General features: G+C 37.3%; 3 protein-coding genes across 5 annotated transcripts in view; 2 read left to right on the top strand and 1 right to left on the bottom strand.

Annotated features, from left to right (window-relative positions):
• Positions 1–1,880, top strand: part of LOC311295217 (uncharacterized protein) — a 17,304-nt gene extending 15,424 nt beyond the window's left edge. The window contains exon 6 of the mRNA XM_084416478.1: positions 1–1,880. This exon is cut by the window's left edge and continues 4,835 nt beyond it. The gene's annotated coding sequence lies outside the window, so the exon portion shown is untranslated.
• A 16,039-nt stretch (positions 1,881–17,919) lies between these two features.
• Positions 17,920–44,090, top strand: LOC311295212 (uncharacterized protein). Of its 3 annotated transcripts, none has more exons than XM_084416470.1 (7): positions 17,920–18,038; positions 19,543–19,648; positions 36,247–36,558; positions 38,193–38,531; positions 39,776–39,883; positions 42,396–42,421; positions 42,714–44,090. In XM_084416470.1, exons 1-7 carry the CDS (start codon positions 17,991–17,993, stop codon positions 42,987–42,989), a joined length of 1,215 nt encoding a protein of 404 aa, XP_084272596.1. In that variant the 5' UTR covers positions 17,920–17,990; the 3' UTR covers positions 42,990–44,090. The 3 variants fall into 3 exon arrangements, with proteins under 3 accessions (XP_084272596.1, XP_084272598.1, XP_084272597.1); XM_084416472.1 differs by having other exon boundaries at positions 17,927–18,056; XM_084416471.1 differs by lacking the exons at positions 17,920–18,038; positions 19,543–19,648 and adding an exon at positions 34,499–34,836.
• A 22,587-nt stretch (positions 44,091–66,677) lies between these two features.
• Positions 66,678–71,867, bottom strand: LOC311295226 (uncharacterized protein). Its single transcript, XM_084416490.1, has 4 exons — positions 71,726–71,867; positions 71,158–71,251; positions 70,935–71,022; positions 66,678–69,018 (listed from the first exon to the last, which is right to left on the bottom strand). The coding sequence occupies exons 1-4, from the start codon at positions 71,757–71,759 to the stop codon at positions 68,728–68,730; spliced, it is 507 nt and encodes a 168-aa protein (XP_084272616.1). The 5' UTR covers positions 71,760–71,867; the 3' UTR covers positions 66,678–68,727.
• Between the last annotated feature and the right edge of the window lie 222 nt (positions 71,868–72,089).

Here is a 72,089-nt window from a genome sequence, read left to right as displayed (position 1 = left end):
TTGGTAATACACTAAGACGTCATGGTTTGAAATCATGCATGGCAACGGAAGGTTCCCCTGCTTAAACCAGCACATGTCAAGGCCCGTCTTAAGTTTGCCAATGACCATTTGGATGATCCAGAGGAGTCATGGGAGAAAGTCATGTGGTCAGATGAGACCAAAATAGAACTTTTTGGTCATAATTCCACTAAACGTGTTTGGAGGAAGAAGAATGATGAGTACCATCCCAAGAACACCATCCCTACTGTGAAGCATGGGGGTGGTAGCATCATGCTTTGGGGGTGTTTTTCTGCACATGGGACAGGGCGACTGCACTGTATTAAGGAGAGGATGACCGGGGCCATGTATTGCGAGATTTTGGGGAACAACCTCCTTCCCTCAGTTAGAGCATTGAAGATGGGTCGAGGCTGGGTCTTCCAACATGACAATGACCTGAAGCACACAGCCAGGATAACCAAGGAGTGGCTCTGTAAGAAGCATATCAAGGTTCTGGCGTGGCCTAGCCAGTCTCCAGACCTAAACCCAATAGAGAATCTTTGGAGGGAGCTCAAACTCCGTGTTTCTCAGCGACAGCCCAGAAACCTGACTGATCTAGAGAAGATCTGTGTGGAGGAGTGGGCCAAAATCCCTCCTGCAGTGTGTGCAAACCTGGTGAAAAACTACAGGAAACGTTTGACCTCTGTAATTGCAAACAAAGGCTACTGTACCAAATATTAACATTGATTTTCTCAGGTGTTCAAATACTTATTTGCAACTGTATCATACAAATAAATAGTTAAAAAATCATATATTGTGATTTCTGGATTTTTTTTTTTAGATTATGTCTCTCACAGTGGACATGCACCTATGATGACAATTTCAGACCCCTCCATGATTTCTAAGTGGGTGAACTTGCAAAATAGCAGGGTGTTCAAATACTTATTTTCCTCACTGTATAATTGAAATGTGTGAAAATTAATTACATTGAAACTAATATTTCAAAAATTTAATTTTAAACAAAACATTTGTGATATTTTAAGTGCTGCCGATCAGATTATCACTTTCACGTGTTTTGTTTTTTGGGTGTCCCCTCATGTGATTAAGTTGTTATCTGAATATTGTTTTTGCTTTAGCTTATAATAATAAACCATTTTTAAATGACAATGTTCTATCTTCACTTAGTGTTAATAGCTTTTAATGCTATGTACCTGTGCTATGTGCCTGCTACCTGTTTTCTTTAGTATGTTGATCTCTTCTCTGAGGTTGGTTCTACTATTTTATATTTGAGTTTGATACTGTTTTGCTACTCCTGTTTTACTATGTTTTATTTGAGTTTGATACTTTTTTGTCCCTCCTGTTTTAAGGTTTCGCTTAGCTTTGCTGCTCTTATTTGTGTTTTATGTGTTATGCAGGTTTTATCTTTTAATCTGGTTGTTCTGTAAAGCACTTGGGTCAGCCAAATGGCTGTTGTAAATGTGCTATACAAATAAAGTGAACTTGAACATGAACTGTGCACTTATATTTCATTTAGTTGGCCTGCAAGCTATACATTTTGCATCCCTGCCCTGACCCCTGTGAATGTTATGCATTTTCTCCATGTTTTCTTCATTCAAGATGGGCTATATTTCAGATGTTTTCTTTTCTATTCGCTGTGTTTGTATGACAATCTCCCTGGGTGATGGAATTTTTTTGCCTTCGTTTGAGTGGTCAGTCTAGTCCAGTGGTTCTCAACCTCTCCTGCAGGGACCCCCTGACAGGCCATGTTTCTGTTTTAACCCTGAAATGGCACACCTGATTCAATTAATGAGTATTTATTAGAGTAGGAAGAGTAGGAATTAGTCAATTAATCAATTAGTCAACTACTCATTAAGCCTTTAATTAATTGAATCAGGTGTGCCATTTCAGGGTTAAAACAGAAACATGGCCTGTCAGGGGGTCCCTGCAGGAGAGGTTGAGAACCACTGGTCTAGTCTCTCCCACCTTGTTCTTGGACAGGACGCCTCTAAATCCTGTTATATCCTAATTTCATACGCGTCTAATCCTTTTGAGGCTATACAAAAAGATGAATATTTTTGTCCATTTCATTTTCTAAAGGAACTTGTAACTTATTTGTATGTCTGTGTGATGAATGCCATTAAAAACATCTGATTGACTCAACAGCTGAAATCTGAATTTGTCATGATTCTTTTTTTTAAGTTTGTATTCGGAAATAACTGAAAGTTACACTGATTTATTAGAGCGATCATTGTGAATCTGTACATTCTAGAATGTGATTTAAACTCTGATTGGATTAATACTTTAAATTTTTTACATTTTTAGTCCTTAAACCTGCAAATTTCTGGTCTTGACACTAGAGGACATTCCAGTGGTAGCAGAAGTAAAACTGCTAACATATGAGCAGAAATGGAAAAAACCTTCAGCCACTTGCTAGTCACACAGACATAAAACTGACACCTTTAAACACCAAACTCACACACATTCAGCATACAGACATTCTCATGCAGAACCCGTTTGTCTAGGTCAAACCACATTTCACAGAATGAAGCATGGTTCACTCTGACTTGTTCTGATGAATGTTTTACATTTATGGTTTGCAGATCTCTAGTTTTCAGACCCCAAAAAATAAGATGTTTTAATATATTCTCATTATTTTCAAGTTTCAGAAGGTGCATAAAGACATCATAAAAATAATCAATTTGAAACAAGCGGTTTAAAGTTGTTTGAAGACACGACCACTTTTATATGACGAACATATTTTATTTTACCTTCATGCAAATACAAACATTGATCAATGCACATACATGGAGCTCATCAAATATGGAAAACATAAGCTCAATCTGCATGCTTAATGCTCAAGAACCAAAGGTTTGTTCTGGAATTTTAAAGATTTTTTTTTTTTTTTTATAAATAGACTTTAATGAATGGACAAAAGTATAATATTGAAAATATCTTCATTTTTGATCCGAAGATGAATGATAGTCTTATAGGTTTGGAATGACATGTGTGTGAGTAAAGAATTTTAGGCTCAACTATCCCAAGAATCAAACATAAAAATACTTCAATGCGTCTTTACGCCTAAATTATTTTGATAATTTATTAAACAATGTATTGCATAGCAAATTCATTTGAGGTTTTTAGAAGATTAATCAAACTCAAAATAAAAGTCTTATGTTTTTTATAACACATTCATGTAATTTATTTATTATTATTTATTTATTTTTTGTCAGAATTGTGGTGAATCTTACCAATCCAAGATCTCAACCGTAGACTTTGAATCTGAGGTTGTTTCAAGAGTTTTTAAATGAAGGGATGAAACAGCTGGATTTAGGACTTAGAAAAAGACTGAAGTTTGATCATCTCATGGCGACAGGTGCATAAACCACATGATCCTCCTCTTCAACTTTCTGTGAAAAATATCACAAGCTATAATATTTTACATGTTAAAAATGTGGCATCTTGAAGATTGATTGAGATTCAATGTGAAATATTATCAGTGATGTTTATGTGTTATTTGATCAAATATTTATCTTCTACTTACTGCTAAGCTAACATTAAACAGATTGAGATTGAATTATCAGTTTTATCAAGTGGTGACACAAAATAGCAAAATTATTCAACTATTGAGGAATATTACACTGTTAATTACCTTGGAGTAGTAAAATGTGCCCTTAAGGGGTCATCAGATGCCCATTTTCCACAAGTTGGTATGATTCTTTAGGCCGGGTCTTCATGTAAAGTTTGTAACATACTTTGGTTAAAATTCCTCAATGGTTGTGTAAAACAACACCCTCAAACCCTTTTCACCTCCTCAAAAACAGCTTTGTTCACAGCGACCCGTTTCGGTGCATGTCTCTTTAAATGATAATGAGCAAACTGCTCACCTCACCCCTCTCTTCCATGGGCAGAAATAGGCTAATACGGGACAATCCGTCATCGGTTGTGGGCGGAGCATGAGCATTATGACATCATAGTGCTCAGAATATCCAAACAGTCTGATTATTGAGTATTTAGACTTTCTTAGGTTATGCAAACACCATATAAAAGTGAATTTTGTATCTGATGATCCTTTAAGGTATGTGTGCTCTTATGGCACTGGTTATGAACCATTTAGGGGTAACTAAGGTACAGATCCATTTGAGGGTACTGTCCCAGTGACAAGATGTTGTACCTCAAAAAGGTCATTTAGTTGCATTTTTTTTTCTGAGAGTGTACCATGAACTGCATAGGCCTAACACTATGCAAAATATTAATATAATGTATTAATATAAAGCTGACAAATCTGAAATTGTGTTAATGCATTATTAACAACAGCTGTGTGATCCTCTGACTACTAAATATTTAATAGCCTATATTAAAGTAATCCCAAATTGGACACAACAAATATGATCTGATACATGATTTTGCTGAAAAAAACATTTAATCTTTGACAGAAAAAAAGATGGACAGTGTAAATACTGGTGTTATAAAGCAGGTTTGATGGTCATTGAATGATTTAAAAAAGCACATTTTCTCATGGAATGTCGTGCAAACGAGCAGAATTGTGACCTTCATTTCCTGAAGGCATTAGTTTCCTGTTAGATGGTTTAATTTAGTGAGTTTCTGCTAAAATATACACTGTTCACTGCTCAAAACAAACACAATGTTCACATTATACACTTAGTCAACTGGAAGGTAACAGTAATTTTGTGTTAGGACTACATGCATCAGCACAGATTTTACACCCCGCGAAGCACTTTTTAGTAACGTTGCTTTATATCTTACTGGTTTGTGTCGATTTCCTTTGTAGAACGTTGTCTCTGCATACGTTATTTCTTCATCACGAGTCTGAACTGTTTAAAGAATAATAAAACAACAAAACTCAATCTCAAATCTATCTGTTTTTTCACAGCATATTCTATAAATAAGGCTCAAATGTAAGCATTTTGCAATGCAATTATTAAATTACATGCAATTAATTAAAATGTATTAATGCCATACTAGATTATTTTTTTACATTTCCTGCAGATGCAGAAGATCCCAACGACTATAGAAACAATCAACAGAGATCCAGCAGAGATCAACACTATTAGAGGCGAGTCTTGTTGTGAAGGAGAGTGTGGGTCTGGTTCTGTAATGATAAAGATAGAAGTGAATGCATCAGTGTGATCTACAACAGAAGACAGAGATCAGATCAGTAAACACACACATCTATCATCAGTGCTGTGGTACCTGCACATGTGTGACAGAGTGTGTTGATGTCCAGATGTGTGGTCTGGTTGCTGATGGGATTGTTCAGCACACAGCTGTAGGTGTTTTTATCCTGATATTCCACCTCCAGAGGTAGAGAGAGACTGATGCTGAGATCACACACACTGATGCTGGACAATACACTGATTCCTGCGTACCAGGAGAGAGTCGCATCACACACATTCAACACTGATGAACACACCAATGAACATGATGAGGATGATGATGGTGATGAACAGTTTCTACTGATGACAGGAACAGGCAGACGAGCTGGAAAACATGAGAGAGTAAACAAAAATATGGATAAATCTAATTAACATATTGGTTCAGTGTGTTGAGTGTTTAGTGGGATGATAGTGTGTTTTTGTATATGTGAATGATTGGACAAATGATCTCTACTCACCATAGACAGAAACAATTAATCTTATTGATGTCAGTTTTGCTCCATTTATCACTAGTTGATAAACTCCAGCATGTTCAGTTGTGGTGTTTGTGATGGTCAGAGATCCAGTTTGATCGTCCAGCTTCAGTCTGTCTCTGAATCTCCCATCAGTACCATCAAATATACAGATTAGTTCCTTTCTTAGGATTTTAGCTATCAAAGAGTTGTTGGCTCCAAATTTCAAATCTATGTCGTCGTTTTTATGTATTTTGCTAACATTATTGTGTAGAAGGACAGAATCTCCCTCCATCACTGACACTGACTGTGTTTCATTTGTTTCGGCCCAAAACACACCTGGAGAACATGAACAGGAACAGATTAAAGCTCCTAGTGGTTTACAAAGCCTGAAATCAGATTTAATTGTTTAAATTAGGGCTGGGAAAAGATTAATCGCGATTAATCACATCCAAAATAAAAGTTTGTGTTTACATAATATATGTGTGTGTACTGTGTATAATTCAATTTTGTACACACACATGCATGTATATATTTAAGAAAAATTAGTTATTTATATATATATAAAAAAATATATATTTATATATAATATAAATTATATATAAATATATACAGTATATGTATGCAAATATTTCTTAAATATATACATGCATGGGTGTGTATACAAAATAATTATACACAGTACACACACATATATTATGTAAACACAAACTTTTATTTTGGATGCGATTAATCGTGATTAATCTTTTCCCAGCCCTAGTTTAAATATGAACTGAAGAACATCCAGAACAGCAGCAAAGACACAAAAGTGAAAGGTGAGATTTATGAAAAAAAAAACAGATATAAACCAATAATTTAATCTTTAATGTATTTTAAACATAAAAAGATGCCTGGGATTTGAAAGTGGTTAAACATCAATAAAGCTGATTGTCGGAGATTTTAACATTCATGTCGTAGATAATACAAATAACGTGTTAGGGTTGCGTTTACAGCCTTACTAAACTCATATGTGGTAAAACAAAACGTCACTGGACCCACTCATCGTTTTAATCATTAGATTTAATTATGATGCAAGGAACCAATCCTACCGATATAGATATTCAACCGCAAAGTGATGGTGTCACTGTTCACTACCTTGTAATGTGCGTACTGCGTACTGCTAAAAAATGTGCCATATTGTGCAGTGTTATCAACAAGAACAATTATCCCAAACACTACAGACAGATTCACTATAAACTACCTGATCTGTCTCAGCTTCTCAGTGTCCCCAAACACACAAATGAACAAGAGGAAATGACAAGCATTTGCACCATTTTCACTAGTACATTAGAAACTGTTGCACCCATCCGATTGAAAAAGGTCAGAGAGAAAAGTAGTGCACCATGGTACAACAGTATTACTCACGCTATCAAGAGGAAAAACTCGTAATCTAGAGCGCAAGTGGAAACAAACTCATCTAGAGGTCTTTCGAGTGGAAAGACAGCACTTCCCGTTATAAAAAGGCTTTAAAAGCAGCCAGAGCCGAGACTATAGATCATAAAATACTCTTAGAACTATTACAAATTTACACTAGTATTCAGGTACAGGCATTCAGGTCGCATCTATCAGACCGTTACCATTTTGTTTATTTAAATGGAGAATAATCCAAGTATTCATCAGTGAATTATGGAGTGCCACAAGGATCTGTGTTAGGCCCTCTGCTATTTTCAAAATACATGATGCCTCTTGGTAATAAAGAAAACATTGAATAGTTAACACTCTTAAACAGATAATTCTCAGTTATATATTTAATTACGTCCAGATTAAATCTCTGACAGAGTGTGTTAAAGATATGAAAAATTGGATGACCTTTTATTTTTCTATATTAAATTCAGATAAGACTAAGGTATTACTTATCTGACCAAAAACATGTACACAGAACCTACTAGAATACAATTTGCATTTGGAAGGATGTACAGTAACTCCATCCTCTACAGTTAACGTCCTGGGTGTTATATTAGACAGCAACTTGTCTTTTGAAAATCATCATATGTTACAAACACAGCCGTCTTCGACCTCAGAAAAATGTCTAAACTCCGGAACATGCTATCTGTTTCAGATGAAGAGTTAGTTCATGCATTCATGACCTCTAGACTACATTACTGTAATGCTTTACTAGCTGGTTGTCCTACATCCTCGATAAAAAATATACAATTAGTCCAAAATGCAGTAGAGTTCTTACTAGATCAAGAAAATATGATAATATAACACCAATTTGATAATCTCTACACTGGTTACCTATTAAGTTCTGTATCAATTACAAAGTTTTGCTACTGACCTATAAGGCCCTAAACGGTTTAGCTCCTGTGTATTTAACTGATCTTCTATCGCCTTACAATCCATCACGCTCTTTAAGATCACAAAACTCTGGGCTTCTGATATTTCCTAGAATATCTTTAAGTCCACTAAAGGAGGGAGAGCGTTTTCACATTTGGCTCCTTAACTCTGGAATAGCCTTCCTGATAATGTTTGGGGCTCAGACTCACTCTCCCAGTTTAAATCTATAGATTAAAGACGCATTTCTTTAGCAAAGCATTCATAACGCATCTCATAACGCAGTTATATCAGATCAAATGCTCAGAGTATCCTACGCTAATTATTTGCTTTTCTGTCTCTACCTCGGGATGTCTAACATGCACCACTGCCAAATTTTCTATATTGTGTATAATGTATCATTTTGATTAAGCATTTAAGCTGCTTTGAAACTGTACGTATGGCAAAAAGTGCAATATAAATAATTGTGAATTGAACCGAGTTCAGTGAAGGTTTTGGATTTTTGAGCAAGAGAAATTTTCGGTAACAATAGAAGGCATTTAAAATTCCAATGAAAACAGAGGCCGGTATTCAAAGTAAGTAAATCAAATGATTTTGATTAATCTAGTACATATGACAGCAGAAAATAATGTAATATGGGCTGCAGAATACTTTGTTGCTCTGAAATAGAAAAAAATACACCATAAATTTTTTTTTTTTATAACTTACCCATCAGACTCCAGCAGCACAAACAGAACAAAACAAACTTGTGAAGCATTTTTTTTTTATGGTTCAGTTTGCTGAAAATTCGCACCCTGTTGTCTAGTGTGTGAGTCCTCCCCCGACAGAGTTTGACGCTCTTAGTTCACATGCTCTGAACGTGTTATGAATAAATATATATATATACACTCACCTAAAGGATTATTAGGAACACCATATACTAATACTGTGTTTGACCCCCTTTCGCCTTCAGAACTGCCTTAATTCTACGTGGCATTGATTCAACAAGGTGCTGAAAGCATTCTTTAGAAATGTTGGCCCATATTGATAGGATAGCATCTTGCAGTTGATGGAGATTTGTGGGATGCATTGCACATCCAGGGCACGAAGCTCCCGTTCCACCACATCCCAAAGATGCTCTATTGGGTTGAGATCTGGTGACTGTGGGGGCCATTTTAGTACAGTGAACTCATTGTCATGTTCAAGAAACCAATTTGAAATTATTCGAGCTTTGTGACATGGTGCATTATCCTGCTGGAAGTAGCCATCAGAGGATGGGTACATGGTGGTCATAAAGGGATGGACATGGTCAGAAACAATGCTCAGGTATGCCGTGGGATTTAAACGATGCCCAATTGGCACTAAGGGGCCTAAAGTGTGCCAAGAAAACATCCCCCACACCATTACACCACCACCACCAGCCTGCACAGTGGTAACAAGGCATGATGGATCCATGTTCTCATTCTGTTTACGCCAAATTCTGACTCTACCATCTGAATGTCTCAACAGAAATCGAGACTCATCAGACCAGGCAACATTTTTCCAGTCTTCAACTGTCCAATTTTGGTGAGCTCGTGCAAATTGTAGCCTCTTTTTCCTATTTGTAGTGGAGATGAGTGGTACCCGGTGGGGTCTTCTGCTGTTGTAGCCCATCCGCCTCAAGGTTGTGCGTGTTGTGGCTTCACAAATGCTTTGCTGCATACCTCGGTTGTAACAAGTGGTTATTTCAGTCAAAGTTGCTCTTCTATCAGCTTGAATCAGTCGGCCCATTCTCCTCTGACCTCTTGCATCAACAAGGCATTTTCGCCCACAGGACTGCCGCATACTGGATGTTTTTCCCTTTTCACACCATTCTTTGTAAACCCTAGAAATGGTTGTGCGTGAAAATCCCAGTAACTGAGCAGATTGTGAAATACTCAGACCGGCCCGTCTGGCACCAACAAACATGCCATGCTCAAAATTGCTTAAATCACCTTTCTTTCCCATTCTGACATTCAGTTTGGAGTTCAGGAGATTGTCTTGACCAGGACCACATCCCTAAATGCATTGAAGCAACTGCCATGTGATTGGTTGATTAGATAATTGCATTAATGAGAAATTGAACAGGTGTTCCTAATAATCCTTTAGGTGAGTGTATATATATGTATGGGTAGTAACCCATAATAAAAAAAAAAAAGTATTACATAATTACATGTAATTCTCACAATGGCAGTCAATTATTCATATTATTCATTTTTTTTTTTTTTATCTTTTCAATTTTCTATTCTATAAAAACATATACTGCTTATATACGTTCAGAGGGTCTTCCAGGTTTGTGGAATTGCTCACACAGACCAGCCAATAGTCATGTGACTATCACTGAAAACTGAGACCCAAAGGATTTGATCACTGGATTCACAGAAATAATTTCACTTTTAACAAGTCTTCTCAACATTACAACACGGCATATCTAATCACCTGACAAACACATTAACTATTATTTGAATTATCTTTGGAAGGCTTTTTTCTTTCAAACACAATTCATGTAATTTCATAATGACATGCAATGCAGGGATTCCCAACTTGTGTCAGCTGAACCTCTTTGACCTAATATACTTGAAGTGTAAGTTAATAAGTTAGGTCAATAATACAATTATGTCAGTAATATTAATAATAATTAATTGTGGGGGGTGGTGTGGCGCAATGGATAAGACACATGCCTTTGGTGTGAGAGACCCGGGTTCGAATCCACTGTGAGACACCAATGTGTCCCTGAGCAAGACACTTAACCCCTAGTTGCTCCAGAGGCGTGCGACCTCTGACATATATAGCAATTGTAAGTCGCTTTGGATAAAAGCGTCAGCTAAATGAATAAATGTAAATGTAAATGTAATAATAATAATAATAATAATAATAACAATAAATAATAAAATAACATTCACAGTTCTCTGATGTCAGTTAATGGTCACATGACAAGCAGGTAAACAAATAAAATATATTTTAGTCTTTTATTTTGATTGCTTCTGTTTTAAAATTGTTTATTGTAATTTTACATGTTTTATTATTGAATAACTTAACAGCTTTTAATTGTACTCACAAACTAATAAAGAATGGAATATATTTTCTTTCTCTTTGTATTTTAAAAAAAATCAATATGGTACAAGATTATCTTGGACAAATGGACAAGATTATGAGTTAGGCCAAAAGTAATTAAAAGTAATCAAGTTAGACTAAATTACCTTATGTGTAGTGTAATTGATTTTGTTACTAACTACAATTGTTGTCATGTAATTAATTGTAAATAAGTAACTACCTAGCACGTTATATATATAAACATTTAACATTCACTTTTTTGAAAGCTATAGTTGTCTGACTGTATTAAATATGTCAAAATAGAAACATATTGTGTTCAATAAAAATCTAACTTAATAACTTTAGTGATTTTAAAATGGTTGTATAAAGGCCTATTCAGTTTATTCCATTGTTGTGAATGGAAAAAAAAAACAAAGTGCAAAGTTAAAAGTTTCTGCATCACACATTACACACTGTAGTTCAGCTTGTGAGTCAGACTGAAACCTGCTGTGGTCAGGTCTCTTCGTGGTTTGGTCTGTTTGGTGGACAAACATCTTGCAAACGCACGTAGCAAAAAGTTTGTGTGTGAAGGGCCTCATTTCCATGGCACGTGAAGCTAAAAAATAGAGTGTTTTCGCTGAGTTTCTGGAGAGCTGTGATATTTTTGAACCACTAAATTAAATTTTAGACATCACATAACTTATAAGCATAATCAAAAGTTGTGATATGAAGAGCAAAAGTAAGCGCAGAAGGAAAAAAATACCTGGCAGAGAATAAATGTGACCAATCTTTACTTAGCTGAACATTACCTTGTCTGTAGAGTAAAGTAAATTGAGCGTTATGAGTGGAATGAACCTTAGAAACCTTCACCATCTGAATGACTTCACAATACACAAGAACAACAGCAACTGTTCAGGGGTGCGTTCTCCGATAACGTTGTCTCTTAGCGCGCTACGAAGACTCTTAAGGTATAACTTAACTGAAGGTATACCATTTCTAGGTGTGTTCCCCGAACCATACCTTAGGAAGCTGCTTAAGATATACCTTCTTACGTGCGACGTTACCCGGCGCTGTCCGTGGCGATGGTGCTGAATTAGTTGAAATCGAGAATCAATTATTCTCTAGTGCAGGGGCTGTTTCACTGCGTTAAGCTAGAAAGTGGTGTTCTTTATAAAATAATCACTTCAGAAATAGTTTAAATTGCATTTATTAGGACTCATGGGATATTTAAAAAAATAATCCAAACTATACTAGCCTATACTTGCCTACATATTTTAAAATTATAGGCTATTATATATTGCTGCCATAATAACCATTTTAATTTTTATATGTGCTTTCTTCTCTTTCCCATTTTTGTTCGCTGAGGTGGAGCTGCGATGAAATATTGTTCTTGTAAATACTTTCCAGCATTTCAGTAAATAAAAGTGTACGTCACGTACGGTGCTCGGCAGTGATCAAAAAGGATTTAAACAGTGGATTTTGAATCTCTTTTTGTAAACTCGGAGATGTGGATTCAGATGGCAATTAAATTACCACACGACCTGTTTGTCAAAAAACAGTAGGTACTAATTTGGACAGGGATTTTTACACAGGTTGGGTGAGAAAAAACACTGATATTATGGATTCGGACGGCACTAAAATAACCGACTTACTCCTGTAAATGTTTAAAATACCGTACGAGCCCATGAGAAACAATATTAGCGTCCGAATAGGACTTTAATAGTAGGCTAGCCTATGCTTTCACTGGCCTTTAAAAGCGCTCTTTAATTAAAATAAATTTATAAAATTGTATTATATAATAATATAATTAAAATTCTAACAACAATCATTGTAATGACAATTTTATTCTTTGCATGAAAACAATTGAATTAGCCTACCTGAACACTGTCTGGGTGTATTAAAACTTCTGAATTATATTCATATAGACCTGCAACAGTGATAAGGTAAAGCTAAGAGTGGTCCAGACCAACCTTACGAACGTATGACTTACAGAAGGTATACTTAACTAAGAAAGTTTCGGAAACCACGTATTAACGAAAAGGTACTTCCTAAGGTACAACTTAAGAACGACGTAGCGTTAAGGTAGTTTCGGAGAACGCACCCCAGAGCAGTTAGAGGAAATGACATCAAACATCCACTTTATGTAAACCACATGACCTTTAAACGGTTAAATGATCAAACATGCACAGTTTGTGACTCACTGATTCAGGGGTTGAAATTAGACAGAAGCGTAGCAGATTTCAGGCTTTATTCGGCTCTGTTCAAGTCTCATCGACTGCACTTGATCTGTGTGAGTATCAGCATCCTCATGTCCAGCAGATAGCATCAAACATTTACACATAACAAACAAGCAGATTCAGCCATTATTTTAAATACAAATATGTTTAATTAATGTTTTGATGTGAGAAATATATTGCATTCCTGTGTTCCCTACCCTGGTGTAAATGAATCCTGCCCTTTTCTGATTAGTAATTCAGCACATTTTGGTGATCATTTATTTAAAGGTGTTAGTATGATAAACAAATGTCATTTTCACTTTTGTTTTAATTAAATGTTTTAAATATTTAAGTGTAGTATAGGTGTTTATAGAATGACATTTATTTCCATATTTGACATTGTCTGAGACAAACGTAAAAATAAAACCCATTTAAGCACACAAACCTGGATCCCTTGCCTTTTTCCATTAAACAAATTGTTCATACCGCTGCATAGAGCGCCATCTTGGGTCCAAACAAGACTTCACTTTTGGAAGAATAACAACTCTACTTTTGACCAATAGAGGGCCCTATAATAAGATCTCTACAGCAGATAATGACCCAATAATAAACCCTTGTAAATCAAAGACACTCTGACATTTTATATTTGAGTGTCTTATTCTCTATGATTCCTGAGATGTCTGAGTCATATTGATTCACACTGCATTGCTAACCCGGTTGAGTAGGGTGTTCCTGTCGTTTCAGGACAGCGTTTCTAGGACATTATTGTTTTGTGTGTGTGTGTGTATTAGCAATTTATACTATTTTATATAACTTACTATCGAACTCTGTATATTATGTATTATTACTTTTCATAAATTATTTAGTTGTTTAATTGTAAAAATGTAATTGCTATATTGTCCTAACCAACCCCTAACCTTAAACATACCTGTTGGTAATCCACTTGAAATATGTAACCTATATTATGGTTTTAAATTTCGTTTTCTTGGAAAGAGAAACGTTTTTTTTTTATATCGCCTGACCACTAGGTGGCACTGCGCCAAAACTGTGCAGGTGGCCTCAGGTCATGGTTTTCATAATAACACAAACCAAGGCTGCATCTGATCTGAAATGGCAGACTTCCCTATACAGTAGGTTTACAAACCCGTGGGAACGGATTGCGAAAGCGTGGGAACGGTTTATGAATTGTGGGTACAGATTGCAAAAACTGAAGGCACGGTTTACAAATCTGAGAGCGCGGATTAGAAACTCGTGGGTACGGTTTGGCACGATTTGTTAAACCGAGGGAACAGTTTGAGAATTTGTGAGTACGGTTTATAAACTGAGCGGACGGATTGCAAAACCGACGCCATGGATTGTTTTTTTTTTCTCCCACAGGTGACTTCCCGGGCTCCGTAATACGACAGGTAACAACGGAATACAAAAACAACAAAAAACAAAACAAAAATAAAACAATGGGGGAAATAATATAAATGAAACATTAACAAATTATGAGAATTACATGACACTGAAAAAAGGAAAAGAGTTACAAACAGATAATGTTTTTAAGGCTTTTTGATTGTCAGACAACTTAATTGAAAAGGTCTTTTTCAAGTTCTTTCACAAATATAAGAAAGGGAGGTTTAGCATTTAGATATTTAGATTTATGAATATGGAATTTTGCTAGTAACAAATCAGCATCAATTTAAATTGGTCAAAATCAACAAAGCCAATACAACACACATTCATTATAGATTTCAGACCTAATAAATCCTAAAACATCTTGCCAAAACATTTTCGTAAATGAACAATACCAAAAAAGATAAACTACAGTTTTGTCAGAGATGTCACAGAAAGAGCAACTGGAGGAAATATTCCTTTTTGAACTTTTTCATGTATTGATTTGCAGGGTAGCATTTATGAATTATTTTTTAATTTTATTGGTTAAAAAAAAGAGATGTGGAAGCATCCACACTTTTTTCCAACATATATTACTAACTGCATTATTCCAGTAAGCGGTCACAGGCGGTAAAGTAACAATGTCTTGCTGAAGATTAAAAGGTTGCTGTCCGTGGTACTGAAATGCAGATGAAGAGAGGACGGGATGCTAATACCAGATTTAGCCGGGGTGGGGCGTATGGAGGGGGCAGATCCACAAAAACTTGTTCTAGTGAGCGGCGGGTTTGTTTCTACTGTATAGATGCAGATCATCTGATCGCTGATTGCGAAGCCTGGAAAAAGAAAAATATGTCAAGCAAGCCTAAAACTATAGGTTTTGTGAATTCTGTTTCGCCCATTTCTCCCTCGTCTGGTTATAAACCATATTACGTGGATGTGTAGCATCCAGTAGTGAGGAGGACGATGCTACACACATCTGGATATTATGAGACACAGTAGCAGCTCAATCACTCATTGTAAGCAATGTGCTAAAGCTGGCCCACTTCACGGCGTGGGTGCCGATTGTATAAAAGTTCCTCTACACAGACTTTTTCTGAAGTCAGACTTGGTATCCGGGTACATGAACGTGGCTGTAAGAACTGATTTTCCTGCTAAAACAAAACTCACCCTGCAATAATGCCATAAAATGCACCCTGGACAGCATGATAACAAAGAGCACAGAACCTTGTCCTGCCCAAACTTATCTCATTTGTCCCCTTGTTTGACTTCAACTCATCCCCCCACTCCCTCCTCAAGGCACTGAAAGTTCATTGAGAATGTCCATTTAACACATATGGTGTATCTTGTGAATATGTTGTTTTTCCTTTTCATGTTTGGTGTCATTTTAAAGGGCACCGTGCGATTGGTAAAATGGTCTTAATTTCATTGCAGTCATTGGTTTAATGAGAAAGATTGAGAACTCAGGAGAATCCTGTATCTCCTCTCTGGCTGATATCTCTTTACGATATCCCAAGAAACCAGGTGCTACCCCCCTCGGGTACATGGATTGGCCCAAACAACTCTAAACAACATTTGCTTAACCCCCCTTCTGTTCTGATCTGGTATTTAAGGTGAGGGGACAGAGCAATCTTTGGGAATCTTTTACCAGGAGAATCCCCCGCACAGTAATACATGTCAGTATTTTCCTGTTGGAAAACCCTAACACATTACTGTGTGTCTTTGTCAGGAAAACATTACTTACTTTTAGAGTCATCTTTGAGTAAATGATGTCATATATTTTTTGAATTGGCTTTTAATAATTTACTTCTGTAATTGGCATGAGATATTTTTACCTGACAAATAAATGTTACATCTTGATTTATTCTGCATTCTTTTGAAATCATTATTTCCAGTAGATTAATGTGTAGTCTGGTGTTTCCGCAAATTTTGTCCAGAATAGATCAAACTGGAGGCACTTTGAATGGACCATGGGGCACATCTTTAGATAGACCTCCTGATTTCTGACTATTCCCTGACTTAGCATGTTGTACGCTGCAAATATTATAAAAAATTACGCCTATGGGTCTGCAGTGAGCGGCTGCATTGGGTAAAATATTTGCACTGCACCCTCTGACTATTTCAGGACTGGCTAGTTTGTGATCGTGAGCGCGCAGTCGCGACGTGACGTCTCAAAGCGACACTAGGTCCGTGATGAACGAATAATTGAAAGTATGGGATAATCAGAATAATCAAAGATCTAAATTAATTAATAATCAATATTTATGATTATTTTCTAATCAGAAATACGATCTAAATTTGATTATCATTTGAAATTGGAGTCAGATTACGCATAGAGCTAAAGTAATACTAAAACTAAGTTCCAATAAATTAAGTGAACATCACTGGAGCGCTGAAAAGACATACACGCTTTAAACCTTCGCCAGGCCGTTGGATTCCGTCATTGGGCTAATGGATGGTCCTTACATGGCTGTGTGCACACAACTCCCGGTGGATTGAGTTTAGTTCATCTGACTCTAGTCCAAATAGTCTCTGAGTAACTGAGAGAAATGCAAAAAGTGTTGCAACTGTCCCCGGTCTCCCCTACAATATATTTTGAGAGAGGTAATTTTCTGCTTTAACAGAGAGCGACGATGTTTTTGTGTTGCAAATTTGCTGACATGTCCACCGGAGAATAGTATTGACAAGAAAACACACTAGCTAAAAACAAGCAGTAGGCTAAATAGGATCAGTATTTAAAAATGACACACACACACACGCATGTGATAATTTTTTATTATTTTTTATTGTAGTATACATATTTAGTATGCATTTTCTGTATCCTATGGTATTTGTGAACCACTAAATTAAACTAAAACAGAGCATGTGGAAAAACATAGTAGGTCAAAACATTTGATACGAAAAGCAAAAACAAAAAAGACACAAAAGAAAAACATCCTGGTTTTTCTTGTTGATTAATTAATTCATTAATTCTTGTTGATACCGTATTTGATCATCGTTTTTTGGGGACATTTTCATACACAGCATCCATCTTTGATTTCTGTAAGGAAACACAAGCTCAATCAGGAACCCGCTGATGCAACAGAACTTTAGTAACCAACTTGGCCTTTTCTAATTTTGCATAACTTTACAGCAAGACCATGTTTCTGTTTATTTCATTTCATTTCGTTTTTTTTTTTTTTTTTTTTTAATGGTGCAAAGCTTAATCTACAAATACTGAGAATTTTGTTTATCAAAAAAATACTACAGAACAAAAGCTAACATGGAGCAAGCAGCAAGAGGAAATGACATCAAACATCCTGTTTATCACATGACTTAAGCAGTTAAATCATCAGTTTAAGTTTTGCAGGTTTGTCTCAGTCTGAGAATGATTGTATTTCACACTAAAGCAACAGCAAAGACACTTCATCTACAAAGAAAGCAATGTCTGCTAAAGCTGCATCTCAGCTCAGATAATGATGAACCGCAGAGACGCTGCAGCTCGAGGACACACTTCAGCACAGGTGACATGAGGAACAACTGTATGTACTTTCTGATATTAAATTTTAAACTGGGATATTAAACTGACGCATAAGTTTAATAAAAAACACAACTGTTGTTGTTCTCACACTTCAATCCTGCTTCTGTGTATTTTTGATAGCTCAAAAGCTACAATATATTTATTTCATGATATTTGTACATTAAAAAGACCCCTGTATAGTAGGCCGACTGCTGCAGATAAAAAATGGTCTGTCTGTAAACTAAAGACGCTTCATATGATGCTACTGCACAACTCCACTGATTATAGCAGGAGTGATCTAGTTCAGTCAAATACAAACCGCACACCCGGTGTGATATGAACATGAGAAAGCAAGACTGATAATGGTTTTAAGATTTTAAACAGTTTTTAAGCCGTTTGTTTTAACGTGTGTATGGGGGAAGATACTCCCCTTAAGAACAATGTGCATTTACTTTTCAACTGTAGATGTTTAATATTATTATAGGAAATAAATAGATTTTGCCATAGTTGTCACAAATGTCCTGGAAAAACTTTTACAGACCGTATCAATTACAGTACTTTTGATATTCTTACTCATCTTACCCCAAGGGTCTAATTTTATCTTTTTACAAAAAGACTTTGATATTCAACATGATGCAATGTCATAGATTCGCTAAGATGCATTAAGAGAGAATCTACATAGAATAAATTCACAACTGGCTTAAAAAGTGTAATGTCAAATTGCAAGTTGAGAAAACATATTTTAGTGGTGAATGAATGGATGTATATAAGAATAAATAAATAAAAGAGTGTGATTGGTGAAGGACGAGCAGCCCTCATCACATCTACTTGTTTTTTGTTTTTTGTTTTTTTTTGTATATGACCAAAGTTCAAAAGACACAGAATGTAAGCTTACTGACAGTCACCAGTGAATTATTATTATATATATATTTTTTTATATATATGAAAAAAAGATGCAATTAATGTGAATGGTGACTGAGGCTGCCAAATAACATTCAGCCTAAACATTTCAGGATGACACTTTAATGTATATGCAGTTTCTCAAAGATAATATTATTGCTGAAAAAAAAGATTTTGAGTATTACATTTTTTTATTTTGATTTGATAATTTTTTTAGATCTGCAAAATGAAAATAGTTTCCACTGAGGTGCAAACAGTACATAGACTTAGTGTAAATAGCATAAAACATGCTTAAACGATCCTTTTGATCTCCTCCATACTGAAGACAGTAATGATGACAGTTGAGCCGAAAAACCACAAAAGCCTGTTCACTGCTGCACACAGAACTTCAATCACTTTAACTGACTGCAACAACATCTTGCAACTTCTTACCTTTTTTCGTGATGTTGGTTTACACAAAGCTGAATCAGTTCTGTCTTCCTGCCGGGTCTGAACTGCTTTAACAATAATCACAGACATGTTGAAACAAATATTGAAAATTGTTTTTAAAAGTATTTGTACAGATGAATTTATTGCTTTCCTGACCATTTTTTCTACATTTCCTGCAGATGCAGAAGATCACGACTACAGCAACAATCATCAGAGATCCAGCAGCAGAGATCAACACTATCAGAGACACTGAGACTGGAGGAACTGAAGGAGAGAGTCATCAGTGTGAGTGAATTTGTACATAATCACATACAGTATATCATCAGTGCTGTGGTACCTGCACATGTGTGACAGAGTGTGTTGATGTCCAGATGTGTGGTCTGGTTGCTGATGGGATTGTTCAGCACACAGCTGTAGGTGTTTTTATCCTGATATTCCACCTCCAGAGGTAGAGAGAGACTGATGCTGAGATCACACACACTGATGCTGGACAATACACTGATTCCTGCGTACCAGGAGAGAGTCGCATCACACACATTCAACACTGATGAACACACCAATGAACATGAGGATGATGATGATGATGTAGAACAGTCTCTGGTAATGTTAGAAGTGACGAGAGGAGCTGGAAAACATGAGAGAATAAAGAGAAATAAGGTCAAATCTAAACAACAACCGGCTCATTTGGAATGTTTGTTTCAGGACCTGAAGCGTTTTCTCCCTTAGTTTGGTTTGTTTAGGCATACTATTTGAACACAGAAATATATATACAGTACTGTGCAAAAGTCCCCACCCCCCGTTGCAGGAAGGTTTCTTCAAGCATCTCGGAGACGTTCCCGCAGTTCTTCTGGATTTAGTCTGTCTCAGTTTTTTCTGTTTCTTCATGTAACCTTTTGACTAGTAACCAAAAGTCAAAATCATAGTCTCTGCTGCACCAATTTAACTGATATAAATACTAGTGTAGAATATTGCATAGAAACCGTGTCTATTCCTCGTTTAGTGAGATCAAATAACAAATCTACTGCAGGATCTAGGAAAAATCTAATTGTTATTAAAACAGAAAATGTTGCTATTAGTAAACAAAAACAATTTCTAAAGCTAGGTCTTCTAAACATTAGATCACTCACACCTAAGGCAGTTATTGTAAATGAAATAGTCACAGATAATAGCTTCGATGTACTTTGCCTAACTGAAACCTGGCTTAAACCAAATGATTATTTCGGTCTAAATGAGTCTGCTCCTCCTGGATACTCCTATAAGCATGATCCCCGTCTGATTGGTCGTGGCGGTGGTGTTGCGACAATTTATAGAGATATTCTCAATGTTACTCAGAAAGCGGGTTATAAGTTTATTTCGTTTGAAGTACTTGTACTAAATGTTACGCTCTTAGATGTTAGAAAAACATCCCTATTATCTCTAGCCTTGGCTACCGTATATAGACCGCCTGGGCCTTACGCTGATTTCCTAAAAGAGTTTGCAGATTTTCTCTCAGACCTATTAGTCAATGTCGATAAAGCATTAATTGTTGGAGATTTTAACATACACGTAGATAATCCAAATGATGCGTTAGGGGCTGCGTTTACAGATTTATTAAATTCATTTGGGGTCAAGCAAAACATCACCGGACCAACTCATCGTCTTAATCATACACTCGATTTAATTATATCACATGGAACCGATCCAACCGATATAGATATTATACCGCAAAGTGATGAAGTCACTGACCATTACATGGTAACTTGCATATTACGTACTGCTGTAATATGTCATGCGGCGCCGCGTTATCAACCAGGCAGAACAATCCTTCCATCCACCATAGATAATTTCTCAAATTGCTTATCTGATCTGTCTCAGCTGCTGCCTGAACCCAAACAAACAGATGAACTAGAAGAACTAACTAGCACTATGAGCACCATTCTCTCTAGAACATTGGATGTTGTTGCACCTATTAGATTAAAAAAGGTCAGAGAGAAAATTAATGCACCGTGGTACAACAATACTACGCATGTTCTAAAGAGAGAAACCCGTATTTTAGAGCGTAAATGGAAACAAACTAATTTAGAGGTCTTTAGAATCGCGTGGAAAGACAGTATGTCACGTTATAAAAAGGCCCTAAAAGCGGCCAGGGCTGAGCACCTCCGCAAACTAATAGAAAATAACCAAAATAATCCAAGGTTTTTATTTAACACCGTGGCTAGACTAACAAATAAACAGACATCACCCGAACAAAATATCCCGTTTAGTAGTAATGATTTTATGAAGTTCACTGAGAAAATAGAAAGCATCAGAACCACAATTGTAAACGTTCAATCTTCAGTTGCGCCTTATAATTCAGCCTTAATTATCACCCCGCAAGAACAATTACAGTGCTTTACAACTATAGAACAAATAGAGTTAAATAAACTTATCACTTCCTCTAAAACAACAACATGTTTATTAGATCCGATACCAACTAAACTACTGAAAGAAGTGTTACCTGTAGTGGAAGAGCCTCTCCTTAATATTATTAACTCGTCTTTATCTTTAGGTCATGTTCCAAGAACATTTAAACTGGCAGTTATAAAACCTCTCATTAAGAAACCACAATTAGATCATAATAACCTAGCAAATTATAGACCCATTTCAAATCTTCCATTTATGTCTAAAATATTAGAAAAAGTGGTGTCCGCTCAATTGTGTTCTTTCTTGCAAGAAAATGATATCTATGAGAAGTTTCAGTCTGGTTTCAGGCCGCACCATAGCTGTCAGGGATCAATCAGGTTCATTCACACCCACTGCACAAAGATCACAATCACCTGAGTATTAACCACTTGCACCTGTCGTCTAATCACACCACTGAGCACTACAAAAGAGCACACTTCTCATCCAGTCTCTGTCGAACCTTGAACTAGGAACCGACCTGCTTGCATTCTCTCTGTGATTCCTGGATTCGTATACTCTTCTGTTCCAGTGTGACTCTACGGAATTCCAGCACAAGGACTTACCTACTGTGTCTCTACCAAAGACCCTGCGTTTCCTCCTGAATACTCCCCGATTCTCCTGTGATCCTTCCCTGTGTATCCCAGTTTGCACATCCTTTCTACTTTCAAGCATATCTCTGCAAGATATCATCACAATAACAATTCATGCATCTGTCTGTTCATCTGACGCTCACCTGCAATTCTTCTATTAAAGCCTTCTGAATCCAACTTACCTTATTGTCCTCGTGTATATCCTGACAGAAGGTTCGACCGCAAAACCGCCATGGATTCAGAAAATCCCGCTCCACAGATAAACCCAGCCGAAATTCCTCTGCCCGTGTTTGACGAGCTCGGAGCGGCAGCCAGTCCCGCTTCCGCATCTACAGCTTCATTTCCGTGGTGTGTGGCAAGCCCCATGGTAAAACCGGCGCCCTTCTCAGGCAAGGAGGAGGATTGCAACGGATTTCTCCTTCAATGTTCCCTAGCGCTAGAGGTACAGCCATATAATTTCCCTACTGAACGCTCAAAAATCTCCTTTGTTATTTCATTACTCACTGGCAGAGCACTGCAATGGGCCGAAACCATCTGGAATCAGGCCGGTCCAGCCACCAATACCCTCCAGGCTTTCATATCCCATTTCAAAGAGGTGTTTGGCTGCCCTCTAGACAATTCATCCACCTGTGAACAACTCTATCATCTGCGACAAGGTACAAGTTCAATCACTGAATATTCCTTGAAATTTAGAACCTTGGCTGCGGCAAGCGGATGGAATGAGAAAGCACTCATCACTACCTACCGGCAAGGTTTAAATCCCGCTCTTCGATTGCAACTTGCAGTATATGATGATATTGTTGGTTTAGAGAAATTCATCCAGTTATCCATCCGAGTGGCCCGACGTGTTCAGAACTGTTATCCTGAGAATCGACAACCAGTACATCCTGTTTCTGTTCAATCATTGGAAAGTCCTGTGGCAAACAATACAGAACCCATGCAGATTGACAATACCCGTTTGACTGTTTCCGAAAGAGCCCGACGGATGTCGAATCATCTCTGCCTGTATTGTGGAGACAACACCCATTATATCAGCGTCTGTCCTGTCCGACCACCGCGTCTCCTGGTGAGTTTGTTGTCCACCAGTACCTTTAATGTTGCTCCATTATCTACTACAGTGTCATTGATTACTGCTGACGCTAGTATTTCAGTTACAGCCCTCATCGACTCCGGGTCAGCGGGTAATTTCATCTCGAGCGACCTCTGCAGGCAACTTCAACTCCCGAAGACCCACTCTCCAACCCCGTTCACCGCAAAATCAGTGACTGGAAAAGCCCTGAATCCCGGGTATGTGAAATATCAAATCAAGCCCATCACATTACGAGTCGGGTGTTTACACGAAGAATCATTTACTCCCCTGATACTTGAAAACTCCACGGCAGCAATAATTCTGGGCAGACCCTGGCTCATACACCACAATCCCGTAGTTTGTTGGAGGAAGGGGGAAATTCTGCAATGGGGGTCAACATGTTTCCCTGCTTGTTTTCCTGAACTTCCCAAGCCGGTTTCTCCCCCTCCAACGAATATTCCCATCGCTGTGACATCCATTGAAAGCCCTCGGGAAAAACAATCTACAGACATTCCTTTCTGTTACTCCACGTTCGCCGATGTCTTCAGTCCCGAAAAAGCCTCCCATCTTCCACCACATCGACCCTGGGATTGTGCGATTGACTTGAATCGGTACCCCGAGGTCACATTTACTCCCTTTCCATCCCTGAACAGCGAGCCATGGAAGAGTACATACAGGAAGCCTTGAAACAGGGATACATTCGCCCATCCACCTCTCCAGCAGCCTCCAGTTTCTTCTTTGTCGCCAAGAAAGACGGAGGATTGAGACCCTGTATCGATTACCGCGCACTGAACAAAATAACCGTCAAGTTCCAATATCCCCTTCCTCTGGTTCCCACCTCTCTTGAACAACTGAGAGGCGCACACATCTTTACCAAGTTAGATCTCAGAAGTGCGTATAACCTTATTCGAATCCGCGAAGGGGACGAATGGAAAACTGCGTTCATTACCCCATCTGGCCACTATGAGTACCTCGTTATGCCATATGGATTGGTCAATGCCCCTTCCGTGTTTCAAGATTTCATGAATGAGGTACTCCGTGACTTCCTGAACAAATTTGTGATTGTCTACATTGACGACATACTCATCTTTTCTCCCAACGAAACTGTCCATCGACACCATGTCTTTAAAGTTCTCCAACGTTTACGAGATCATTCCCTTTTTCTCAAGGCAGAAAAGTGTACATTCCACCAAGAGGCTGTTCCGTTCCTCGGTTATGTTGTCAGCAAACATGGAGTGAAGATGGATGACGGGAAAGTCACAGCAGTCACCTCATGGCCAACACCTCAATCCATAAAAGAACTCCAACGATTCCTGGGCTTCGCAAATTTTTATCGACGTTTCATCAATAACTATAGTACCATAACCTCTTCACTTACCTCTCTCTTAAAGGGAAAACCCACGTCCTTAACCTGGACTCCAGAGGCAGACACAGCATTCAACATCTTGAAACAGGAATTCACCTCTGCACCCCTTCTGCGCCATCCTGATCCAAACCTCGCCTTCATTGTAGAAGTCGATGCCTCCACGACCGGAGTCGGTGCCATCCTATCTCAACAGCAGGAAGATACCATCAAACCTCTCCCTTGTGCATTTTTCTCCAAGAAGTTATCTCCAGCAGAACAAAACTATGATGTGGGAAACCGTGAGCTTCTCGCCATCAAGCTGGCTCTGGAGGAGTGGAGACATTGGCTCGAGGGTGCTCTACATCCATTCACAGTCCTTACTGACCATAAAAATCTGCAGTACCTAAAAGAAGCCAAGAGGCTGAACCCGAGACAAGCCCGTTGGGCCCTTTTCTTCACCCGTTTCCATTTCCACATAACTTACCGCCCAGGATCCAAGAACATCCGCGCCGACGCTCTTTCCAGACTCCATGCTCCCCCAGATCTCATTGAAGAACCTGAATCGATCTTACCAACATCGGTATTCATCAGCCCGATCCTTTGGGATATTGACGACCAGATCCACAGAGGTACACGACGAGAACCACCTCCACCTGAGTGCCCAGCCAACCTTACCTATGTCCCAAATGAGTTTCGTCTACCTCTTATTGAGTCTGCACATTCCTCCGTGGGTACAGGACATCCCGGAGCCACGCAAACGTTTAATATCCTTCAACCACGGTACTGGTGGCAAGAAATGAGGGGAGATGTAAAACGCTTCATCCAAGGATGTCAAATCTGTGCTAAATCCAAGGTTCCACGCCACTTACCATCCGGGAAACTCTTACCACTCCCTGTCCCTCAGAGACCCTGGTCACATCTGGGGGTAGATTTCATAACCGATCTACCATCATCTGGAGGTAATACGTGCATCATTATCATCGTGGACAGATTCTCTAAGGCTTGTAAATTGATTCCATTACCAGGACTCCCCACGGCTTTCGAAACCGCAGAGAATCTTTTCAATCAGGTGTTCCGTCATTTTGGCATCCCAGAGGATATTGTATCCGATCGTGGTCCCCAGTTTATATCTCGGGTCTGGAAGGCTTTCTTCTCTCTCCTTGGGGTCACGATCAGTCTAACATCTGGGTACCATCCTCAGGCGAATGGGCAAACTGAAAGAAAAGTGCAAGAAATAAACCGTTTCCTCCGCACCTTTTGCCAGAACCACCACGAGACATGGAGCCAGTTCCTCGCATGGGCCGAATATGCCCAGAATTCTTTACGTCAAGGCACTACTGGACTAACACCTTTTCAATGTTTCCTGGGTTTCCAGCCACCTTTGTTTCCATGGTCTGGTGAACCGTCCGAGGTTCTCTCAGTTAATTACTGGTTCCGAGAAAGTGAAAGGGTTTGGAACGAAGCACATTGTCATCTTCAACGAGCGGTCAACAGACATAAGATGTTCGCAGACGCCCGAAGAAGTGAAACGCCTACATATGAGCCTGGTCAACTTGTCTGGCTTTCCACACGGGACATTCGTCTACGCCAACCATGTCGAAAGTTAAGCCCACGATACATCGGACCTTTCAAAATTCTCCACCAAGTCAATCCGGTCACATACAAGCTTCAACTCCCTCCTCACTTCAAGATTCACCCTGTGTTCCATGTATCACTGTTAAAACCTCACTATCCTGCTGTTCTCCCTCCTTCCACAGAACCTGATCCTGACATGCCCCCCATTGAGGAAGATCCCATCTACACTGTTCGTGACATCCTGGACTCCCGACGTCGGGGTGGTCGTCTAGAATACCTGGTCGACTGGGAAGGATATGGACCAGAGGAAAGATCTTGGATTCCACGAGATGATATCCTTGACCCAACACTTCTCACTGAGTTCCACCAGCAGCATCCACAGCGACCGGCTCCACGACCTCGAGGTAGACCACCACGACGTCGGGGTCCTCGTTCCGCTGGCGCGGACCCTGGAGGAGGGGGTAGTGTCAGGGATCAATCAGGTTCATTCACACCCACTGCACAAAGATCACAATCACCTGAGTATTAACCACTTGCACCTGTCGTCTAATCACACCACTGAGCACTACAAAAGAGCACACTTCTCATCCAGTCTCTGTCGAACCTTGAACTAGGAACCGACCTGCTTGCATTCTCTCTGTGATTCCTGGATTCGTATACTCTTCTGTTCCAGTGTGACTCTACGGAATTCCAGCACAAGGACTTACCTACTGTGTCTCTACCCAAGACCCTGCGTTTCCTCCTGAATACTCCCCGATTCTCCTGTGATCCTTCCCTGTGTATCCCGGTTTGCACATCCTTTCTACTTTCAAGCATATCTCTGCAAGATATCATCACAATAACAATTCATGCATCTGTCTGTTCATCTGACGCTCACCTGCAATTCTTCTATTAAAGCCTTCTGAATCCAACTTACCTTATTGTCCTCGTGTATATCCTGACAATAGCACTGAAACTGCGCTCGTTAAAATCACAAATGATTTACTTTTAGCTTCTGACCAAGGCTGTATCTCAATACTAGTTTTACTTGATCTTAGTGCTGCGTTCGATACTATAGATCACACAATACTCTTAGATCGACTACAAAATTATACTGGTGTTCAAGGACAAGCATTAAGCTGGTTTAGATCATACTTATCTGACCGCTACCATTTTGTCTATTTAAATGGAGAAAAATCGACCATAACTTCAGTAAACTATGGAGTGCCGCAGGGATCTGTGTTAGGCCCTCTATTATTCTCAGTATATATGATGCCACTTGGAAATATTATAAGGAAACATGGAATTAGTTTCCATTGTTATGCTGATGACACTCAAATATATATTTCATCACGGCCAGATGAAAACGCTAAATTATCCAAATTGACAGAGTGTGTTAAAGATATAAAAGATTGGATGACGCGTAATTTTCTTTTATTAAATCCAGACAAAACAGAGGTACTACTTATCGGTTCAAAAAACCGCCCACAAAACCTTTCGCAATACAACTTTAATATAGTAGGATGTCCTGTTACTTTATCCTCTACAGTAAAAGACCTGGGTGTTATACTCGATTGCAACCTGTCTTTCAAAAATCATATTTCATATGTTACAAAAACCGCCTTTTTCCACCTTAGAAACATTGCTATATGCTATCAGTTTCTGATGCAGAAAAGTTAGTTCATGCATTCATGACCTCGAGACTAGATTACTGTAATGCTTTATTAGCCGGTTGTCCTGCATCCTCAATTAACAAGCTACAGTTAGTCCAAAATGCCGCCGCTAGAGTTCTTACTAGATCAAGAAAATATGATCATATAACACCGATTTTATCATCACTGCATTGGTTACCTATAAAGTTCCGTATTAATTACAAGGTATTGCTACTGACTTATAAAGCCCTAAACGGCTTAGCTCCAGTCTATTTAACGGATCTTCTATCGCCCTATAATCCATCGCGCTCTTTAAGATCACTAAATTCAAGGCTTTTGGTCATTCCTAGGATATCCAGAACCACCAAAGGAGGGAGAGCATTTTCACATTTAGCGCCAAAACTCTGGAATAGCCTTCCTGATACTGTTCGTTGCTCAGACTCACTCTCCCAGTTTAAAACTAGATTAAAGTCGCATCTCTTCAGCCAGGCATTCATATAATATTTTTAATCTTACAGTTCAAATTACAATCCGGCCTCTAGTTAATAAACGCCAGAGGAGAACTGGCCCCCGACTGAGCCTGGGTTCTCCCAAGGTTTTTTTTTCTCCATTGGGTCACCTGATGGAGTTTTAGGACACTATTAGGTCACTTGATGGAGTTTTTCGGTTCCTTGCCACTGTTGCCTTTGGCTTGCTCAGTTGGGGATATTCTGGGGATATCTAATTTGATTTTATCAATAAATTCCACTAGAAACAAACCTTGTTGTATTATTTTAATTTAATACTGTGAAGCTGCTTTGATACAATCTGTATTGTGAAAAGCGCTATACAAATATACTTGACTTGACTTGACTTGGCTAATTATCACTAATCTGTGTGTGCATTTATTTTCCTTGAGAACCAAGCAAGTTGACTCTTGAAACCATTTGTTTATTATATCGCATATCGCAATCGTAATCGCAATTTTGACCTCAATTATCGCAATATGACATTTTCCCCAAATCGTGCAGCCCTAATAATAGCCTCAGACCTGTAGCACTGAGCCCAAAACCACGCTGTGTTTCCACTGTCGGGCCAGAAGCTCCGCAGTGCTTCACTAAAACACGACCATTACACCACTCTCTGACTGGAACAGGTTAATAATAATGATTAATTGTTTTATGTTACATTGAATGTTGTTAAATTATTTGCATTTTGTTTTTTATTTCATGTGTGTTACCATTATGGTGTTTAGTGTTTGTGTGAATGACACTGTGCAGCTTCCATATAATAGAATTTACTTTCATATGCAAAAACTGCTTGTGATGAGCTTTAATTCATCATGTGACTCTCATCACCTCTGTGATTGGTGGTTGTTAGTGTATTACAATAGTACAAAACAGGTATTTAATAGGTTGGTAATTTTACAATATTTCAGATTATGGAATATATAATTTTTTTACTATAAATTTAAGTCTGTAAACCCTAAAATGTTGCTACTGTATTTTTACGGTACATTTCTGGCATCCACAGTTGCTGTTTTCGTTGTTCCCCCCCCCCCCCCCCCCCCCCCCCGTAAATTCACTGGAATTTATTTTACAGTGCAGAAGTGAAGTTAGTGACACAATAGCGGAGACATAGAGAGGACGGCCTCCTTGGCCGTGATAGGGACAGCCGTGTGGAATATTTTTTTATTAATCAGAATATAAAATAATCAAGTAAAATCAATGTAAATATAGCCATTTTATTCTACAATTATTTCTGATGGTGAAGCATGTACAGTGCTATGCATAAGTTTAGGCACCCATGCTAAAGTTGACTAAAAAGAGGTTTGGACACCCCTATGTTAAATTCCCATAGAGGCAGGCAGATTTTTATTTTTAAGGATTTAAAAAAAAAATTTTTTTAGGATACTATGCATCCTGATAAAGTTCCCTTGGCCTTTGGAATTAAAATAGCCCCACATCATCACATAGCCTTCACCATACCTAGAGATTGGCATGGTTTTATTTCAGTTAGCCTAATAGCTAGTTTGATCTGCATTGAGAGCAATGCAAATCAAACTAGCTATTAGGCTAACTGAAATAAAACCATGCCAATCTCAAGGTATAGTGAAGGCTATGTGATGATGTGGGGCTATTTTAATTCCAAAGGCCAAGGGAACTTTATCAGGATGCATAGTATCATAAAAAAAAATTAAAAAAAATACTTAAAAATAAAAATCTGCCTGCCTCTATGGGAATTTAACATAGGGGTGTCCAAACTTATGCACCCTGTATTTTAAGGAAGAACATTTATTTATTTACGATACATTATTCATTCACAAAGAAAATTGGTGTCCTCAAAGGTTGGATTTTTCCTAATTTTTTTAATTAAGGCATTAAGTTCAATTTCCAAAAGATGATTTTTTATTCCTCTTTTTAGTCAACTTTAGCATGGGTGCCTAAACTTATGCATAGCACTGTATCTGACAGTATGCAGAGGCCTGTGTAGGAATGGAATATGCTCACATGGTAAACTGAGTTTCCTGTGTTTTCGACATGAGGAAATATGTGAGGTCCATCCACAGAGGTTTTCCTGTTCATTTTTAATAACAATAGATTAGTCACAGAACACAATGGTAATCTATGATAAATAATAGTGACATGTATAGAATGTATTAGCCATGCCTTGGAAGATCATAGATGCTACAGTTAGTTTGCAAACAACATATGCTTTTTTACCTCTGATAATAAAGGCCCTGCTCTGTGTTCTCGAGTCTTCCGGTGTGGGAGGCGGGCGCTCTAACAAGGAGGCTAAAGAGCAATCTCTAGTGTCAAACGCTAGAGCGCCTCTTGAGATCAGAGAAGTGAGGTCTCTGTTACCCACGCTCACACAAAGACAAGACGGCAGGAGTGTCAGAGCTCAAACCAACGAAAACAGACTGAAGTGACAGAACCCTGACAATATCTGTTTAAAATTTCCACCCAGTGAAAAAAAAACCTATATATATTATTATTGAGATGAGCTATACTTTATTATCATTGATGTATACAAGCTAATCGGAAGACACTGGACCCATTCATATAATCCTGGAGAGTCACACTGAAAATAAATGCAATGTTTTGAATAAAAACATGCAATAGGATTAGATTAATACCCCTTTAATCAGTAATCTAAGAAAATATGTATTGGACACATAAGGAGGGGGTTATATGAATCAAGACGTGGGCTATTGTCACAATCCCTGCCTGTGTTTCATGTCTGTTGTCATGAACTCTTATTTTGAAGTGCTGTGTTTTCATTGTTGCTTTGTTCACCCCATGTTTCCCTGCTGCTCTAGCCAGTTAAAGTTAATCAGTCTTACTATCCCAATTCTAATTAGCTCGATCTAGCATTTTATGTAACTGACTTCAAAAAGTTAGGGGCAGTCTTGATGAAAAAATTGAGATGGCTAACTTTTAAGACCAGTCTAAGCTGTTTATGCAACCAACCACTGTTCCCTTGTTTGCTCTGCTCAGCATTTATAGCCCTGCATGTCACTAGTTTGTGTGTCAAGTCTCTGGATTAGTGTGCTTCCTCCTGTCCCATGTATCGCTGTTTGCTCCAGTTACATTGTTTTAATTGACCTTGTGGATTATTTTAATAAATCTCACTGCACGTGGATTTGCTTCCTAGCCTGCTCCTTTGCCTGCCACATCGATACAGTTATATGCTGTTTATTTAAGTTAGACTTGTGTATGTTAATCTGATGAGTATGGAAGCTTGTTTCAGCCACAGAAAAAAATAAAATAAAAAATATCTCACACTTATGAGTATGTTTTATATTAGTCCTTTAGCGCAGTGGTTCTCAATCCTGGTCCTAGGGACCCACAGCTCTGCACAGTTTGTATGTCTCCCTCATTTAAGACACCTGATTCAGATCATCATCTCGTTAGGAAAGAGCTCTATGAACTGAACTGGGTGTGTCAGATAAAGGAGACATATAAAATGTGCAGAGTTGTGGGTCCCCAGGACCAGGATTGAGAACCACTGCTTTAGCGAAGCAGCATTTATAGCGCACTCTCTCGGGTAAAAGTGGCACTATTGTTATAGAGAGGTGATTTTCTGCTTTGGACACTAGAGAGCGATGATGTACTTGTTACATTTGACAAAATATCCAGCAGAAGATATTGTGTGTGATACTGTACACAACTATGCAATGCACTCAATATTCAATCATATAAGTTTTTTTTTTTTTAAATAAATAAAACAAGAACAGTAAATGACAGACAATGGCATGACTGCACACTGAATGGTGATTAATATTTAATAATGAATATTGGGTACATTTCCGTGTCATAAACTAAAAATTTAATTTTTGAGTTCCAGTGTGCTATGCTACTGATGAACCACTAAATTAAAACAATTTCAGACATCACAATGACACCAAAAGATCTGATACAAAAAAGTAAAAACAAAACAGAATATATCCTGTCTGAAAATAAATGGGAACAAAAACAAAAGTGTGAGGTCTTGTCTCATATGAGCTTTAACATCAATTCCAGTAAATACAGTATTTGATCATCGTTTTTTGGGGACATTTCATACACAGCATCCGCCTTTGATTTCTGTAAGGAAACAAACTCAATCAGGAACACATGGATGTGACCGTTTAAAAAAGTTTTAAAATAATCAGAGTGAATATTAATTGCAGGCCAACCTTCACAATTAGACCTTATTATTCTGTAAATTCTGTAAAAAAAAAAATGTAAAAAAATTCCAGGACTGGGATCTAACTAAAGGTGCAGTAAGCTATTTCAGAAAACCCTGTTGATATTTGAAATCAACCCAAATAAACACAACCCTCACCTCATTTTTGACTCATTCTTTTTATAAAAAATGATTTAAAGTCTGAAATATGTGAGGTTTATCTTTTTATAAAAAACTTTTTTTTTGTCATAACTTTATTTGAACTTGTACATGAAGTATATAACATGTTGCAAGACATTTTTAAAATCTATGGCTATAATTTTTAATGGTATTATTTTAATGTTTATGTAAACAAAATGAGCATATTGATGCTAATTTTATTTGTTATTTGCTGGTTTTTTACATAAAATTTGGTGAATTGATTTCATTGTGTAGTATTATATGCGACAAAAGATGAATGTCCGAATTCACAGTACTCATAAAAGAGTGGGCAAAAATACCCAGATGACCTACTTCTTTCAGTGAGATTCTGAAGTGTGGGTATAAGATGGACACTTTACTATCCCATGAGGCCACGGGAGAGGATTTATGGCAGTGAAGCAAGGCAACTGACACTGGTAGGTCACATGGTGAATGTAGTATGTATATTCATACACATTCATACTAGAAGATATATTTTAGCTGTTGTGAAGTAATAACTTATTCAAAATAAGTACCTACTCAAGAGAGTATGATTTTGGACGCCAATATATCTATGCTGCTGCCTCGGGTCATTTTAATCAATTCTTATTTTGATGAACCAATATTGATTCTTAAATCCAAGGAGGACTCTTTTGGTCCATGCTGTTTTTTTACTTGATGAATGAACAAGTTCCTTATATGGCCCATTCTAAAGAATTGGTTCAAAGTCAGAGTTGGAAACGTCTTGGAAAAAAAAGTGTCTTTTTCCACAAATTTTGTATGTATGCAAATTGTATAATATCCAAGGTACACATTTCTAGTAGTTGTTCAGTTAACTATCATATTGTATTTTCAGAAAGTTTTGGAATATTTTTCCTTTCCCCAAATTTGTCCCTACCAAAACACAATTATAAATAATTTAATAAGAAGGCTTACATTGACCTATTACTATTTTGTTTATATCTACCTCATAAATATATTTTTTGTTATTTAAAAAAAAAAAAAAGTTCTCACAGGTAAATCAATAACAATTACAATTTTAACAATATTTCAAGTGTATTTTATTATATTTGTTTATAAAAATCTTATACAAAACTCGTGCCTCCAACATATCACAATAAGCTTTGTGGTTTGTTACTTTTGATATAAAACAAGTCTCAGCTTTCGAATTCTGTCAACTTTATTAGGAAATTCAAAGAATAAAATACCGTTTTGGCGCTCTTTAATGTGACGTGACCCCAACACTGGAGACTGCTGGCCTGGCGCTGCTACATTACTGTGACGTGTATGGCTCTGCGGTTCTGCATTTGGTTTACGTCTCTTCAGTGGGTTGTAGGCTACTGTTATTTAATGTGTTTGTTGGATTGTTCTACTGACGGACGAAACACTGTAAAAATATATTTCCGAGAAATGTCATTACACAAAAAAAGTTCAGACAATGAGCTGTGGAAAATTATATGTGATCTGATCTGGAGTTTTACAGGCTACCGCTATTTGTGCCTTCGAAAACATGTCAAGTCTATCCCTCACAGTCTCGCTCTCATACCTGTCGCTTTTTATAGCTGTCATACCGGGTTACAGTATGTATCGCTTTCATAACTACCTGCCACTTTCAAACCTGTCATAGCCTACCTATTATTGGCTATTTTTTTTTTCCTTGAATAATTCCCTCCTACCCGGGGCTGGAGTTGAGACGAGAGGAAAGGAAGCTAGGGAGAGGGAAAAAGAAATAAGAAGCTCGTCGAGTTGGTCTTCGAGTCCACATTCGCCGTCACGAAAGGTTTTTGGCGAAATACGAATTAAGTTCTGACAGCTCGTAAACGTAATAGCCTACGTTGTTTTTGACACAAGATTCGGCGCTTATTCGATGTCGAACTTACTTTCGCTTTCACCTGTGCGACGGGCGTCAGTCGTAACACATTTGTTTCAATACAATCTGCATTCATTTTTCAGTGGAAAAGTTCAAATGATTATCTTTATTTGGCTCGTATTGTGTACATTCCTCGTGCATGGTAAGACATTAGCATTTTTGTTACAATCTCTCTGACGAATCACGAATGTGATTTTGTAATCGCATTTGACAGAATTTGACAAAGAATTTGTTTTTCTTAGACAGCTACTGCGGTTTTAAGTAGCTGAGAGACTAGGATGGTGCTGTAGTTTTAGAAAAAAAATTGAAGGTGCAAATGGTGTTAAAAGACGTCTTAAATATCACTTGTCAGCCATTATTGGTAAGTTATCATAAGGGGTCTAAGAGCGAGTCTATGAAAATACAGTTGGCTAATGATTGATCTCTACTGTGTGCACAAATATGTCAGAGAAGCGAAATGTGAATCAGGATGTGTAAAATATGTTCATTAAGTTGTTAAAGATAGTCCATGATGACTCATGTAGTCTATGTTTGTCTGAGAGTGAAAGCGTAGATCAATGATGTTGTAAGCTGCTCAAATAAAGGGAGTGGCGACGCTACCTGCACACCGAGGAGGGTGTGTTTTCCAGGCCTCCTGCTCTCAAAAGGTGTAAACTCTGAATGCAAATTCCTATTGTTAGCAAATATTTCCATGTGACAGAAGTTTCTGTCTTGGTCTGGGTATATAATGAATTGCAACAAGAGGCTCGTGGCAATTTGTAGCTCAAATTAGCCCGTGATGCTGAGAGTGGCCAAGACTCTCAGCATCATGTATTTTCTAATGTCAGGTTCGCATCTTTTCTCTTTATTCCAGAGCTTTTGATGTTTTGAATCTATAATCTTTGAACTGATTATGAAATTGGAATGATACATTTACCTGACATAATAAATGGTAAACATTGGATTTTATTCTAACTGACTCTGACATTATTTTAGTAAAGAGTTAAAATTAATAGTCAAACATTCGCTCACATTTAATTATGCACAGATATCATTAAAAACTTTTCTTTTATGGAGTCAGATGAAATAACAAGGTAATACATATGAAAAAAAATATTTCATTTAATCAAATTACTTTGCCACGAGGAAAGACAGTAACACACAGAGACCTTCACCCGCTGATCGGATGCCTCCATTGGGCCGATTGAGTCGGGCTTACATCATTAACTACAAATACATGATCAGTTGAATTGTACCTGTCATGATTGCATCAACATGCTGTCCCTACTGGGTTTTAATACTATGATTGTACTAAATTAAAATTGTTAGATTTGTGTAACGAATTTTGGATACTTGAGTGTTTCCTTGGTTATTGAAAATCTGTAAATCACCCTTATTGTTATTGGGGTTGTTACAATGTTATTCTGCTGTTTTTTTGCATGCGTTACATTATGAAGACATTTCTGTACTCACAATCTTTATGATCTGGTGACATTTTCACTGCACTTACCTGTTGTGTGTTGTCCCTCTCCCACAGAAGGGGTTTATGATAAACTTTTCATTTTATCTCCAGGTTTGTCTGGTATTGATACAGAAGTGTCAACGAAGGAGGGAGATTCAGTCACTCTAAACACTGATATTATAAAAACCCAACAAGAAAGAATTAAATGGTATTTTAATGGGACTCGTATTGCTAAAATCAATGGAGATCTGAGTAATATCTGTACAGATGAACAGTGTAAAGAGAGATTCAGAGACAGACTGAAGCTGGATCATCAGACTGGATCTCTGACCATCACAAACACCAGAACCACAGACTCTGGAGTTTATCAACTACAGATCAACAGCCGTCAAAGTGAAAAGATCTTCAATGTTGATGTTCTTGGTGAGTATTTAATGTTTAAAAACAGGTTTTATACATTGTTTAATGTGCATAATTAATGTTTATTTTGTTTATTATAGCATATTTAGTGCTCTTTATTGTTTTCTTGTGTATAATTATGATCAATTGTTTCCATTTATATTGCAATCCATATACATACAGTAAAGTTTGAAGACAAACTTGAGGCATGTGAAAGCCTTGTCTAAAAGATTCAAATTGTTTTAAAAGGTTAAAGTGTGAAAATTTTAAAATTATGCATAGAGTGATAGATAGTTATTGTAGTTAATATGAAAAAGAAAAAAAATACAGTTTTGGAAAAAAAAAAGTTTGACCGTTAGAGTCTTTGCCTTTTTTATTGCATTTCATCACTGTAACGTCTATGGGAATTTTTTCCTTTTCCACCAGTCAGATTAGTTAGACAAGATATAGCAACAGTTTAAAAAATAAATGTAAAAAATCTCGGAGGGAGATTAAATACAACTTTTTATTTTGACGTTTCTATGGTTATCTCTATGTCATCATCGGTGATTATCGGACTGACTCCTGAGAACTTTGTATGTAGCCTACATGCATGGCAGGGATTAACGATATGACCAAAATCTCATTTCACGATAGCAATTGTATTTTAAAGCTACACTGTGTATTATTTTAAGTTGATTTTTAGCAAAAAACACTTTGTTCTTACAAAATTATACATTCTCATTAATGTGTAATCACTTCAACCACCTAATTAAGTATTCTCGTAAGCGTAGAATCTGCCATTTAGAATACATACGAGTGAGTCACTCCAATGGCGGCAGCCATGTTGCGCATCCATCTTGAAAATACATTGGCCAAAGAGGGACATACCTGGAAATTCAAGCTTCGCCTTTCGTGTTTTTACACTCAGTGGCACCGTGATGAATGCAAGAGGGAGATTACTCGCGACTGCCGGCAGATTTGAAATAATACGGCCACCGTAGGAGTTAAAACGCCCTCGGAATGGGAGGGGCTAGAAAGTAATATTCAGTTGGTAATCATAAACAATTTCATTGCTATGGAGAAAATCCTACACACTGTAGCTTTAACCCTCTATTGCACGCATTATTAATTAGACATTGTAAAAAATGTTTTGCATGTTTTTATTACTTAACATGAGCTAAATAACAGTTATATATAAAAAAAATCGAAAAATATATATATAAAAAAAATCGGGCTCTAAAGAGAAACCTGCGAGCAAAGAGCGAGAATACAGCGAAGAAATGCCGAAGTTACTGAGCCCCGCTTTAAGCACAATAAGCGGCGAGAGAAAACTGAATTCGGAATTGTGTGCTGATTGACAGGGAGCTTTCTATGTGTCCAGTTCAAATGTGTGTCAGACAGCTTGTAAGCTTGGCATGTAGTCCATTTTTTGCAGCTTAATTTAGCTTATTAACATTAAGCATGTATTTATTTTTATTTTCTAATTTTTGCTTCTTTCTTAATCTCTGCCCAGTACATGGCCATCATCCTTTCAGCAGAATGAAAAACAAAACTCTTATTCAAATAAAAGTTTATAATATTTATTCTGAGTGGATTTTGTATGCATGGTTCTTTTATTATGTGTAGCTTTTTTTCTCTTCAGCAAAAAAACAAAAAAAATCTCTTTTGTGTTTCAGGTGTTTCTGTCGTTGAACAAGATGAAGTGAAGAAAAAGTCAGTGAAGGAGGGAGAATCTGTCACTTTAGATCCTGGTGTAACAAAAAACACAAATGATTTGATCACATGGTATTTTAAAGACACTGTCATCGCTGAAATCACTGGAGATCAGAGTAAGATCTGTACAGATGTTCAGTGTAAAGAGAGATTCAGAGACAGACTGAAGCTGGATCATCAGACTGGATCTCTGACCATCACAAACACCAGAAACTCAGACTCTGGACTTTATAAACTACAGATCATCATCAACAGCAGCAGCTTCAAAACGAGCTTCAGTGTTACTGTCACTAGTGGTACTGGTGAGTATAGAATACAGTTCAATATTGTAAAATGAATCCAATCATTTTAGGAATTAGCTTGACTCTATTAAAATATAAAATATTATCTTTCTATATAATCTCTTTCATGCACATTAACTCCCGGTTTCACAGACAAGGCTTGAGTCTGTAACACTTTATTTCGATAGTCCACTTTAGACATTCTACTAACTATTAACTTTGCAAGTACTACTTGTCTACTGTCAACTAACTGTACTTAGAATATTAGTAGACTGTCAGCTTAATATCTGCAAACATTTTATTTTATTGGTCCCCCAACAGAGATTCTACTGACTAACTTGGCGACTACAAGTCAACTTAATCTATTCCGAAGCAACACCTAACCATAACCTGACAGTCTACTACAGCCTACTAATACTCTAATGAGAGTAAGTTGACATGTAGTTGCAAAGTTACTTATAGTTAGTAGAATGTCTAAAGTGGACTATCGAAATAAAGTGGAACCCTTAAATCTAGTCCCAAACTAAAATGTATGTTTGGACTGTTTTAACTAAAAGCAACTTGCACTGAAATATCTTAAAATATGTCATTGTTTTGTCTCAAGATGCACACCAGCAATGTTTTTTTTTTCTTCTAAGTAACATTTACAAAAGCTACTTAAATGTCGTTGAACTAAAGCCTAATCCCAACTTGAAGGATAATTCCGGTATTTAGCACTTTGAGTCTCTTTTCTGGTTTGTTTTTGGATGAACTAGAGTGGTGGACACAGAAATTTTGATGATGGGTCCTGTCTCGACTTTTTACTCATTTAGAATCGCCTTTGACCGCTTCAGAGTGGCTGTCTACGGGTATGCACAAACATGTCCTTAAAACAACCCTTAACGTTCATTTTCAAAACTGTGCAACTCACCGAGTGGTTAGTGGTGTTCGTTGTATATATATATATATATATATATATATATATATATATATATATATATATATATATATACAAATTTTGAAGTCTAAATGGGTATTAGCATGGATAAATTCATACATTTAGTTGATTTTTCTGTGCTTCTGTGCTATTTGAGTTCACAGTGCTGTAATGCTGTTCGAGCTGCGGTTACTCCAAAAAAAAAAGACCAGATTTATCAGTTGAATCAATATTATTAAATTAAAGATCAAAGCATAAAAAATTTAATATCAGTCAAAAATATCAGTGAAGTTGATTATCAGTTACTCTAGTAATAATGACTGTCTGTCTACATCTCTTCCATATTCAGGTCTGTCTTCAGCTGCTATAACAGGAATAGGTGTTGCTGCTGTTCTACTGCTTGTTGCTGCAGCTGCTGCGATTTGCTGCAGTCATTCTAAAAAAAAAACCCACAATGGTGAGTATTACATACAGCCAGGGGCGTCTCTAGGACTAATCATTCGGTACTCTGAGAGACAATGGCAAATATAAATCAAACAAGTCTTCTTTATTTTTGGCAGAACATAAAGAAATGTAACTTTTAACTGTTCTGAAACTCAGTACGTATGGAGAGTAAAACAAACTTTTAACTGCTTAAATTAAATGATTATGTGGTCCATGGACCCTTTTCACAGACTGTGAGGAAGCGTGTTAACGTTCACATCGTAAATCCTGTAAAAAGTTCTTTATATATTTTCATTTTTTTATATGCGTATATATTTATAACCCTAGATTTTGTATAATATTACATTTCCATCAAATTACAAAAAACTATTTAACGCTAGTGTGAGGGTTGTGGGAAACTTTTCCTTTGTCGAAGCAGAGACCAGGAAACGTTGGGATATCTTTTAAGCAGAAGTTACTCTTTATTGAGAACTCGCTGTGCATCGCTGTAATCATCCAAGTCTGACTAAGGGAACTTTACATTGCAATTTATATACATTTATGGGGAGGGATTTACATAGAGGTGGAGACACTCTGAACAAAGCATGTAAATGAAGTATACAGGTTTAGGAAACCGCCCTAGACTCTAGAGTGTTACCAATCCTAATCCAATCATCATAGCTATTCAAATGCATAGATGCTAATCCAATCAGCCTAACTATTCAACGACTGGGACTTGGGCTCCAAGAGCCATTAAAGACAAAGGGTGAGAGTCTCAGTAATCTGACTCATTTAACTTACAATAGAGCAGGAATCTCTTACTGGAAACTCTGTTTAACAGCTGATATAATCATCATCTACACCTCAAATGCTAAATTCAATCTACTCAGCTTTCTCAGTTTATATACTATTGTATTGGAACCTAAATTAAACATTTAATAAATCTGTAATACAACAGGGTGTTTCTAATACAGTGGCTGTGGGAGTGGCGGTCACATTGACATCTTTCTCTTTTCTGACTGCCGTTATCAGTCTCACTCTATGTATTTCTCTTTTTGAAATTTCTATTTGAGCAAATGGGAACAAAAAAAATATATATTTAATGTAGTCTCTCATTCACCGCAATAGAAGTCGACCCTACTAAGACGACTTCCACCTCTGAGACACCCGGAAATCAAGGTCTATGTACTCTTTTTGTGTAAAAGTGCATACTTTTGAGTGTGTGGCAGAAGAGTAGAGAAGTTTTGGGACATACTATCACGTCATACAATTGCGTCTCTAACGGTTGCTCTCTGTCACTTAGATACACGCATCCTGTCACAGTAAACTGACCTGTCAATCATCTTGTCAAAGAAAAAATCCTCAATTTCATTTCCTACCGTATCGGAGAGGAATGCTGTATCACTTTGATCTGCAGTCGCGGGTCTTTAATGCAGAGAACTCTCCTCATACTAATGCATAATGATGCATTTAAAAGTTAATGGCCAAATAGATCTTTATAAAAGTCCACATTGTTATTGCAGATGACATATAACATTAAACTGATAACATTACACTGATAACATTAAATAAATATTTGTATCAGGTTAAACTTGATTAGTCACTCCTTTTCTAAACCTCTCACTGTTGGTCAGGCATATCCAACATTTTTGTAGTTTTTTTAACACTTTTAACTCATGTTTGTAGTTCTTCCTCCAATGGGTTGTGGGCAATATTAGCTGTTATAGTGAGCCTGAAAGCACAAGCCCTAAATACAATGTAGTTAGATCTAAATCCGGAAGAAATCGCCCAGTTCTAAAAAGAAGTTAAAGCACTTCACTTGAGCATAACAAGCATAGCCTATGACTTTCTGTTTTATAAAAAGCAGTTTTTAAGTTAAAAATTGTTCAATGACATTTAAAATCCAACAAAAGGAGGAATATTAGGGCTATTTGGTGGAAATCAAATGTAATACAAATGTTTAACCACTAGATATAACAGTCATAAGCATTTACAAACATATAGTCAGTTTTGTAATTGATAATTTTACTTGTTTTAAGCAAAATGCACTTAATTTATATTTTTTTACCCAGGAAACGAGACTACTACTTATCTTATGTTATTTTACTTATCAAGTAAATTCATCTTGATATAAGAATTTTGACATTTGACAATTTTGATAAGACAGTTTGACTGGAAAAAAGAAACAAAATATTAAAATAGAGTGGTAAGAAACATGAGGCAAAACTGAATGAAGAGAATTGAAAGATGTAAATAAAGTTAGGCTATACAGTTAATTTGTGTTACTTTGTGTTTACTAATAAACAATATTGCAAAAAATAAATAAAAAATTTGCTCTTGCAAATAATGTTATCTTATCACCCACCCCCAGCCCCTGATGTTTTTAAAACCTAGAAACTCCCCTGCATACAGCTGACTTAAGATGGAAATATGACATTTATTGTGTGAAAACAATCTTTAGAAAATGTAATATGTATTTTTGTTAATACAAAATTGTAATTAACCAAAGTCAATGTGTTTAATTGAGTTTGTTATTGTTCAAACAGGCACCGGGACGAATGGCAATGATAAGGTGAGATATATGTGCACTGAATCTGTTTATCTGCAATAAAGTTTACAACAGTTTTAGATCTGTGAGAATTTTCTGCGTGTGTTTTCTGTGTATGTTTCTGTGTATGTGGTTTCAAAATTAGTAATACATGTATTTAATAATTGAAGTAATATGTTTTACTTTAAAATGAGGAACAGTGGTATGATTTATTTTATATTATTATTATTACTTAAGTATAAATATTGTTTTATAAATATTATAATTTTACCCTTTTAATTTCTTTCACCTTCTGTGAATCTGTATTTTCATACAGACTAATGCTGTGCCACCCCCAAATGAGACAGACTTTCTGTTGATGAAAAATGAACCTCAGTCGACGGACCATACCAGTGAGATGTCCCATGATCAGAATGAACCTCAGTCGACGGACCATACCAGTGAGATGTCCCATGATCAGAATGAACCTCAGTCGACGGACCATACCAGTGAGACGTCCCATGATCAGAATGAACCTCTATTGACGAACCATACCAATGGGACATCCTATAATGAGAATGACATTCGATATATAGATGATGATGTGCCCTGATCCGACTGAGAATGAGGCTGCCAATGACTCAGTGTAACATTATTTATTATTTTGATACTTTCAATGAATATAGAAACTGGAATAGGAGGATCAGCTGAAGATGTCAATGTTTGTCTCATGATACCAGATTTCAGTAATCAGTACCAATACCAGTGAAATTTCATCTCAGTATCAATTTCAATGATGCAACAAAACAAAGCAAAACTTTACCAGCAATAGAACAAAGAGTGCTTGGTGTGTTTTTTTTTTGTGTTTTTTTATTAATCAAAGGTTTGTCAAAGATGCTAAAATGACCCAGACAGGAACAAAAAGACATTTGCCCTGATTCTGGTCATTTGCACTATGAGACATATTAATGCTCTGATCTGTTCTGACATCAGTTATATTGTCCCATCTGTTTACATCTACTTATATCTGATGCAACTGACTGTTTACATAAATACCTCACAGAGATGAACATTATAACAACGTTTATTTGACTGCTCAAACACAGTCTGCACATGGTGTCATACTGTGAAACGCAAGTACTCTTCACAGAGAATGTGCAAAAAATATGCTAATGAGTGTTTGAAGGCATCTGTCAATCATATACACTCAGGTACTGAACTTGTCTGCTGATAGTGATAGTTGATAATGCCATTGTTGCCGTTACTGGAAGAGACTGGTATTGTTATGTTGCCAGTGTACCTACCAGACGTTGTTCCTGATGAAACCAGCAAGCTGCGTTTAACCATCCTCACCAGAAGTCATGACTGACTAAGACTATGAATGAAAAAGATTTTCAGGTCAATTTGGATGTTTATTAAGATGATGAACAGTGCCTTCATGTTGTGTTAAATGTAGGATATTAAAAGGTAAAAATCCTGCATTTAGATGTTTTCTCCATCTTGTCTTCTTCAGTTCTATTATTTTCTATTCTCATGTTTAACTTCAATGTGGATTTATATTGTTTGTTTTCTTTAACTTAGCATCAGCCATGGAATAAATGCCTTTAACGTTAAGCACAAAAATCAAGAACACTATTTTCTTCAAATGAAAAGGAACTTGAAATATCTGTTCGTTTGACAGTAAGTGCCATTAAACAAATCTCATTCGCTCGTTACAGCTGGAATCTGTGATTTTGTTATCAGAAGTAACTGAACTATAAGCTAACATTGAATCATTTATAGAGAGTGTTGATTGATTTGTGTGTCTCTGTATATTCTGAAATGTGATTTCAACACATTTCATTAAACCTTCACCTTAAACATTTTTAGGATTTAACCTCTAACCTTTACTCAAGTCATTTCATTCATGTATTTTATATTGTATTTTTATTTTATTTTTGGAAAGGTGAACGCCTGGATATGACGCTAGATGGAGCTCTAGTATGTGTATACTGCTTGTAAGTTTGTGTTATGTGATAGACTTGCCATCATTGTGTTAGTGTCATATTTATTAAGCCTATATATATATAGCCTATATAGAATCAGTGTTTTAAAATTAGCATTCACAAGTTTTGTTTTTATTATTGTTAAAATAGTTGATTTCTCTAAGAGGTTGATTTCTTTTTTTTCTTCTTTTTTTTAAGCTAGTGAATCACTAACCTGAACCTATTTAAAAAAAATGGGCAGTAGTTTATCTGTGTCTGTTTTACTTGTTGATTCTTGAAGTAAAACTCAAATAGGCTACTATAGAGGTCAGTATAATCGTTTTGCAATTTTTTATAGTTATTTATTTTATTATACCTTTATTTAACCAGGAGGACCCATTGAGATTCAGAATCTCTTTTACAAGAGAGACCTGGCCAAGGTATAGCAGCCAAATCACAACAAATGCATACATAACAAACACCAAATTACATTTTCACGATAAAAGAAGTACAAAATGTTAAAAATAAAAATATAAAACACAATGAGACTCTTAAAGAAAACCAAGAACATGTTTCCATCACAACACTCTTTACAGTAGTTTTAAATTCATTTATGGATATAAGCGTTTCTAACTTTAGCTCTTTTTGTAGATTATTCCACCCCCAAGGTGCTAAATAAGAAAAAGCAGTTTTTCCCAATTCGGTTGTAACTCGTGGCACATTAAAAAGCAACCACTTTGAGGAGCGTAGCTGATAGGTACCAGAGCAAACAGAGAGGATTGTTGGTTCTTTAGGTGCACAACTGCAAAATGTATTTATTGCGCTCCCTATCGGTCAAAGGTAGAGTTGTTACTGTCTCGTTGGGTTAACAGCTGATACTTTTCTTCTTTTTTTTTTCATCAGTGATAGTGATATTCATAAATAAGGTGTATGTTAAGAGGGACAGTAGCCTATCTGTGTGTGTGTTAACCATTTTTGATAAATAAATTAGCTTGGTTTAAATTCCAAAAATCTGTGAAAGGACCAGCCAAACCAGTTAAGAACCACTGCTCTATAGACCTTATTCTCCAGGGAATCAGTTTATCTTTAGTTTTTTCTTTGAAATTCCGTTTTTGCGATAGCTCTGTATATTTGTCTGACATCGCTGTCGAAGAGTTATTAGTTTTATAATTACTTTAACTTTATTTAGTATTATTTTAATATTTTAATCTAATTTAATATATTTAATAGATTAACAACTAACTAATATTTTTATTTTAATCAAATTATTTATTAATTTATTTAGATCTTATGTATTGCTTTACTAATTTATTTTAATCTAATTATTATTCATTTTTATTTATAAATGATTACTTATTAATAGATGACGACACTGATATCCATACACTAAATGGCAAGAGTATTTATTATGTATTTTTTTGGCAACACTAATTACAAAATGAATCTGGAACAGCGGTCTCGTCATGACCAATCAAATCAAAGTAGGCGGGGTTTATGTTCACAGACGCTGCAGAGCATAAGGTGTAAGTAGCAAACTAAACATTTCATAATTGACAGTTTTTAGGATATTAATGTTAAACGACCGACAGAATTAATCAGGCACATTAATAAACTTTGTTGTCGAAAGTTTCTCAATGTGAGGGGAAGGGTCGTCACTAGGCCCACTTTAGGATGGCCTTTGAGGAACATGATATCCAGAGCGCTCGTGACACAATTTCTATGCTTAATAATTTAATAACGTGTACAAATCATGTTTTGCAATATATTTTGAGAGAGGTAATTTTCTGCTTTCAACAGAAAGAAAGAAGAAAACACACAACAAGTACAAAAAAACAGTACAAAAAACAAGCCGTAGGCTAAATGGGATCAGTATTTACATTTTAGTATTGTAGTAGCCTATATTTATTAGCCTGTGCATTTTCTATGGTATATATGAACCACTAAATTAAACTAATACAGAGCATGTGGCAAAAAAGTAAATCAAAAGATTCGATATGAAAAGCAAAAACAAAAAAGACACAAAAGAAAAACATCCTGGCAGAGATTAAATGTGAACAAAACAAAAAATTGTGATGTATCCTTTATGAACTCTTACATTAATTCTTGTTGATTCAGATTTGATCACCGTTTTTTGGGGACATTTTCATAGACAGCCTGCGTCTTTGATTTCTGAAAAGAAACACAAAGTCAGTCAGGAACAAGGCCATTAGGTTACTAAATTTCTAAGTTATGAGTCTGAGTAACTTTACAACAAGTAGCCTAATAATATTTATTATTATTATTAATCATTTTTATGGTGCCAAGCTTAATCTGCAAATACTGTGAATTTTGTTTTTCAAAGAGCTAAGACGTTAAGTTACTACAGAACAAATGCGAACATGGAACAGCAGGAGGAAATGACATCAAACATCCTGTTCATCACATGACTTGTCAAACAGTTAAATCATCAAACAGTTGAAGTTCTGAAGGTTTGTCATGACAACCTGCACTGAGAATAACTGTCACACTAAAGCAACAGCAGAGACACTTGTTACAGCACATCTACAAAGAAAGCAATGTCTTCTAAAGCTGCATGTCAGCTCAGATAATGATGAACCGCAGCTCGAGGACACACTTCAGCACAGGTGACATGAGGAACAACTCTGTGTCTGGCTTTCTCACAGTGTTGTAAAAACTGACTTTGTTTGGGTGAACTGAATTATAAATAAATGTATTAGTTACTGTTTATAGTTTAAAAAAGATTCTTCAAATATCATGGACTGGCTTTGGTGTTGCGGTCAAAGTTCTTACATCTACAACGAAAACAATTCATAATTATTTCATGATATTTGTACATTAAAAAAAAAAAACCGTTGAACTAAGTTCAGCTTAATGCATTTGTTTAAATGTAGCTAAAATCAATTGTGTGGAACCACTTACGATAATTTTTTTTAGTAAATTCAATGATTTCAGTAAATTCATTGATTTTACTAAATGTTTTTATCGTAAGTGGTTCCACACAATTTATTTTAGCTACATTTAAACAAATGCATTAAGCTGGACTTAGTTCAACGTGATGCATTTGTTTAAATGTAGCTAAAATTAATTATGTGGAACCAATTAACATATTTTTTTTAGCAAATTCAACTAAGTCAATGAATCATTTTTTCATTGTGTAGATAATATCCAGGCTATTCTATACAATGATCTTTTATAAATCAATAAAAATACTTAATAGTGTGAGAAGTTTTGTGTGCGCAAACATCTGAAGTATATTGCACTCAAATGGACATATTCACACAATATGCCCGTCTTATATATGAATAACCTAATAATCTTATCTGAATAACGTTTGTAACTTTAATAAGGATTATTATTTTTCATTTATACAGTTAAGACCATGCAGTGTTTATTTACATTATACTTTTACTTTCCTGTTCCTGAAAAACTGTTTTTTTCACTTGTATGTTTGTTCTATTGTATTTATTTGTGCTTTAGTGTTTTAATAATGAATAATTAATTATTTGCTCTTATTTTATGTGTTGCTGTTTACTTTAACAAAAATTTTAATATATATGAGTTATAGTATAGTAGAGGCTATAGTAGTTTTTGGAGTCGTACTTTATTTATTAAGGTTACATGGGTTAAAAAACAATGAAAACTATTGTCACAGTACTTTCAGTGTGTTTAGTTTTCATGGACTTTTTCATGGAGTTTGTTTTCATTCATCAACTGTGTTCCTTGTTCAGATTCCCGGCACTCTTTTGTCTTCATGGTCAACGCCATTATGAGTTTATTTGCATCAGCTGTGTGCCATTAATCATCTTGTTTGAGTCACTATTTAGGTTCTCCCTTCACAGTCTGTCATTAGACGCATTTCCATTACCCTTCAAATTACACAAATTGAAATTGAAAATTGAAAATACGCCCATTGGAAACATGTCAAATTACCAAAAACTCCCCAAAATCACAAACAAGGTTTTATGCTTGCATGGTTTTACAGGCAATTGGGAAAAGGAATATTTCACAAAACTGCAGTGGAAACAGTTTTTGCACATTTACAGGTTAGCTGACGCAGATGGCGAGGTATGTTTGTACAGAAGGCGAGACAAAAAGACTCATAAAAGACAAAAGAATTACGGGAAAACTGGATTCTAAACCACAAAGAAATGCCACAATTTATCAAGACCTTGAAGCAGGAATGAAGGAGAAACACCAATAAACACCTCATATGTGCTGCTCTCAAGTATAAGGGGCTTTCCTCGCCATTGAAGCTTGGATAACATGCCTACATCTCCTTTGATTAAAAATAATGGCTAGTGCGGTGGCTGGGATATATGTTAACCTACTAACATCTGTTGTCATGATTTTTGGAATGACTTATTGAGAGAGAGAAAGAGAGAGAAAAAAAAAACGTTTTAGTCCCATAACATTGGTTAATGGAAACGCCATTAAGTTGTAAGACTTAAGAAATTAGATAAATGCCAGGCAGTCTACTTGAGGCCCTGAGATGACAAAGTACCTCTCTGGAAATTAACATTTGAACTCCCCCTTGTGCACTACCGAGACGAAAGTCTCACCTCTGAGTCATCCTAATCTACATTTCATTCCCTCATCCCTCACTCCTTCTCCCCCATGCGAAGATCACCAAAAACTTACCCAAGAGTCTGAATAGTTTAATGTGAATGATTGTCATCGAGTATTATACATGTTTGGTATCATTTGAAATGTCTCAGTGCGACTGGTATAAATGTCTCATTTCCAAATAAGTAAAACTAAAGGTAATAAGGTTTTTAAGAGCTTATAGATAACTGGCACACAAAGGAAGGTGGTCTCTAGAATGGTCTCATACCTTCAAAAGGTGTAACCTCTGAATGTAAATTACCATTGTTAGCAGATGTTATCATGTAAAAGAGGTTCTGTCTATATAATGGAATGTAGCAGAGGGTTCGGGCCTTTCTGTACCTCAGATTGGCCCGTGAGGCTGAGAGTGAGATCTCTCAGCCTCATGTATTTCTTAATGTTGGGTTGCATCTCTTCCCTTTATTCCAGAGCATTTGATGTTTTGTATCGATTATCTTTGAATTGATTATGAAATTGGCATGATACATTAACCTGACATAATAAATTGTTACATTTGATTATTCTAACTGACTTTGACATTATTTTCATTAAAGAGTTAAAAAGAATAGTCAAACATTCGCTCACATTTAATGATGCACAGATATCATTAAAAACATTTCATTTATGGAGTCAGATGAAATAACGAGAGAATACATATTCAAATGTATTGCATTTAATCAAAAAAATACTTTGCCTCGAGAAAAGACATTAACACGATTCGCACTGGTCGGATGCCGGATTTGGACCGATCAGTGCGAGTTTAAAACCGTAATTTCACAATAGTTTTTATTGACATTTAGAAAATATTGCAAAAGTTTTGTGCAAATCTGTAATAGAAACGCGGCTATTGGTCCACCGTTATATTTAGATGTTTAGATCTGTCTGTCTGCCTTTTGGGATTTACTATTAAACTTAGTTGTTTGGAACTAGCTTCATCGTCTTCGTTTGCCTTCCTTCAACCACCTGTGACAACAATAAGCCTTTTCTATTTTATGTATTACTTTTTTTGTGGCGGGGCTTGTTGAATCACTGGCCTGACCGGCCCTGAAGAAAATAATACTTAGCGTTTAGGCTACAACTTTATCACTTTGACTAAAACGACTATAACAATTATTTAAACAGCTATACAGCTCAAATAATACACATGTTTTGTAGGTGCTTTTAGTAAATTATAAGCATTACATTTCTGCTTTTAAAACCTCAAAATGTTGGCCCTGTTCTCTATATGATTTACTATATGATTATTACTGTAAGTGCCTTACAGTAATCTCCATTTTTGAGGAAATCAGGGATGACTCAAAATTGTTGCTTTGTGTGTGTATTAATCAATGTTATACCACAAATTATGTGGACAAATGTTCTCTACTCACCATAGACAGAAACACTGAATGATTTTGATGTCAGTTTCACTCCAGTTATCTGTAGCTGATAAATTCCAGTATGTTTAGTTGTGGTGTTTGTGATGGTCAGAGATCCAGTTTGATCGTCCAGCTTCAGTCTGTCTCTGAATCTCCCATTAGTACCATCATATGTGGAGACAATCCCAGCAGCTCTGCTGATTTCAGCTATGAGGGATGTTTCAGCTCCAAATGTCCACAGTATGTCTTCATCTTTACGTATTTCAGTAACATCAGTGTTTAGAGTAACAGAATCTCCCTCCATCACTGACACTGACTTCATTTCAACAACACCAAACACATCTGCAAAACAGGTTTTGTCACAGATTAAGACTCCTGTTGATTTACCAAGCCTGAAATCAGATGTAGTTTTTAACTAAATGTAATGTAAAAATAAACATTGGAAAAGTGGATGTCATGATAATATTGTTTTGATTTAATTGATCTGGTAATAATAGCAAATGCAAATCTTCTAACTAATCTGAATCACTTATTATTCTGAAACAAAGACAATTGGCCAAAAAAAAAAAAATTATTAACTTACCAATCAGGCTCCACCAGCACAAACAGAACAAAACAAACATGTGAAACATTTTCTTCAATGGTTCAGTGAAAAGTCTGATAAAATGGTCCGCTCAAAACACACAGTGTGGTGTGTGAATCCTCCCACGGGAGAGTGTGACCCTCCTAGTTCACACGCAAATGCTCTCTGAATGCGTGTTCTGATTATATATTTAACATATAATAATATAATGTAATATAATATAATACAATGAATAATATGTAATGTAATGTTCTTCTTATTCTTATGAAGGCTTTAACTGTTTAATACTGGAAAACAATCTTTATCAGATGTAAAACATAATTTAACACTGATGCTAATAAAGTTATCTGACTGTGTTAAATACTGTATGGAAAAGTAGAATACTGGAATATTGTGTGACTATTGTTCTAGTCAACAAATTTAATGATAAAATACATCTGATGGATTTTTAAATGTTTTTAGAATCATTCAGTTGTTGCGAGTGTCAAAAACAGTCTGCCATCTCACACTGACAGTCTTACTGTGAGATGTGAGACACTAGCAGCTCAACATCTGAGTCAAACTGAAACCTTGGGTCGGTTTTTTTTAGACATGCAGTTTGATCTTTTGGGTGGACAAACATCTTGTGCAGGAAAGTGGCCATTTGTTTCATGTGGGTTTAGTTTGAAGGTGAAGGGCTTCTTTCTGTCCTGCTCTCATGAACCTCAGAGTCACAGTCTGAACAGCTTTGGGCCGCATTTACACTGCAGGTCTTGATGTTTAAATCCATTTTTTTTTTTGGATGACCAGCTTACATCTTTTAAAAGTGACCTACATTTATGCATTTACAGTATACACTTACTGAAATAACCCATGGTAGACTTACTGACCTGGAAAAGCTTAGGCTGAAAAGGAAGTAAATACAGCGTTATTTGCAATGTAACAACCAAGTCTCTTCGCCCTAAAGGCTCAAAAGACAGAAAACTTCAACATGACTCTATACTGGGTTGAGCCTACATTGCACTATTGAAAAGAGAAATGTGATCGTGGTTTGTGTCCACCTGAGTTGACATCATTCGCCACCAGGGGAATATCTGATCTGTTTGCTTATGGCAGACACAAATGCATGTATCCAATTCATATCAGATTTATTTCCATTCCACATATGAATGAGGCCTGAAACCGATCTGAGAATATCGGAAACAAAATCAAGTCGAGGTTTAAGCCAAGATTCCTGGATACAAATCACATCCGGTTTCTCTTTCATTTAATTTGAACTCCAACACATTAGCCAAAGTGCTCCTATAATGACCACGCCATGAGACTCCAAAGTTAGGCCCTCCCTAACTTTCTCCCATGTGAGCCCTTTTACACCTAAACAGGGGCGATTCCTCCTGCAGGCAGAGGACGATCGTTAGTGATGGGAGCCACCTGGCTCAAGGTATTTAATATCCTCTATATAAAATGCTTTTTAATGAATGAATGAAGTAAAAAAAAAAACATATTTTAATTAATTAGTTATGTATTAGTTTCAATTAAGTTTTTAGTGTAATCCAAATATAGAACAATTCACAAGACCAATGCGATGTGGTCAAAACAATGAATAGCACTATACCAAACTTCTAACGGATTCTTCTTCTTAAAGTCCCTGTAAAGGCAATTCTAAAAAAATAAAACAATAAATCTAAACACATTATAAATGTTAGAAATGTATTGATAAAACACATTACAAAGACTGAACTGTGAAGTACTGAATTGTGGAGTTAGACCGTTAAAGGTCCCATTGCATGAAAATTTCACTTTATGAAATTGAGTTTCCCTAGCCTGCATATGGTCCCCCAGTGGCTAGATGTTTTAATGGGTGTAAACCAAGCCCTGGGTATTTTTGAGAAAATGAAAGCTCAGACGGGCGAGTAGAAATCTTCCCCTTATGTCATCATAAGGGGAAAGGTTACCTCCCCCTTCTCTGCTTTTGCCTGCCCATGAGAAAATGAGCTGCGTGAGTGCGATATTGGTTTCGCATAAATGCATAAACTTTTATAAGTTTTATAAACTTTCGTCGGAGACATGGGATTCACTTATAATCAATTGCGTTGTTACTGGCGTGGCGAATGGGGCCGAAAGACTATGTCCCGCCTCGGCCTTCATCTTCCTGCGAGTGGGTGTGGTTTCATTGTAGCCAGTGGACACGCCCCCAGCATTTGAGAGCAGAGAATACTCATTTTTTCAAGACTTTATTTACTTGGCGGCTTTTTTTTAATCATTCAAATTTGGCTGGGTGGCTAATAACACATTTTTCTGTGGTGTGACAAACTCAGAACACATAATTTTGACTTTACAGGGACTTTAAACATTTGTAAATTAAAGGGATACTCCACTTTTTTCGGAAATAAGCTCATTTTACAACTCCCCCAGAGTTAAACAGATGAGTTTTACCGTTTTAGAATCCATTCAGCCGAACTCCGGGTCTGACGGTACCACTTTTAGCATAGCTTAGCACAGATCATTGATTCTGATTAGTCCAGTAGCATTTCTTTCAAAATGACCAAAGTGTTTCAATATTTTTCCTATTTAAACCTTGACTCTTCTGTAGTTAAACCGTGTACTAAGATCGACGGAAAATGAAAAGTTGCGATTTTATAAGCCTATATGACTAGGAACTACTCTCATTCCGGCGTAATAATCAAGGAACTGTGCGGCTGTACCATGAGTGCAGCAGGCGTAATGATATGACGCAGCGCCTGAAAATAGGTCTAATAGGTTAGACAAACTTAGTCCCGGTCACGTTGGAAGAAGTTACCGAGCTGGGGACTATTTTCAGGCGCTGCGTCATATCACTACGCCTGCTGCACCCATGGTACAGCCACATAGTTCCTTGATTATTACGCTGGAATGAGAGTAGTTCCTAGCCATATAGGCTTAGAAAATCGCAACTTTTCATTTTCCGTCGATCTTAGTACTCGGTTTAACTACAGAAGAGTCAAGTTTTAAATAGGAAAAATATTGAAACTCTTTGGTCATTTTGAAAGAAATGCTACTGGACTCATCAGAATCAATGATCTGTGCTAAGCTATGCTAAAAGTGGTACCGTCAGACCCGGAGTTCGGCTGAATGGATTCTAAAACGGTAAAACTCATCTGTTTAACTCTGGGGGAGTTGTAAAATGAGCTTATTTCCGAAAAAAGTGGAGTATCCCTTTAAATTTTAGCTCATTTTATTTTAAAGGGAAAAAGAAACCGTCTATGCGAGTGTGGTGGTTACAAAAATAAATAAATAAAAGAAAATAAATATGTGATATGTAAGATGTGAAAAGACAAGAGAATGTATTTCTTAAATGTATTGTACAGTGTGTTTATTTCTTTGGCGATTAATGTTCCCTGCTCAATCGATCGATTATTTGATTGCTTTTCCCTTGGGGAGTGTTCCCCTGCTTGAGGAGGGGGCGCGCACGCTGCTCAAACAATACACAGACTCTGATGATTGAAGGAGCAGCAGCTCCGTGTCCTGTGTTATTACAGTTTTTCTCTTTTGCTTAAACACTATAACCAAGCTTTTGAACATTTCAAAACCATAATGGCATTTATCAAAAAGCATTTATTTTGTGCTGTTTTATAAAGGCACAAAGCCATATCACGATTTCGATTTTAGTTCGTTGGCAAAATATAACGCTAGAGACCTTTATGTTGGGCTATACATTTTACATCTCATGTGTTAGGTAAAGGGAGAAGAGCGAGTTCAGCAAAAGGCGGATTCGAACTCGGTTCGAATGCGTCAAAAGCTACTTTCAAGCACCTCACGTCTTACGACCTATGCCACTGTAGATATTTAGTGGTGGGCGTATTTTTGCCAAAAAGACAATCACTTAGTGCAAATATACGCTCCTTTATCGGAAATGGAAAAAAATAAGGAATTAAATTTTTTTCTTCCACTTGGTGTAGTGGGTGGGGGGCTCTCACTGGCACCCCCAGCTGTTTGCGCCCTAGGCGACCGTCTATTTTGCCTATGCCTATAAACGGCCCTGCTGAAGAGTATGTGAGATTTGTGGATGTGAATGCTACTCCCAGCGCACTCACATCAAGAACTGTGGAAGAAGCATCAGGAATAGGTGATGAGTTAAGGAAGGTCAGACTGGCCATACAAACTGGTCGTTTTGATGAATGCAAGTCTTACGCCCACTTTGTCAATGAGTTAAGTGTGATCAGACAATTAGTTTTAAGGGGTGGGTACACGCATAGTATTACCACAGTCACTCAGAGCGAGAGCTTTAAACCTAGCTCACAAAGGACATTTGGGCATGGTAGGCACCAAACAGAACCTTCAAAGTTAAGTGTGGTGGCCTGCCATGGATAAGGATGCAGAGAGGCACGTTAAGTCATGCTATGTGTGATGAGACCTGATAAACCAGAGCCACTGAGAATGATCTACCTGAAAACCCTTTGCAGGATCTAGCCACTGACATATTAGGTCCTCTGCCAACAGGAGAGTTCATACTAGTGATAGTTGACTATTACAGCCGCTATTATGAGTATGCAATACTCAAGTCTACTGTTTGGAGGAAGTCTTCAGCCGTCATGGTCTGCCGTGCACCTTCAGATCAGATTGTGGTCCACAGTTTATGTCCACTCAGTTCCAACAATACTGTGAGATAAATTGTATTCAGCATTTAAAGTCTGCACCAAAGTGGGCACAGGCAAATGGTGAAGTGGACAGGTAGAATGCATCTATACTGAAACGCATACGGATTGCTCAGGCAGAAGGCCTAGACTGGAAAAAGGAGCTCCACAGATATGTGGCCACCTACAGAGCTATTTACCATAACACCACCGGGAATTGTCCAGCTGAACTGCTTTTCAATAGAATATCAGGGGGAAACTACCCAATTTTACCATGCCGTGGAATGACCAGGATGTAAGGGATCATGATGCAGATCAAAAAGGAAAAAACAAGCTTTACGCAGACCACCGAAGAGGGGCAAAAAGCTCACTGCTGGATATGGGAGATCATGTTCTGGTGAGGCAAGAAAAGACAGATAAACTGACAACTGCATTCAGTCAAGTCCCATACACTGTCGTGTCCAAAAAGGGAAATTCTGTGACTATTGAAGATTCAGGGGGAGCACAATATAAAAGGAACACAATGTTTGTGAAGAAATTCTTCAGCGGGAATGCAAGTGATAGTCCAGTAGAACGGCAAAGCCAAGAAGAGACAGAACCAGTCAAATCAGTGACAGAGAACACTGGGCAAATTATGTCTGATAAAATGCATACCCAGAGTATGTGGTGGCAAATGAGACCACAGAGACAAACCAGATTGCCAGAGAGATTTAAAGACTTTATTGTTGAGTGATCCTGTTGAGGAAATTGCAGGCACTGAAATGTTATGCATATACATATTTTCACTGTGTTCACATTACATTTATATTTAAAAGATGTTTAAAAACAATAAGTCCTCAGGCTACAATGGAAATGTAAGAGGAAGTTTAACATTGAAAATAAGAGGTCTATATGTTCTGAAGTTATCACTTCTGTTGGTGGAACATTGATAGGTTATATTGATTATTACAGTTGAATAAGTTTACAATGTTTACTATGCAATTTTCAAAGGCATGTTTAATTCCAAGCAAAGGGGAGATGTCATGTCTTAAAGGGACACTTCACCCATTTGCATTAAGCTTTGCATTGTTAGAAACCCAGTCATACTATTGAATGGTCATGCAACATTTTTTCATTTTCCCCCGAGACGAGAGAAATCTGTATTTACCTCTTTACACTTCCTCCTACAATGACGCAAAAATCGTCATTTTGCGTCATTGTAGGAGGAAGTGTAAGAGGGGGGGATTTCTGTTGACTACAAGCACTAGATCCACCCTTTCAAACCCGCCCATAGGGGGTTGGACCTAATGCGCTAACAGACCTATCACAGATCAGTGCGAGTGCGTTTGATTTCAACGGCAGAAACCTGCAGAAAACAGGGACGAAGAAAGCTGAGTAGTAGGGGTTACCATACTCTATTTCCCAGACATGTCCGGTGTTACAATATATTCGGTTTCAGAAATATTTGGTTCCAGTGGGTGGGGCTATCATGAATATTCATGAGATCAAATCGCGGGCGGGGCGACCAACAGGCGAGTAGCAACAGGCGAGTGGAACAGAAATTATTAGCGAGCGCCTCAGATCGCGTTTTGCTAAAATACTCCTATAACTGGTCATTGGTCACATTTTGTAAGTAATGAATCGGTTTTGTAGCATGTGTTTACCTTAACTATTACAGACCTGATCACTAAGCGTTGGAAGACAACCTACAAAAAATGCATATTTCTCCCAGATTAGTTGTTGACATTTTCTGATAGAACTGTAGGCTACGTTTCTCATGATTTAATTTGTATGTGTATGATTGCATCTTTAAATAAATATTTACAAATGTATTCTTGTGTTTTTATTCTGTCTCCCAAAGTTGTCTGCATATTATTAAAATAGCCTTTCAATTCTAGGCTTATAGCTCAAAACAACACAAGAACTTGGAGTTGCATGCTTTGAATGTTGCTTTACACTCATCTGAAAATCCTTTTAAAACACAAACCTCATACTTTAATAAAAGTTATCATGAATGTTAAGCTTCAGGTGCATTAACGGTTGTTTTCTCTAGAAATGTTTTAGAATGTTTATCAAATTAAGCAATAATAATGACTAACCATTAAACATAAAAAATAGTCCTACATCTTATCAGTTTAGTAATGTTATCATTCTTATATCATCTTTTTGTAAATAAGTGTTTTTGTAAATAAGTCAACACAAAAACATATTGGTGTAGAAGACTCAGGTAGCCTATACCAAAAATGAAGGAAATGTATAGTTATAAATGCATATTTGAATAAAAAAAATATATATACACTTTTAAGACACCATCTAAAAGTAATTTTCAGTTAATGAACGCAAGAATAAAAAAAAAAAAAAAAAAAATTTTTTACACAGAAATATGTTGAGGGAGATACTTTTTGTTTATCAAATTTAAACAGTATAGTGTTTAGGATATTTAGTTTACTTTATGTATATTGTATTATATTATTAGCATGGTATATGCTCTTCTTTAAATTACTTTTTTAATTATATGCCTATGATCAACCACACCTGAGAAAGTTCTTTTGTGACTTGAATATCTGTTCAATTCTTTAATGAACACAGCTCTGGCCAATAAAAAAATTACATTCATTATAGTTAGTGAAGCATTCAACATCCAATTATCTATGGAGATGTGTTAAAAGAATAACGAGACTCATTCACAATTCATATAAATAAGCCTACCCATCTTTGTTGGATTTGTCATTTTGGCTGTCAATATGGAAAAGCAAATGTTTCAAACCTTGTACGAATTAAAAAAATCTGGAAAGGTTCCCCATGCCATTTCTAAAAATGAAAAATATGTCCTTCTTAGAAGGGCACAGAACTTCACAATCAAGGGTGAGAAAAGTCACACTTAGTGATTTCTCTGACAGTTTCTTCATTACCAAAACTTTCAACTACTTTCAGATGAGGTTTTATACTATATACGGAAAAGAGGAGAGGGTGTACTGGCCAAAGTTTTGGACTCAGCAGAGGAGGCCAAACGGGTATTTCATGAGTTCCACAGCAGTCCAATTGGTGCACACTGTGGTGTTCAGAAGACAACTGATGCCATTAGTAAAAGGTTTTATTGGCCTGCCATGACCATTGATATTAAAACCTGGGTGAGTGCAATTAACTGACATTCATGTCTTAATACTTTCCTAGCTCTATCAAAAATTAAACCATTTTAACAAAAATGTTTTAGGTTATGCACTGTGCAGCATGCCAGAAAAAGCAAGCTGAAATTAAGGACAAAGCTGAATATACCCCTATTGAGGTAAGTTGTGTGTTTGTTTAATGAAGAATATTCTCACTTTAAGAAAGTATTTTTTTTTTTTTTTTTGTCAGGTGGCTGAGCCATGGGACATTGTTGGCATGGATTTAGTGGGAAAGCTCACACCAACTAAAGAGGACTACCAGTGCATTTGTGTAATGGTAGACTATTTCACAAAGTGGTGTGAGGCTTTCCCACTAAAGACTAAGAGTGCTGAGGAGGTAACAGCCTGCATTGTTAAGCTATTTTACAAATTTGGTGCCCCAAAAAGGCTTTTGACTGATCAAGGCAAAGAATTTGTGAACAAGGTTAGAGAATTACGCCTTTAAAATTTGAATAATTGGAAAAATATGAATAATTAAAGTCTTGTGTTGGTTCGTCTAGATCAATATGGGTGTCTGCCAAGTCCTTGGCATTAAAAGAAGTTTATGTGCCCCATACCATCCGCAGACCAATGGACTGGTTGAAAAATTAAATGGCACAATTCAGAGGTATGTAAGTGACCATTCAACTGATAAAACAATACATGAATGGCAGATGAAGAATGTATCTGCTCTTGTCTGTTCATTGTATATTTACTCATTTATCAGGTACATTTAATTGAAATGCCTAAGTCTCACACTCACTATAGGTGATTAACTGTAAGACTTGTATTTCAGGTCTTTGAGCAAGCTTGTGGGAAAACGTCCAGACACATGGGCAGATTATTTGGAGGCTGCAATGTTCGGTCTCCGAACTAAAAAACAAATAACCACCAAATTCTCGCCCTAGAATTTTTAATGTTTGGCCGTGAGGCAAGGTATCCTTGTGAGGTGCCAGACAATTATGAGGTAAGCACAATGCATCTAAATTATTTTTTAAAAAGCAATCAAACCTGCAATTGCCAATCAAATAAAATTTCTTTATATAGATCAACGAAAGTGTGGAGGACATTGTGGCAGAGGAATGTATCACAGAATGCATTACAAGGCAGGACAGCATTTTTAAAACTGTGCAGGACAACATTACAAATGTGCAAGGTAAAGTTAAAAAAAGGAAATTGGAGAAAGGAATGGCCATTGATATTCAGGTTGGAGACAGGGTCCTGCGGCAGAACATCAGAAGCAAGCAGAGAAAGGGGGGCAAGCTGGACCCAGATTATTTGGGTCCATCCACTGTTACAAACGTGGAGGGCAAATCCATTGATGTGGAGGATGATGAAGGGAAACAAATTCCCAAAATCAATATTGACCATTTAATTCATTTTTTGGAAGATCCTCCTCCAAAAGTTCAGAAGTTTTGCCCTCCTGCTACTGTGCCTTCAGTCCCTCACGTTCCTCCCCAGTCCCCTGTTCTACAAGCACCTCTCAAATTCATGCCTTTCCTCCACCCTGTTACCCTGCCCTATACACACCTTTCCCTGCAGCATGGTATCACTACCTCTCAATGTGCCTTTTCCCATGCCCCTCCCTCATGTCGTGATGCATCCTGGAACACAGTGTTCTGTTCTTTTTAATCCAATACCTGCTGGCCCACCATCTTCAAAATCCATTTCTGCTGCCTGCCTTGACCCCCAGCCTACCTCCAGTCCTGCCACCCAGTCTCCACTTCTACCTGGCCTTGCACCTCATCCTACCTCCAGTCCTGCCACCCAGTCTCCACTTCTACCTGGCCTTGCACCTCATCCTACCTCCAGTCCTGTCACCCAGTCGGACGTACAGCATTCCCCTCAAATATCTTGTTCTTCAGGTATGTGTTGTACGTGTTTTCCTTCAAAATTTATATCTCCTACATGTAAATTACATTTGTTGAAGATTTTCTTCCATCTCTCTGTAGTGTTACAAGACATATGGGCAAAGAAAATGGGTGGGAAACTTTGCAGTAAAGTTGGCCCGTACAAGGTCTTTACCTGGGATTTGGAACGCCTCAAACCTGGGGTAAAACTTGAAAGTGAGGTTTGTGCTGCAGTTAACATGATTGATACAATTTACTGTAGTTCACTTTCATTTCGCTTTTAGAATAGACCATATTCTGTAGTCATACAGTTATACCTTGCAAGTCTGTCATCCTTCCTTTTCACCACAGGTCATTAATGCGTACCTGACCTGCCTTGTGAGGAATTATTCAGGCAGGGCATTTGTCCTGGATTCCTTTCAAGCCACCAATATTTGGAAGAGGAAGGCCAGTTTGATGAAAAGGGTAAAAAAAACAAAATCCTGATGCCATACAAGTAACTCATGTTCTCAGATAATTTGGTAATCTGTTATTGGAATGCCACATTTATACCTGTTTGCTGTAGATGGATCTAGAGACATATGATGTGCTGGTGGGGTCTGTTAACGAGTCTAACCACTGGACACTCCTGGTTTGTTCTTTTTTTTTTTTTTTTTTTTTTCATGACCCCATCTTGACAGATGATATATCCCAAAGAAAGGATAATTTTGTATGTAAACTCCCTTGGTGAAAGCCGAGCCAAACTGCTTCACTGCAGAAAGGTTGTAAGGTAAGGACAAATGTATGAAGATACTCAAAATGTTGATCTTCATTTTTATTAATCTTCTTTTCTTCTACCCAAGTGAATTTATGGCCAGCAAAGGCACTCCAACCACAAAGTGGCAATGTCAAACATTACCACACAACATCCAAAGGGATGGGAATTCATGTGGTGTATTTGTCTGCAAGGTACATAATTGATATATATATATATATATATATATATATATATATATATATATATATATATATATTGATTTTGCTTTGTCAATGCTCTTTGTAGTTTGCTGAAGCAGTTCTAAATGGGGGCAGCTTGGAGTTTCCATGCACTGACGCAGATGTTGCTCTGATGCGGCAAAACATAGGCCTGTGTGTGCTACAGCAAACTGGTGTTTTTTTTTTTTTTAAACCCAAGTTATACAGGATATTGCTTGGTGATATGCATCATTACACAAATACCTTGATGCTTTTGTTTCCACAGAAGACCTGTCTGACCTATGCTTGTCATGTGGGGACAAATATCCTTACACACAGGACAACATTGACTCTTGGGTATTTTAATCTGTTCTTTATTTTTTTCTAACTTTGCTCGTTTAATTTTTCATAATGTCTGTCACTGTCTCTTTCAGATTGAATGTGACAGTTACAATGGCTGGTAACATTGGATATGTGTGAATCGGCCAAACAAGAAACAGGTTTTCCTTTGCCCTGCATGCCAAAGCCCTTAATTTGGTACTCCCATCCACAGCATGATTTCAACGACCGTCAGAAATTTGACTGTGCCAAATAAAAAATGAATCAATTTTCTAGCATTTTTTCTTTTTTTTATTACAGTTTAGTGCACTTACTTTTGGATTGTTACATTGTTTTGAATTATGCCTTAAAACATAAGTGGCCTCTTCCTTGTTTCTTTTCCTGAGTACTGTTCAATGCACACAGAGCATGCCTTCAAGAAACATCTCACAGACTCCTGAAAACATTTAACCACAAGTTCCTATATATGTGAAAATGCTAATAGCTGAGTTTCAATTTAGAGCTACATTCATGGAGCAAATTCTAACCCATGAGTTAGTAGCCTAATTATTTGGTGAACAAACTTGGCTGTTATTATTACATAATGAGGTCAGAAAAGGGAAATATTACTACAGTAGAAAATGGAAATAATTCTCACTTAATTTGACAACATTCTAAAACATTGCAAGAGAAAACAACTGTTCATCCAACTTAAGTTTAAAATTTATGATAGCCTTCGAAGTACGAGGATGGTATATCAAAATGATTTTTAGTTGAGTGTAAAGCAACATTCAAAACATGCATCTTCAAGTTCCAAGTGTTGTCTTGAGCAATCAGCCTATAATTTTTAATAAAGACTATTCGAATATGCAGACAATTTCGTTTGACAGAATAAAAACAAGAATATATATTTTCAATATTTATTTAAAGATGCAATCATACACATTTGAAAAGCTTTTTTTAAGTCATTCTTGAGAAAATTGAGAAATATGCATTTTATTGTAGGTGTGTTGTCTTCCAAGGCGTCCTAGTGATCAGGTCTGTAATAGTTAAGGTAAACACATGCTACAAAACCGATTCATTAACATGTAAATGTTAAATGTGACCACTGACCAGTTATAGGAGTATTTTAGCAAAACGCGATCTGAGGCGCTCGCTAATAATTTCTGTTCCACTCGCCTGTTGCTACTCGCCTGTTGGTCGCCCCGCCCGCGATTTAATCTCATGAATATTCATGATAGCCCCACCCCCTGGAACCAAATATTTCAGAAACCGAATATATTGTAACACCGGCCGTCGAGATCGACAAAAATGTCCGGGATTCAGCTTTTGCTTTCTGCGGTCGCCATCCATTGTTTACATGCACACCTTTTGTTTCAATCTAACTGAATTCACCCCGATTGGTGAATCTGAATGTAATGTTTACATGAATGCTAAACAAGTGATCGGTTGATTTGCGTTTTAACATTGCTAAGAAAATACCCGCACCTCCGTGAGAGATAGCCCATAAGACCGGTGCATCTCACAGGCGCGCTCATCAGTAATCACAGTAATACAGGGAGCAGGAGGCTAGCGCCGCGGGAGAAAGACGCGAGGCCGGTGGCGTGATCGGTTGAAAGACGCGAGGCCGGTGGCGTGATCGGTTGATGTGTGTTTTACCATTGCTAAGAAAATACCTGCTCCTCCGTGCGAGATACGAGAACAGTGCCTCACAGGTGTCGGTCGTCAGTAATCACGCCACCGGCCTCGCGCCATTCTCCCGCGCCCCTCAGCCTCGTCCTGCTCGCCACAGTAAACATGATGAATGGCGACTGTAGAACGCAAAAGCCGAATCCCGGACATTTTGGGCAAACTCGTCACGGAGACTCACTCGTAGCCTAGCCTTCTTCTTCTTCTTTTTCGTTTTTATTGGCAGCTCGCTTCTCAGATAGAGTAGCCTAGCCTTGCCTTGATGTTTTTGTTTTCAACTGCGCTGTCTTACCGGTAGGCGTGGCTTGGGAGTGGACTCGTAGAGCAGCGAAGCAAGTGCATTCTGGGAGTTGTTGTCTTTCATCCACATAAGCCAAAAATACATTTTCTGGCTTTTCTCAGTCTAGAAAGCTCCAAATTCAAAAATAATTTCACATTTCTTCTACATAAATGACCCACTTTCAATACACATTCATGTCTCCACGGGTGAAATGACCCTTTAAGCGTAATGCGTGTATCGTCATTACACGGAGTGGAGACAGAAAAACTGAGTAAAGACACAAGTTGAGTTGACGATAAATCTGTCTGCATTCTAATTTAATTCTATGTCTTTAGCTGGAAAGCAAAGGCACAACACATCCATCATAAAAGTGCTCCACATGGCTTAGGTGGGTTAAAGCTGCATTCAGTAACTTCAGGATTTCTTCGCTGTATTCTCGCTTTTTGCTCGCAGGTTTCTCTCTAGAGCTCCCCCACAGCTTCGGAATAGATATTTGACAACACTGTTGTAAAAACTCGTTGGCTATTCTCAGACACCAGAGGCTAGCAGATCAACGACATCAAAGCAGATGGGATATTCTTTAAAACGTCTTCTTCATTCAGGTTTGAACAGCGTGAGGGAGCGCAATAATGACGGCATTTAAGCAGAGTTAAGGTAAGGTTCAGTTAAGGTAAAAAAAGTTACTTAGTTCACCTTTAATAAAGGCCTTCTGAAGCAAAGCCAACAGGTGCACACTAAGGACATCTTGTGGTCAAAAGGTGGAAAAGCTGACTTTGCATCTACCCAGACTTTATATATACAGTGAGGAAAATAAGTATTTGAACACCCTGCTATTTTGCAAGTTCTCCCACTTGGAAATCCTGGAGGGGTCTGAAATTGTCATCGTAGGTGCATGTCCACTCTCTCACATGATCTAAAAAAAAAAAAAAATCCAGAAATCACAATATATGATTTTTTAACTATTTATTTGTATGATACAGCTGCAAATAAGTGTTTGAACACATGTCTATCAGCTAGAATTCTGACCCTCAAAGACCTGTTAGTCTGCCTTTAAAATGTCCACCTCCACTCCATTTATTATCCTAAATTAGATGCACCTGTTTGAGGTCGTTAGCTGCATAAAGACACCTGTCCACCCCATACAATCAGTAAGAATCCAACTACTAACATGGCCAAGACCAAAGAGCTGTCCAAAGACACTAGACACTTGGGTGCTCGAGCACCTGCCCCTTTGCCCCTTGGTGCCCAAAGTGCCCTTTTGTCAAGGCAAAATTTCCTCTCCTTTTTTTGTAATTAAAGGCCCTTTTGTGGATGCCTGCCCAACCTAACTATTAGTAAAATTAATAAATAATAATTTAGCCGTAAATGAAATGATCCACATGATGACCTTTCACCTGACGAACTCATCCAGAACGATTCCTCACGCTGCACGCACATTCTTTAATTTCGCGCGGCTACGCGCACTACCAGAAGATATCTTAAAATCTGCGGCTGCTGGTAAGTGGCGTTTCATTTTCAGCGAAGTGATTTTGATGTTTGTTTACTTATTATTATTATTTTACAAGGACGACGTGAAGAGAGCATGCAGAGATGTTGTTTATATTGCAGTGTGTAGGCTGTAGAAGTAACTGTTTTCCTGAATGCCATCAAGATTAAAACCGAGACTGATTTCATAACAGGTCAATAAACAAATAGTTAAAATTAAGTCACTTACATTTTAGACGCAATGACTGTTTTTGTTCTGTTTCAGCAGCGAAAATAGTTCCAAACAAATATCACCGCACAACCATCGCGCATCTCACAGCAACACTTGTTGCATTACTGAATGATTCAGCATTTTGAACGAATCGGTTGAGTCAAAGATTCAATTACCCATTCACAAACTGCCTCATTCTGAATAAATCAGCCGATTGAACGAATCGTTTGAATGAATGACTCAATGACTCGCTCATTAAAACGGTCGCCTGCCGCCTCCTACTGGCGGTTTAGTTTCATAAAGTATCATCTTTTCAACATTCCTTATTTTTGTATATTCAAAAATATTTAAAATAATCTAATTTAATACAGTTATAATTTTTCAATGTAAATTATTTAATGTGATTGGTAACTATAATATAATAACTATAATATATTGATCAAATTTAAGAATTTGAAATGAAAGTTGGAGCATACATTTAATAAAATTAGGGGAAAGATGCCCTTTATAAAAGATACAAAAAATTAGAGATTTCAAACAGTGATGTAATGAAACATTGACAATTTAAGTTTGAAGGGAGAAAAGCCTCTGTTTAGGCTATTAAGGAAATGTAATTTTGCCAAAAGAAGAACTTTTATTTTATATAAATGTTAATTTTAAATCAGCCTACTTCAGTGTGATATGTTACCATACTATCATGCTTAACACTAAGAATTTGAATAATTGTAATGTGATGATCAGATGCAGATATCTAAATCAAAGAATATGGGCGGTTTGCGGGTGGATTATTTATTTTTAACAGTGGATTCGGGTGACTCAAAGTGCACCAGATTAATGAATTTATCTTTAAAATGTACAAAATTTTCTTACGGGGGGGCATGCCCCCGGACCCCCCTAGAGGTACCAAGCTCCACCCACAAAAATGATGTGGGAAACACATTAGGCTATATGATGATCTACAAAGAAATACACATTTTATTATCTTATTATTAAAATACATTATTAGGATTTTACCACCTCCGCCTCATTTTAAGCCAGGAAAAACACAGCCCCATTTAAAGCCTTGTTCCATGTGCCCCCCTTTTATACTTTGAGCACCTGCCCCTCCAGAGGTCTCTGCACGGCCCTGCTGAAAACTACATCGGCGATGACCGATAGCCAATGAGAGAGCAAGATACAGGACAGCGTGGAGTTCGGGGAGGAGTTATAGACCACAATATCAGTATTTTAATAGATATATTTACAATTATATCAAACAGAAACAAAGCACAAATATTTGCTTGACCAGGGGCCTGTTTCAGAAAGGAGGTTAAGTGAAAACTCTGAGTATGTTAACCCTGAAATGAGGGAAACTCTGAGTTTTCTGTTTCAGAATGGGAGGTATGTTAAACCTGAGAAAGCAGAGTAAGTCAAGCCTGTTTCAGAAAGAGAGGTAACTTATACTCAGAGTCAGTTACCATGGTAACTTACTCTGTGAACCTAACCTGGTCGGAAGCAGGTTTTCTTCGGTAAACATAGTTTCTTTCGGTCTCCTCCCCTTTTTTAAAGAGGAAGTGGTGTTTAAACACCTCATTCATTCTTTCAGTACATTTTTATTAATAAAATTAATCTTTTATTAATAAATAAAATATTGCTTTTTTTAAAAAAAATAAGATGAAGTCTATATAACTCCTTAACTGGCAACTGAAAACACAGATTAGAGTTACATAATGTAGTTCTAAACAAATTCTACAGAGTTAAACTGTGGCATTTACTGAAAATCACTGAAATGTGTTCATCTGTGCACCAGAAGTTGATGGACCCTCCTCCAGCTGTTCTTCCACACTCTGGGGGCGCGGGGAGAGATAAGAATACCCATTTATACTTAGATTTAAACTTAGGTTCTATAGGCTACTCCACATAAAAATGTGAAAAAAATGTGAATGTGTAGATTGTTTGATGTGTAGACACATAATATTAACATTAGGCCTCTCTGTGGCAGCAGAAACTCTTCATCCCCATGTGATGAGCATTTGGTTGACTACACTGTATAACACTATTTGTCATCATTTCTGGTGTATTGAGTAGGCGACTTACAACTGCCTGGGGTTCTGTTGGGACTGGAGGCTCCAAAAGACAGATATTACCATCAGAATCTATTGGGACCAACAAAAATCCTAACCCAAAGTAAAATAAATGGAAATATCAAAAATAGCCTATATAAAAAAATAACACATATGTAAACCTAGGCCCTTGGATCTTTGGGACTGGCTCTGAAGTCCCTCCAGGAATTCCCTCAGCCACAAATGCTGCTGCACTGCTAGACACTGGATGCTTTAGTTATTTAATATGTCACATGTTTGTAAAGTCAGGTAGCCTACACCCATACAAGCCTTACTTGACTGAACTTATTTTTATATTAAAATTTCAGCTGCTGCCATGTTCTTCTAATACCTGCAGGATTGCACCTACATGGAAATTAAAATTAGGTTGAATAACACACTGTTCTTCCAGTTTCACTTCTGATATTATAACAGTTGGGTAAGTTACTTGTATTACTAACTACAAATGACATCTTCAACAGTGTAATTAGATTAATGTAATAATGACTAACTTTAGAAATTATTGGTCTACTTATTGCTAATTACTAAATCCAATATCAGCCTCAACCACTTGAACAATACAAGGAGAGACAAGAAACAGCACTTTTAAATGGAGCTGACCTCCGCCCCAACCTCCGACTTTCACGGCAGTCCATCCAGTCCTTGATTGCTGCAGTGAAGCCTGAATGCGACCATGGGTGGGAAAAGGATGTTGAGGTGCTGGTTTTCCTCTACTGGCTGGCCCATGCAGCATCATACTGGGTAGTGTCACTCGCCTTTGACATCCCGAAGTCTACTGTGCATGACATTGTGCACAGAATGAGCAAGGCAGTCATCGGCATTTTAAGGCAGCTCATCGTTTTCCCCAGCGCAGATGACCTGGAGGTGGTGGGAGCAGGTTTTGCTCAGCTGGCAGGGTCTCCAGCTTTCAGGGTAGTAGCTGGGGCAATAGATGGCTGTCACATCCGCATCAAACCACCAGCAAGTGATGTGCAGTGCTATTTCAACAGGAAGCTGTTTAATTCTGTACAGCTGCAGGCCATCACTGACCACCAGGGGAGGTTCCTTGACATTTTTGTCGGGTATCCTGGGTCGGTACACGATGCCAGGGTGCTGAAGAACAGCCCTGTGTACACTGGCCGCCTGTTTCCACCTGCAGGAAAATGCATCCTTGGAGATGGTGGGTATCCTTGCCTGAGTGCGCCCATCTGCCTCATGACGCCATACAGACAGCCTGTACAGAATGCTGTACAGGCTCGCTACAATAGGAAGCATTCTCGTGCACGGAACATCGTCGAGAGGGCCTTCGGGATGCTGAAAACGCGCTGGCGTTCCATTTTTTTCAAGGCACTGGAAGTCAGCCCTGCTTTTGTGCCAGATGTTGTTGCATGCTGCACGGTGCTCCACAACCTCGGTCTTCTAAATGGGGACATAGTTGATCCAGAAGTTGAGGAGCGCAGGAGAGCACGTGCGGGACCATTTAGCTGCAGCGGTGTCTGCACCAGGCAACTGTGTGCCTGCTCTTCATGAGCATGATTACCTGTAAGACACTTAACACAGGTTAAAATCAGTTCTTGTTCTTAGATTGACAGTGTTCCAGCTTGTCTGTTAGTTATTATGTAAATAGTTAGGTGTGTGTGTGTGGGCACAGCCCACAGGTTGCTGTGATGCGTACAGTGCAGTAGTAGTAGTTAGAGAGGTGCATGGCTATCTGCGTGCATCCCTCTGTCTTACAGCTCACTGCCGCTGGACAAAGCCTCTCCATCACCAAGACTCCTGTCGGGCCTCCTCGCGGCTGCACATGGTAACTGGGGTTATTGCAGACCCAGGCTAATCGACAGGGGATCTTGGAGCTACAGTGGTCCCTAGAGGTGACACCCACCAACCACTGGCACACTTAGGCTATATGTGAATTTGTATACCAAATCTTTAAAATTATAACTACATATCACATACTTGAGCTTAATTACAAATTATTTACTTCAAATCCAAATCCAAAATTACCCAAGGTGTAAAGTCCTCATCTTGGCTATCCGCCACACTGGCGGGTGAATGTTCATACCAAAATATGAAATATTCTCTAATTTTGATCAATATATAGATTTTTTTTATTATAGGCTACATTTCAAATTTTGCTCTGGACAATTTTTTATTTTGTATTCAACATAATACCTTATTATCTCAATTAAATGTACTGAAATGAATGTATATGTGACAAAAAAAAGGCTGTTTATTATTTTGGCCGGTAAAAAATATGCTTGGCTGGTGGATTTTTTCATCTACCAGTCCCCGTGGCAGGTGAGCCAAAAAGTTAATTTCGGACCCTGCCTACAAATGAGATTGCTTGTGTCAAAGTCCCTTTAGATCGTTAAGAAACCTGTGAAAATTACCTTACTGAAGCTGCTGAAGTTCATTTTCTTTCCTCATCATGACACTATAAAAAAAATGTTTTAATAATTTTCCTTTTGGTGGTGCTTTAAGCTCTATTATACTACTTTATGCCAAAGTTGTGATTTTGTTTTAAGCTTTGTATTCTGTATCCATTTAAAAGTGATATACACAAAAAATAAAACAAATACACTTTAACAGTGTCTGGAGTGTGTGGGTATTTCTCTACAGTGAGGCACTTGTTTCAAAAACCATCTGGAATCTGTTACAAAACACACACACAAAACACCTAAAAAATATTAATTACTCAATGCCACATATTAAGCACTTTACAACTGACAATCTAGCTACTGTAAATCCCTGGGAATTAAGTGTTTTGTAATAAAACTAGCAAAAACAGCATGACACTGTGAACTTACTAACAAATAAATGAAAAGAGAGTGTGTACCATTTGATTCCTTTATTATTTTTTTGCAATTATTTCTAACAGCTGAAGAAATCTTTCCTTTCTCTCTCTCTCACTTCTCGGTCTCTTCGTTCCTCTCTTTCTCTGGCCTCCTGTTCTAGTCTCTTCTCATGCTCTCGTTGCTCTCTTTTTCTTTCCTCCTTTTCCTCCATCTCTTGCCATCGCCTCTCCTCCCTTTCAATGGCATCTCTTTCTCTTTCAGCTTCCCTCTCCTCCATCTCTCGAATCACCTCCTCAAAATCTTTCCTTTTCCTCCCTACTCTTTCACGCTCTGACCTCACTGAGGATGGAGAGGTAACAGCAACATCTGGGCCAGATGAGGCAATAAGGGTGGGTGGTGTGATGGAGGGTCTGCCCCCTATTGCCTCATCCATGGCAGAATACCATTTCCAGGATGCTGCTGTTACCCCCCCATCCTCAGTGCTCACCCCAGTCTGTGGACATTTCAGATCCTACACATATTTGAAAACAGAATATCAAGACAGTCAATTACATTGTAAAACATATGATTTGTTAAATGATTGCATTACAGGGCCAAACATGAGCATGATTCAATCATGACAGAATTCTCATTTTAGGGTGAACTACAATAATAATAATAAAAAATCTTACTTTGTATTTTTGTTTAAGGTTCTCCCATTTCTTTTTAATCTGAAGAGCAGACATTTTGCCCTCTAGCCTCTGCTCTGTTATAAAAACTCTGCAATAAATGCACAGAAATCAAGCATAAAAAGAATGCAGTAAGAGCCTGAGTAGAAATGTTTACATACAACTAACTTACCATCGAATCTACACTTGAATAAATTAACATATTACATTTGTCTTGTATACTTACTCAAAACCTTTAATTGCAGCGTTTCTTTTTCCAGTGAAGAGGGCTTCATTAGCCACTCTCCACTCAATGAGAACACGTGTGTGTTCATCAGCCCCTGCAAAATCAACACAAATGATCCATGGTCAATCTATTCATACTGTTAACCAGTGTAACTTTACCTCAGCTTTTCCATGTAGTGCTAACATTTATTAATGTTACATGGAAAAGCTGAGGTAACATAAAGTTACACTTGTTAACAGTAGCTTGCTATGTAACCAACAAATACTTCATAATATCAACACTGGTAAAGGAGAAATAAAATAGTTTTAATTTACTGTAGTTTTGTAACCATCTCATTAAACTGCTAAACAACGAACGTCTTTGTTTAAAGAAAACAGTGTTAGCTAGCTGATTAACATTTGCTCGGACTATTCCGTAATAATAATGATAAAACTATATTTTTTTCTGAATTGGCTGGAAAAGAACACCCTCAATTTACATTATTTAAACTTTTAACAAGTCAATCGTTTACTTAAATGATGTTAAAATAATACGATTTAACCACAAATAAGTTTTATAATGTACTTACACTTGAATACAGCCGCGTCTCCGCTTTCCGCCATTTTCAAATATAACGACAACTCCTCTTCTTCTTCTTCTTTGGATTTTAACGGCAGCTTGCATCCTTGACGTTGCACGACAACTCCTCCCCAGGGGAGACGTATCCAGCTGCAGACCCGCAGCACCATAGATATCATATAAAGGCTAGATGTCTTAAAGTCCCACTCCGATCATATTTTGAACTATTTTTAAACATTCTCAGTGGTCTTTAAATGATGATTATGCCGTTTTTAGCCAAAATCACAAAACCTGTGCCGTTTTCTGGGACTTTGCTTCAGCAGAGCGGCAGTAGCTCATTAGCAATTCGCCTCTGCGTTGTGGGGGGAGCCGTT

This window comes from Rutilus rutilus (genome assembly GCF_951802725.1).
Source record: "Rutilus rutilus genome assembly, chromosome: 8".
In the NCBI taxonomy this organism is placed as follows: Eukaryota; Metazoa; Chordata; class Actinopteri; order Cypriniformes; family Leuciscidae; genus Rutilus; species Rutilus rutilus.
The sequence above is the reverse complement of the archived record's forward strand: the minus strand, read 5'-3'. Positions and strand labels throughout refer to the sequence as shown.

What these genes read in the sequence shown, in the direction of transcription:
- LOC311295212 (XM_084416470.1), top strand. Translation starts at nt 17,991, where the DNA reads ATGATGAACCGCAGAGACGCTGCAGCTCGAGGACACACTTCAGCACAG. An exon ending in TAAAAAAAAAACCCACAATG is followed by an intron (nt 39,884 to 42,395) that starts GTGAGTATTACA and finishes TTGTTCAAACAG; the next exon opens with GCACCGGGACGAATGGCAAT. An exon ending in GGACGAATGGCAATGATAAG is followed by an intron (nt 42,422 to 42,713) that starts GTGAGATATATG and finishes ATTTTCATACAG; the next exon opens with ACTAATGCTGTGCCACCCCC.
- LOC311295226 (XM_084416490.1), bottom strand. Translation starts at nt 71,759, where the DNA reads ATGGCGGAAAGCGGAGACGCGGCTGTATTCAAGT. An exon ending in GCTGCAATTAAAGGTTTTGA is followed by an intron (nt 71,023 to 71,157) that starts GTAAGTATACAA and finishes CATTTATTGCAG; the next exon opens with AGTTTTTATAACAGAGCAGA. An exon ending in ACCTTAAACAAAAATACAAA is followed by an intron (nt 69,019 to 70,934) that starts GTAAGATTTTTT and finishes ACCTGTGTTAAG; the next exon opens with TGTCTTACAGGTAATCATGC.